This window comes from Lycium ferocissimum, chromosome 7 (assembly GCF_029784015.1).
Source record: "Lycium ferocissimum isolate CSIRO_LF1 chromosome 7, AGI_CSIRO_Lferr_CH_V1, whole genome shotgun sequence".
NCBI lineage: Eukaryota > Viridiplantae > Streptophyta > Magnoliopsida > Solanales > Solanaceae > Lycium > Lycium ferocissimum.
In genome coordinates this window covers 30,291,522-30,360,322 of record NC_081348.1, presented here as the reverse complement: position 1 = coordinate 30,360,322, position 68,801 = coordinate 30,291,522, and the positions used below count along the sequence as shown (strand labels likewise).

At 33.6% G+C, this 68,801-nt stretch overlaps 5 protein-coding genes across 12 annotated transcripts; 1 reads left to right on the top strand and 4 right to left on the bottom strand.

Annotated features, from left to right (window-relative positions):
• Window positions 1-3,727: 3,727 nt before the first annotated feature.
• On the bottom strand, window positions 3,728-5,353 carry LOC132064294 (uncharacterized). The gene is made up of 3 exons (XM_059457234.1): window positions 5,139-5,353; window positions 4,227-4,317; window positions 3,728-4,120 (listed from the first exon to the last, which is right to left on the bottom strand). The coding sequence occupies exons 1-3, from the start codon at window positions 5,212-5,214 to the stop codon at window positions 3,985-3,987; spliced, it is 303 nt and encodes a 100-aa protein (XP_059313217.1). The 5' UTR covers window positions 5,215-5,353; the 3' UTR covers window positions 3,728-3,984.
• A 20,392-nt stretch (window positions 5,354-25,745) lies between these two features.
• Window positions 25,746-35,168, top strand: LOC132064293 (serine/arginine-rich splicing factor SR30). 8 transcript variants are annotated; one of them, XR_009416529.1, is made up of 16 exons: window positions 25,836-25,854; window positions 26,863-26,951; window positions 27,922-27,987; window positions 28,630-28,704; window positions 28,799-28,910; window positions 29,010-29,056; window positions 29,148-29,205; window positions 31,246-31,295; window positions 31,455-31,511; window positions 31,592-31,710; window positions 31,787-31,870; window positions 34,067-34,199; window positions 34,473-34,540; window positions 34,611-34,644; window positions 34,730-34,789; window positions 34,876-35,168. XR_009416529.1 is itself a non-coding variant. In XM_059457232.1 (14 exons), exons 2-14 carry the CDS (start codon window positions 26,868-26,870, stop codon window positions 34,885-34,887), a joined length of 858 nt encoding a protein of 285 aa, XP_059313215.1. In that variant the 5' UTR covers window positions 25,746-25,850; window positions 26,863-26,867; the 3' UTR covers window positions 34,888-35,168. The 8 variants fall into 8 exon arrangements, 3 of the variants coding, with proteins under 3 accessions (XP_059313215.1, XP_059313214.1, XP_059313216.1); XR_009416528.1 differs by lacking the exon at window positions 34,473-34,540; XR_009416526.1 differs by having other exon boundaries at window positions 34,473-34,644.
• Window positions 35,169-43,298: 8,130 nt separating this feature from the next.
• LOC132064292 (E3 ubiquitin-protein ligase RFI2) lies at window positions 43,299-53,774 on the bottom strand. Its single transcript, XM_059457230.1, has 6 exons — window positions 53,334-53,774; window positions 49,416-49,585; window positions 48,085-48,143; window positions 44,923-44,948; window positions 44,456-44,840; window positions 43,299-44,021 (listed from the first exon to the last, which is right to left on the bottom strand). The coding sequence occupies exons 1-6, from the start codon at window positions 53,503-53,505 to the stop codon at window positions 43,556-43,558; spliced, it is 1,278 nt and encodes a 425-aa protein (XP_059313213.1). The 5' UTR covers window positions 53,506-53,774; the 3' UTR covers window positions 43,299-43,555.
• A 5,905-nt stretch (window positions 53,775-59,679) lies between these two features.
• LOC132064290 (translationally-controlled tumor protein homolog) lies at window positions 59,680-62,123 on the bottom strand. Its single transcript, XM_059457227.1, has 5 exons — window positions 61,969-62,123; window positions 60,661-60,734; window positions 60,416-60,544; window positions 60,172-60,329; window positions 59,680-60,031 (listed from the first exon to the last, which is right to left on the bottom strand). The coding sequence occupies exons 1-5, from the start codon at window positions 61,994-61,996 to the stop codon at window positions 59,914-59,916; spliced, it is 507 nt and encodes a 168-aa protein (XP_059313210.1). The 5' UTR covers window positions 61,997-62,123; the 3' UTR covers window positions 59,680-59,913.
• A 2,978-nt stretch (window positions 62,124-65,101) lies between these two features.
• Window positions 65,102-67,453, bottom strand: LOC132064291 (translationally-controlled tumor protein homolog). Its single transcript, XM_059457229.1, has 5 exons — window positions 67,301-67,453; window positions 66,060-66,133; window positions 65,816-65,944; window positions 65,571-65,728; window positions 65,102-65,439 (listed from the first exon to the last, which is right to left on the bottom strand). The coding sequence occupies exons 1-5, from the start codon at window positions 67,326-67,328 to the stop codon at window positions 65,322-65,324; spliced, it is 507 nt and encodes a 168-aa protein (XP_059313212.1). The 5' UTR covers window positions 67,329-67,453; the 3' UTR covers window positions 65,102-65,321.
• Window positions 67,454-68,801: the final 1,348 nt, after the last annotated feature.

Genomic DNA, 68,801 nt, shown 5'->3' with positions numbered 1-68,801 from the left:
ACAATGCATACTATTCATTTTCTAACAATTCATAATTGATTACAATACATTGAATTTTGTATTTCCTGCACTATAAATTAGACTTAAATTAAAAAAAAAAAAAAAAAAACTTTGAGAATAATTGATGAAGTTTTGAACCTTTATGAACCAAGAATTCTTATTATAAGTTAAGTGTCTTATCTATTACATTATACCCCTAAAACTTTGTTATTTATTGCGATTTTTGCTAATAGATCATGTGAGTGCCAGGTTGTGCTAGATGAACGACCTTACTTCACACTAATATAAGTTTATTCATCAAGTGTATTTTGTAGCTCAATACACCATTTGATTCATAAAAATATAAATTGGCAAGAGTTTAACTCAACCTCGTCTTTTCTTATAGTATTATACACACCATATGAGAGACATAATTCAATAATGCACGATAGGTCAATCAAGCCTTGTTATTACTCATATGAACCTAGTATATAGGATCACCAATCACATAACCATTGTTGATGTCTTCAAAATGACAAAAGTCACATATCTTTTTTTTTTTGTTCAATAAACGATATTTCATATTAATAATACTAGTTAGCATAGTCAGTGCCAGTTGCAACATTCGTGCTACACCATGGAGCGTCATAGTTTACAAGTTTCACAAAAATATTACAATCCAGAATAAAGCGTTTAGAAGTAGTTCCTAAAATGTCTGCCCAAAATACTTCATTTGCAAGCACTGGAGGAACTATCAAAAACTTTGGGTTGTCAAAAACTTCATCCTTCATTCCTTGCTTTGCTAAGGCGTATGCCACTCTATTCTGCTCCCGGTATATGTGTTGTGCCAGCGGCTTCCTCAGCTTCATTAGACAAAAGTCACATATCTCTCCACGATTTCACTTATTAATTTTCTTCCCAAGTGTTTAGTCAGAGGATCAACAAAATTCAGCTATGATTTCATATCAGTTAAATTAATTTCATCTATAGGCAGTTGCTTTATGACCTTGTATCTCAAAAGCATGTATCTATTTTTTTATACGTTTTTTATATTGGAAGATTTATTCTCCAGCTGCAACTATTGTTGATGGACAATTTCAATATGGGAGTTTTATTCCAATTTGAATAACTTTCATAAACACTCTGCATTATTACAAGCTTAACTCCAAAGCTACAAAAATCCGATCAATCTTGTACGGAGGTATTATGATCAAAGTCAAAGGATTTTTACTAATATTACATTTTAATGACACAAAAATGGCCATTTTGGAGTACAATGAGTAAAATAGTAACACACATTTTCTAAGGAAAATATATAAAACTTTGATTTGAGAAAGGATTATCGTTATCGCTCAGTCTCATTCTTAATAACAATTCAATAGTCAACAAGTGACAATCTGAACTGAAGTATTATAATTTTGAGAGTCCGGAACCAAAATGACCCAAGAAAAAACCTTTTGAATCAAAATACCCCAACAAAAAAAAAGGTGACATAAGTACCTTTAGCGCTGTAATTTACTGCGCTAAAGGACTTAACCGTAATGGAGCGGTTAAGTCCTTTAATGCAGTCAAATACTGCGTTATAGAAACAGTAAAAAAAAATATATATATTGGCCAACTTTATTTTTTGCAACTTTAGTGTTTTTTTTCATACTTTGACCAACGATTAATCATGTGTCAAGACTCCGAAATGTCAATATTTTATATAGAACCTGATATTTTTTTCTGCGTACAACAATGTAGGTTTAATACATCAAGGATACGTAAACGTTCGGATCGTCATTTTAGGGGTTGAAAAGGTGCCCGAAGTAAGTTTTGTTTGAAAACTTTAGGTTTAAGTGTTCTATATACAGATACATCCATTTTTGTTTGAAGACTTGTTGTCATTAACTTAAAGGTTTTTATTTTTAGGGTTTAGATTTAAGTGTGTTATTTTTTAAAGCGTAACGTTATTTCGAATATACGCGATTTTTTGCGCTCGGACGTTCGATTTACGCGATTTTTTTTTTTTTGGCAACATATTCGAAATAAAGTTACGCATTAAAAAATAACACACTTAAGGAACACTTAGTGTTTTTTTCCATAAAAAGATCGCAACATCTTATTTTAATAAATCTTTTCTTTGCAACACTTAGTGTTTTTTCCATACTTTGACTAATGATTAGTCGTGTGTCAAGACTCCTAAACATCAATATTTTATATAGAACCTGATATTTTTTTCTGCGTACTATAATGTAGGCTCAATACATCAGGGATACGTAAATGTTCGGATCGTCGTTTTAGGGGTTGAAAAGGTACCCGAAGTAAGTTTTGTTTGGAAACTTTAGGTTTAAGTGTTTTATTTTTTAAGGTTTTGATTTAAGCGTGTTATTTATTAATCAAGACATAACTTTATTTTGAATATAAATCTAATTCTAAAATATATAGGGCGAAAAACCAGTTGTAAAGTGGTCAAACTCTAGATGGTCATAACTTTGCGCTGGGATGTCTGTTTTATGCGATTTTTTTTTTTCATCTTGTGTATTTTTTTGAGATCTACGCGGACAAACTGCCCGGCGGTTTGGCCGCGCCGATTTAAAAAAAAATACTTGTTATCTTATTCAATTTCAATTTTCCCCCAAATTGGCTTGAAGTTTTTAGTTTTCTTTACTTATAATATGATGATACGCAAAAGATATCAACGTAAAAATCCCGAGGCAATGTAGCTGTGAATGTCAATTTCACTTTTGTGGTTTCAATTTTTCAAAATAAAGCTGACTAATTTTCTCGACATATAAAGTTGACACTTAAATCTAAAGTTTTCAAACAAAACTTACTTCGGGCACCTTTTCAACCCCTAAAATGACGATCCGAACGTTTACGTATCCTTGATGTATTGAGCCTACATTATTGTACGCAGAAAAAAATATCAGGTTCTATATAAAATATTGACATTTTGGAGTCTTGACACAACTAATCGTTGGTCAAAGTATGGAAAAAAACACTAAAGTGTTGCAAAAAATAAAGTTGGCCAATTTTTTTTTTTTTTACTATTTCTATAACGCAGTATTTTACTGCGTTATAGATTTTTTTTTTTTTTTTTACTGGTTCTATAAGGCAGTATTTTACTGCGTTAAAGGACTTAACCGCGCCGTTATGGTTAAGTCCTTTAGCGCAGTAAATTACTGCGCTAAAGGTACTTATGTCACCTTATTTTTTGTTGGAATATTTTGGTCAAAAGGTTTTTTTTGGAGTCATTTTGGTTCCGGACTCTAATTTTGAAGCTCTCTAGTTAGGTCTTTCCTACTCTCCTTTTATTCTTTTATTTTTCTTAACATGTTATTTTCTTTAACATGAAAGAGAATATTAAATTGTGCACTCCCGAAAAATTTCGTTGTTTTCCATCTCCATTGACCACTCTTTGGAAATTGCTATCTCAGGGGGAGTTTTAAGGACCTTGTACTGGTTTTTTACCACAATACCAGTGTCTGGTGGAAATATCCCTTTCTAAATTGTCACATTTGACTATTTGAGATTGAGACCGAAACTCATAGGTTTCAATGACTCGAGAATGTATTGTGCTTGCATTGATTTTTTTTAAAAATAAATAAAATGAAATTAATTATTTTCTTCTCATTTTGATATCTGTAACTCTCACCTATCATTCATGCTCTTTTGTTTTCCCGTACTTTTCTCAAGAAAGATTTTCGATTATTTTCTAACTTCCTTAAGACCCAAATTTCAAATGAATCAAAAGGATAGAAGAGTATCACTTTACAACTTTCACGATAAGAATTTATTGCCATACAAAATTACAACCAGTAATAATCTTGTCCATTCACTCAAAATGGAAAGAGAAATAAGAAAACTGCTCTATGTTTTGGTATTATCTTAAACACTTCGATTACAAAAGACATGTTAACCCAGCTAGCATATAACACGAAGAATTTTACATAAAATAGAACGGCGTGCATAATGCTTTTGTTCCTTAACGGCCTACTGTATGATGAAGTCATATACGTTGGTTTATTTCTTCTGTGCATACGAATTCAGGTCGATAAACCTGGGATATCGTTCAGTATTTTTGCTGGCTTTATGGTCATAGTACTCAACTGCCGCAGCACCAGCTAACGCGGCAAGTGTAAGTGCCTGTGCGTGCAACCTAAATCACACATCAACCAAAAAAAAAAAAAAAAGATGTTAGCAAGAAATCAGTAAATCATAGTCATTTTTCATCAAATAGGTGGTAATTGGGAATGAATTGGTACCTGGCATGGATGAGCCTGACACTGGTTTTCATGTTGGGTTTTGACCAATTGTAAGCCACTGATCCCGTTATTCCACTTAGCCACAGAGATCCTGGGAACAAGATTGATTCAAATCGGTTACGATAAATCGGACGATGGGGAGGAAGTAAGCGCCCAAATTATTTAATTTAAATAGAATAAAGCACGACATGAATTAAACATATTAAAAATTGCAGCAAAGATATCAAAATTCTTAAATCAAAAAGAACAATACAATGTACTCCAAAAAGTGACTGAATTATCTGGATATCATAACAACCTTCTCTAATAATATCCAACCAATGGAATACTTATAAGAATATCTAAAAAGTAATATATCCTGGAGCATATAGGATAAACAATTCAAGCATAAACAGAATACTCTAGTGTTTAATGAGCACCAATCGAGATATAAGATGTGTATGAAACAAATGTTCGTAAACTTAGGACCCATTTGGCCATAAGAATTATTCACTTTTTTCGGATTTTTTTTTCCACTTTTTTTAAAAAATTAGTGTTTGGCCATGAAAATTCCAAATACAAGTTGTATTTGGAATTTTGAAAACAAGAAAAACTTGTTTTCATATTTTTTACAACCAAAACAAATACTACATTTCAACAAACAATACTATTTACAAAAACTATGGCCAAATACAACTCCAACTCCAATTCCAAAATTTCAAAAAACGATTTTTTTTTTTATTTCTATGGCCAAACACCTACTAAATCATTAGTATAATATTACTTTATCTCCACATTTTTATTTCTAAGACTGACTAGCCCTAAAACGATAATAATTTTGTCCTTTCACAACAAGAAATTCAAATTAACAACAAATATGAAAATTCGGGAGGAATTTATAAACAATGAAGAGTTAATTTTATGGGAAATTACCAACGGCGCGAAGCTTGTTCTCGGAGACCCACTCCCTTGCAGATTCAAAGGTAGATTTTTGGTTAGATCCCTCCATCTTTTAGATAAAAAAAAAGAAAAAAAGATGGAGAATCTAAGCCTTTGAACAAGGAATGTGTAAAAGAGAGGGGGCCAAAGACAACAGAGTAACAGACAAATGACAAAAAGGTTCCCTGATATTCAAATTAGTTAGGGGGCATGTTTATTTATATTTGCGGTTACGAGAGATGGATGGAGAAAGAAAAGGCGAAATTTGCAACCAAAGAAGCATATTTTTCACCGCGTGCTAGGAAAGGCGGTCCGCATATTTTCAGCGTGTAGAAAAAGAGTTTTCAATGCGCCACCACGACTTCGCGTGGCGAACCCTCTTTTGTTAAGTGTCTTATTTTTTTTATTTTTTTCTGTCTAAAAAAGTGGTTTTGCTTTTTATATTCAGTAAGTTGAATCAAAAAATATATTCATGAAATACAAATATCTTATTTGACAAGTTTATATTCATGAGATTTAAAGAATATTTTAATATATTATACATATTTTTAATTTAAAATCACGAAATTTAAAAGTCCCTCTTCATTTTTAAGCTCTGTGCCTAGTTAAACTAAAATATTTAAATTGAAACGGAGTAATTAATAACCAACAAAAACAAATCTATTTTCTTAATCTGCTTTTTTTTCTTAGATTGAAAATTTACTCTCTCCCTCTCTTTTTTTTTTTTTTTTTTTTTTTGAAAATAAAGAAGAATGGCTGACACTCACATATGGTCTCTCATTGGCAAATATCTTTAGGCTATTCCACATTTTTTTCTGGAAGTAGTAGAGAAGCTTTAATTCTTTTTATCAACCCCATACTTAGATCATCTCATATATGCTTTAATTTAGTTAACCAAAAAAAAAAAAAAAAACTTTGTTTGGTGGTTTTGTTAGGGTTGATGGACTTGTAAAATTTATAATGCATTTGTTGCTATCGTAAAAATGGTTAAGCTAAATTAAATGTGATATGCTAAGTATTAAAGTTGAACTAGCCTAAGACACCTGATAAACTATGGAGCCTTAGTATAGGATGTTATTTTTAATTTAGTGATTGACTGATTTAATGAATACACAAACCATGCGCAACTATAAATTGGGTTATGGTCCCCTAATCAACCATACGGTTCTTTTCTACTATCCGTTGTTGAAAAGAATGAGCCGCTTTTTCTAAAATCTATATATATATATAAAAGGAGAGAAGTCTAGCTTAATATTAAGCCAAGTGGCGTAATATGAACAAGCCACTTGGCAACAAATTATATTTGCATTAAATTTAAAAAGAGATTATTAATTACATTCCAAATATTACCATATAACAAATATATCATATAGTTTATAAGTGATACTAGAATATTATCAACACATAATAATAATCTATATATATATATATATATATATATATATATATATATATAAAGAGAGGGTAGTCTTCAGTTTGATATTAAGCCAAGTGCCGTAATATGAACAAGTCACTTGGCAACAAATTCTATTTGTATTAATTTAAAAAGAAGTTATTAATTGTAGTTCAAACATTACCATATAAGAATAATATCATAGTATAATTTAAATAATAAAAAAAATAATGAAATCAATTTAGATTAACTTCTATTTAGAAATCAATTTAGATTGACTCCTATTCTCGCAGTAAATATATTCTGAAAAATTTTAAAACGGGACAAGATATGCTTATTATTCTATTATCATCTTTAATAACATTTCAGTATGTAGGATTTTCATTTGTTAATAATTATTATACATTAATTTTTTTAATTGGACACTAATTACGGTATTACAGACACTAATTACGGTATTGCAAAGGTAAATTTGATATTAACCAATAATATTATTTAAATCTAAATTAAAAGTTATAGAAGAAAAACATTAAATTCAGGAATTATGATACTTTTTTTAATATTATTAACCAGATGCCACTTTTAATTGAAAATGGTTTAAATTTTATTTTGGTGGATATTGATTGGAGAATATATAAAATAGATGAGAGATAAAATAAAGATTTGAAAGGTCTTGAAACAAGATCCTTGCTCAAAGGTAGTAATTATTGGACTTTAATTAAGATTATTGCCACATAAGGAAATTACAATTATTGCCACATTTCAACCAAAAATATTAAAAATTATAATTATTGCCTCATTAATTTTAGATTATTTATTCCTTTTATGTTGAAAGTAAAAGGTATAAATATAGAAAGAAAGAAAAGACAAGTAAAAAGAGAAAAGAAAGCGTAAGGAATGGTACAAAAATCTTCTTCTTTTTTGTATAGATTGATATAAAATTTAATTTAAATTTTTGATAACATCTTTTATATATATCCCATCAGTAATACATAATGACAATGTTAGAGGTTCTCCACTCTTGATATTAATCGTTAGCTCTATTCATGAATTTATATTTACTGCATTCTTCATTTTTCAAAATTTATTTAGTTTTAACATTTCATTTCTATGCGCAGATGGTGATAGTCGTATTAAAGGAAATTATGACACTAAAATAGATTTTTTGCCTACTATACGCAGGCCTAAAGTCAAACAGGTATTATTTCTTAATGTAATTATTTTAATGTTGTTTGTTTGTTTTTTGATAGAAAATGGATACACTCGACTACGTAAATTAGAAAATTAATTTCTTATTGGAAATTTAATTAGTCGATTAGACGCTTTCTAATTGCTAACTTTTGTTATTATTTCAGATTATTATTTATTGAACCTAATGCTCATAGTATTATGATCTTTTGGTTTATTTTACGTGTTTATGTTATTGCTTAATGATGGTGATAGTTTATCTATTTAATCCAGTTTGAGAGGAACTTTAGATGGATTACCCAAAGAAAAGAAAATTGAGAAATGGTAAACTCAATAGCTTTCATTTCAATAGAAAAATATATTTTCTTATTTATTATCCATTGACATACTTAAGATATTTTCTTCACAACCGTTTACATACCTTTTTCCTTGCTACTTCATTGATTAGCACGGGATTTTTCATAGTTCATTCTACCAGTTATTCTGCTTATGCAAGTAATTTTTCTAAAAGTGTATGTTTTTTTTTCTTCTTAGCTTGCTATCTGTTATATTTGTTTTTAGGGATTAGTTTTCTTTTGTTTTAGAATGTATTAAAACAAACTTAACTAGATGATAATTCATAATTTTCTTTTTGAATATATTGTATGAAATTAGTATTTTTTTGCGATTTGTATGTGAATCCGAGATTTACTTGAATTTGAAATTGTTCTTTATTGTAATTTTAGAGAGAATTTTCAAATTTAAATTGATGTTGTGTTTTGTGAAATTGATTAACAATTGCATATGAGAATGCAAGGAGGAAACCTTAAAAGAGGGTCCAATAAAAAATTTGAATTGACATATTATAATATTTTAATGAGAAAATGAAGTTGACGCAATAATTTTTTGAAATGATGTATTAAAGCGCGTTTAACTAAAATATAAAGCTTACAAATACTAATTATTATTCAATCAAATTATTAATCTAATTGCTTCATACTCAATTGTTATACATGTTTGTATTCCTTGGTTTAATTCTAAAGTTAATTCTATTAATATCATTTCGTATCTGATTTTACATTATCCGCCACTACAAGAATATCATCTAAGTAATACGTAACTAAATAAATGATTGTGAATATATATATATATATATATATATATATATATATATATATATATATATATATATATATATATATATATATATAGCAAGTCAAAGTTTGTGAACTACATTGCAATTTTTATTCTTGGCTCACTTTTTGAGCCTATCATTTGTTTTAAAGTATACATGAATTAACATGAATAGTTTCAGATTCCTCCCAACAAATTTGACCTCATAACACTAATTTCCCTTGTGACTTATGATATTATGTTTATCTCCCTTATTTTAATTTTTTGTAAAAAATCTTTAATCTATTTGTTGTTAATAATACAAAAAATTATAATCTGACTAATTTACTCTCTCTAATGTATGTTTTAATCTAATTAATTTTATAAATGGTCTCCTGCACAGAGACTCTTGACACTGGGCATGTTGTTGTTGTTGTAAATAATGAGGAAGTTAAAATCTAAATATATAGTTAAAATCTAAACATATAGCAATTATTAACTATATTTCCAGTTCTTCACCATGTCCACATATATAAATAACGATTCTGGGGTAAAATGTATTGATTAGCCATTGGTGCTTGATGGAAACTTTTGGGGAGAAAAGTCAATGCTTAACAAGGGGTGCATTGGCACTATACAACAAAATTGAATTACATAGTAAGTTAATGTCGAGGGTGCTCGGAAATGATTTGAATTATTTACAGTGTTAAAGTTGGTAAGTTTGGTGAATGCTTTATTTGGATACAAAAGTTTATACTCCCTCTGTCACAATTTATGTATACTTTTCGCTTTCTGAGATTCAAACTGCATGAATTTTGACCATCATTTTAAGATTTTTTTTCACCAAATTGATATAATAAAAGTTACAATTTATACCTTTTACTTTTCAAGTAGTTCCCAAATATATGAATTTTAATTTAAAATATTGAGTTAATCTAATTCAATTTAGCTTCAAAATTTAGTCAAATTAACTCTTGAAAAGTAAGAAGTATCGCATAAATTGAGATGAAGGAAATAAGTGGCATGCAAGGCAATAAGAGCTTTAAAAAAAGGTAAGTTAATAATTAAGAAAAATCATCGCCGTTAAGTTGTAATTTATCGATAAAATAGTACCACACGAGGTCAATATACAGAAGCGATAAAGAAAATGCAAGGAGTGTTAACGGAATAGAGAATAAGATTATTGTAGAGATTATGGGAACTGATAGTTAGAAATACAATATGGATCTTGCTTAAGTTTAATAGGTTCTATTTGTTTTAAAACAACTTAAATATTTCTCTGACAATTTATCTCTTTTTTCTTAATTTAGGTTACCTTTCGGATCCTATTTTTGGCTTGACTGTGAAAGTTACAACTGGTGTAACTAGGAAGGTTAATATATTTGTTCTTAATAAGAGATGCTTTTATTTGTCTATAAAAATTGGTTCCCAGTTGTATTAAGAAAAAAAAAAAGTTGATTCAGAGTATGATGTGGTTCGTTAGTTTTGCAGGATAGGTTTATTTGTATTTGATAATCGCAGTGACAGGAGAAGTATTATACTTTGTAAATATAAAGAATTACTTGAACACTAAATTGGCTACCACATAAATCACATTTTAATATGATTAATATTCTTTTAATTTTGTCCGCGCATCGCGCGGGTACGTATACTAGTTCTTACAATAATTGTAGACTAAATAATTTCATTAGCTCTCGTGAATTCAAGTACACTCAATCTATGCATCTGATGAATTGACATGATAGATCTTGGGAGAGATAATATATTCATCTTACAGTTTGTCCTAACATGTTTCTTGTAACAAAATTGATGGCAAGTGGGGGACACATGGTGATGAGCTAATTAGGAGCTCGAGACATGGGGAAGGAGCTTGATGAACAAGTTAGGTAACTCGAGCTAGTGCAATAGGCTAAAGTTGAGAGCTCATGGTCACGACTAGACTTAAAACTCAAAATCACAAGGTAATGTATGAGATAAAGAGTAACAAATATAAACGGGAGACTTTATAATTCTTTTTTTACAGAAAAGAGTCTAAAATGCCCTTAAACTATTAGAATTGGTACAAAAATGCCTTTCATCCACCTTTCCGCTACCAAATACCCCCGATGTTTACCTATGGGGGGTCTAAAATGCCCTTATTTTTAACGGACTCATTTCATTTATTACGTGGCACCCTTTCATTGGTTAGCCATATAATTAACTATAACTAATTAATACTGAACCCATTTAACCGGATCCACCTACTATACCCCAACATGCCCGAACTAAATCCCCATTAAACCAACCCCAATTAAGATCGGAGCAACGAAGGAGACAGAGTTGTTCATCGGAGCAACGAAGGGGGAGATCTTAATTTGGATTTTTTTTATTGGACTCCGACTCCACCACCACCATCGCTACTCAACTCCACCTCCGGCGAGTTCATCAAATTTCCACCACCACCATGGTTGAAGTTGTGTGATGAGGTAGTGGTTGAAGTTGTGTTATAGGGCAGTGGCGGTTTTGGTGGTGGATTTCACCGTCGGATAGGCTTGGGGTTTCGTTGGGGAGGTGGTTTGGTTGTCGGGCTAAGTGGAGGCTTGTGGTTCATGGTTGCTGCTAGTTTGGTGCGTCAAAATTCGGACTGGTTGGTTTAGGTTTCGCCAGCGTTGTGGGGGTAACGGCGATGGGCAATGGAAGCTTATGGTTCGCCGGAGCCCAGAGCTCTGGCATGGAGGGGCTAATCGGAGAAGAAAGAACATGGGACTATTTGGTTCGCTGATGGTCACGCCGAAGCTCAGAGCTCGTCGGGGAAGATGGAGTTCAGTGGTCGTGGTGGAGCTGGCAGCGAATCAGTTAATGGGATTTTCGGTAGTGGTGTTGGTGGTTCATTATTGGAGATGGAGTGGTGGGTTTCGGCTGGTGACGTGGCGGAGCTGGCAGTGGAGGAGGTGATGCCGTACTGGGCAGTGGCAGCGTTACGGTGGAAACGGGTCAGTGGCGATGGTGTAGTAGGCCATGGGGATTTAGGAGGGTTGGGGTTTAGTAAGTGGATCTAGGCAATGGGTTGGGAGTTAATTAATTTAGGTTAATTATAGGGCTGACCAATAATAACACGCCACATAATAAATGAAATTCTTAATTGTGTTTTATAATGGGTCAGTTAAAAATAAGGGTATTTTAGATCCTATAGGTGATGGGGGTATTTGGGGGCGAAAAGGTGGACGGAGGGCATTATTGTACCAAATTTAATAGTTCAAGGGCATTTTAGGCCCTTTTCCGTATTTTCTATTATTGATACTTGAGTAGGGGCAGCTTTAGGGTAAAGCCTCTAAAGCCTGGGCTTTAGGCCCCTCATTTTTGGGGGCCCTATTTTTCATCAATATATGTTTTTTTTTGAATAATTAAAAAGTATTTTGGGTACTTTTTGTCATTTGAACGGTACTAGTTAATTAATTGACGTAAAAATAAGGCTGCTAAATCAATAAGTAACGTATAGTATACATAAATCCAATCTATATTTAGTACGTTGACGAAAAAGAAAGCCCCTGATTGATTTATCTGCAATACTCAATCTACTTTTGAACTTTCTCTAAACTTCATTTGTTGTAACACCTTGTACCTTTTAACTAAGCCTTATTCATGATTCAGAGACTTAGATATCAAGACGGGAGAGTGCTGAAATTGAAAATTTGCCTCAGATCGATAAATTGACGTTTTATGTCATTTGTATAGGCCATACATTCATGCACGACCTGTACTTAGGAAGTACCTCACATGAGGAAAAATCTTAGTTTCTAGAAACATTCCAGGTACGGCTACATTGTACAGGCCGTACATTAAAGTACGGGTCATGCATGGTGCCCGTACCTCACCATAAAAGATTAGAATTCACTGGAATTTGACATTCCAGATACAGCCACAATGTACAGGCCGTACATTATTGTACAAGCCGTACAATATTGTACGGGCCGTACATGGTGCCCGTACAAATCCCGATGCAAAGAAATAGTATAAATACGCGGGTTCAGTTTTTAATCCCATTTTACATACTCTCAAGCCCTAGCACGAAGGTTCTTTCCTCCCATCAATCCAATACACCAAGGTAAGCCTATTCTAAGTCTTTCAAGTGAATTCTAACATATATCCATTTCATTGTTCCTAAATCTAGGGTTTCGAAGAAAACTCATCTCAAGGATTCAAGATTAAAGTTTTTGGATTTCTTCTTGAAGTTCAGACCTTTTCTACAGTTTTAGAGTGATTAAGGTATGTCGAGTTTCTATCCACGTGTGGGAACATCATTGCTCTTCGCTACGCCACGTCTTCCATGAAAATATAAAGTTTCACCAAAATTAGGGTTTCTAGTCAAGCTCATAATGACTTTAAGTACATGTACTATGATATAATGTGTTCGTATTAATAATTCGTTATTGTGTTCTTAATATTTCATTTTTGGTTATTAGAAATCCGTCCGTAATCCATGAACACCATGCTTTGCATTCCATAGGATCTTAAATGTAAGATATGAATTATTATGCTTATTCTCATTAAATTCTACATGCTTCCATGTTTTCATACAAGTTATACTGTATATCTATATTTATGTTATATTACGCTTACAAATCATGTTTACAATCAATCATGGGCTTCTATGCCAATTATAGCCATGTTTATGTTTTGGGAGTTGTATAGATTACCGAGAAGGTTTAATAACTGAAATTACGTATGCCAGCGTAAGATAAGGATCGCTCTACCCAGTTAGGACGATTCCTTCATATTACCCATAGCGGGTTATTGGATCTATTCATGTCAAATTCATATATTGTACCCCGGTAAGGTACAAGATGACTTAACTGATCAGGCAGAGATCAGACACCACGTGCTCACGTAGTGGTTATATGTCGGTTATACTAAGGCTCTCCAACTTAAATTCTTTTACTCATGTTATATATATATATATATATATATATATATATATATATATATATATATATATATATATATATATATTCATGGCAGATGATGCTCATGCTCATGTTCAGCTTACTGTTTCAGTTTCAATTCTTATTATTTCATGTACCATTTTTATTTCATTCAATTGCTTTACATACCAGTACAATTCAAATGTACTGACATCCCCTTTTATTGCCTGGGACCTGCATTTCACGATGCAAATATTGATTTACAAAATGACAAATCTGCTCGTTTGGACTATTCACGTATCAACTGTTGGTGAGCCCCATTACATTTGGAGTGTTATCTTTACTTTATTTTCATGTTAATTATGTAGTCAAGGTATGTCGGGAGTCTTGTCCCGGTAAATAGTTTAGCAGACAGACTAGTGTCAGAGGTTTCATAGACTAGTCAGTTATGTCATGTCAAATGTTCAGTTGAGTAGCCTCGTTGGCTACATTACTATATTTTCGCGTTCATGATATAATAGTATTTCCAGACTTATGATTATTGAACTCCATGTTTTCACAAGTCATGCATGTTTAACTTATATTCTGCATCAGTTCATGTCCCATGTTGACTCAACAAGCCATGTAGTTTGCTTGGTCACATGCAGCAAGGCACCGAGTGTCGTGTTACGTCCAGGCCATGGTTCAGGACGTGACAATATTATACTTCAACACTTTTATATTCTTCTTTGTTTCTTCAAGAGAGTATTTGATTATATTGCTGTGAAAGACACGAGCTACAACAACTTTTGTTTTTTTTTCTCGGGCACCAATAAGTATTATCAAATCAAGTAGTCAACTTCCTGAATCAGATTATATTATTTCAATTTTGTTAGTATTATTTTCATCTAAAATTTGCTTGTTTTTTATTTTACTATGTAATATATATTATCTCTTTAACTAATTATTAGAATATAAAATATGTCAATTAGAAATTATGAATCTGATTGTTCAAAACTCAGAAAAAGGAGAACTAAAGCTTTAATACAATGTCAAAAAGGAGCTTTTGAGGAAGCTAGAGAGATATCTGACATAATCCTCAAAAAGTTGACTTCAAATGAAAAAAAAAATCTATTATCATTTTTGTGATAAAAATAATAATTAAGGCCCTCATTATTGAAGTTTGATTTTAGATCCACAACAGTATTGAGCCGCCATTGCCCTTGAGATCATAATTCCCTTTAACCCACTATCTACTAGTAGTGACTCCAAGAGTAATACGTCTATATTCCTTAGAGAGACGAGTTTTAAAGTAAAACTTAAATGAAGGCAGTATCGTCGTCTGTCCTATAAGGGCAATTATGACATTTCATTCCAACTATTTAGAAGAGCAACTTTATTACCAAACAAATCCAGAAATTTCTCATCTTCTTCACATTTCGTGGGCGTTTGGCCATAAAAATTATTCACTTTTTTCCAAAAAAAAAATTCTCTTTTTTTTACTTGTAGCGTTTGGCTATAAAAATTATTCACTTTTTTCCGGAGTTGTATTCCGGAATACCAAGAAAAACTTGTTTTTCAAATTTTTTTCACTTTTTTACACTACATTTCACTAAAAACTACAATTTCAAAAACTACGGCCAAACACAACTTCAACTCCAACTCCACCTTCAAAAATTCCAAAAAAAAGTGATTTTTTTTTTTTTTGGTATTTATGGCCAAACGGCACCTTCATCTTCTTCACATGTCAAGCTTCTCATATCAGAAAAAATAGCTCAGACTGTTGCTGCGTTTACCCTTCGGATCGTCGACATGGTTGCTTTACTATACTAAAGGGTACTTTTGCCATTTCAAGGAGCTGATGAATATAAGTACTATCTAATAATTCTACGTGGCGTTAATTTCTTCTCCCACCGCATAGTTTTAGCCCAGACATAGAGGTTCTTCCGTTATCTTCTCTCTTTGCTGTTCAATTTGTTCTTCTAGGGCTGCTGTTCAAATTTACAGGTTAGCTCCTCCTCCAATTTTTTTGCCAAATCTTCCCCCCCCCCCTTTATATGTGTGGGTGATGATCTTTCATCTCAATTTTAGTTTTTATTATCTGGATTTTAGAATTTATATTTTCAGTCTGATTTGAACTTATGGGGTGGAAGACAAGGAATTGATGTTCGAGCAGACTTGCTTAAATCGAGTGGAAATATGGCCCTTCTTTGCATCTAATTGTGAAGATGAACAAGAAGTTTGGAAGTATACACCTTTTGGGAAGTTGGAACAGATTCAATGTTCTCTTGAAAAGGTAATCCATTTGTTTTATAGTGTCTATTTAACCAATCTTATACCTGTACTATCTTTCGTCACTCCACATTTAATGTGGGAATATGTAGTGATCATTTTAGTTGTATAAATATGGACTTCACTTGAACTCAGCCAACGTGAGTGTGCTAAAATTACTGAGAAATTTAGTTATTTGTTAAATGATATTCAGATTTACAATTTGTCCAAATTCTGATCATTTCTAAACTAGAGAGAGTGTACGAAAAGGTGGTTTGGGGTGTGCGCGCGTGTGTCCGTTTTGGGGAACTCTGTTTAGGTTTATTATCCGTGGTATCAAGTTCTTACAACTATAGCACAAAGATGTAGGACATTGTGTATGCTGAAACACAAGTAATGTGGTTAAGCATTTTACGCAAGTTTATGCTCCACGTCGGACGTACCGGGTTCATATTAACCCGATACCAAAACTTTGCATCCGTCTCTCTGATTAAGGCCTGGCTTTTAATCATGTTAAGGCTTTGATTAAGGTCTAGCATTACTCAACTTTAACAGTGTTCTAGCTCTTTATGCTTTCAGTCTAGGAGCAATAAATCTGCAAAAAATAATACCATTAACATAAAATGTTTGTGGTAAACTTTATTATTGATAAACTTTTTGCTAAAATGAATTGGAGAATGTAATAGTGATATAAGTTGAAGTTCAAACTTAATTGGAAATCCGTATCCACTAATCTGATATGTTTACTCTATTATTTTTTAAAGAAACCTTATCATTATTTGTGTTCCCAACAACCTCATGTAAATACATACTAATAGTGTGCAGAGATTTTCAAATCCCAAAAGTTGAACTTAGATATTTTCTGGGGTTGACCATTTGGATAATACTTCACCACACCACCTGCTATCCAAAATACATCATTGTTGCTTCTTGGAGAATAGAGCTTAGTAGACAAATATCTAATGCATAACAGTTGAATTAAGAAGAACATTTTCTTTCACTTATTATAGAAGAGCCAGTGGATCGACATGGCTATTTTAGGGTATTAAAGTTCTAATTAAGGGCAACTGTGACTTTTAAGAACAATTCATATTACGTGCCGTTGAACCTGCAATTGGGTTCGCCACGTTTCTCCATCACCGCTCGCTGATGTGGGTGTTCATCTCTCTTCTTCCCAGAAAACACACCAAGAAAAATTGATTTCTCCATAATTTTCGAATCTCATTGAGTTCTTTATCTTCTTATTTTAGGATAGTTTTCGAAAAATTTGCAATTTCGTCAATTTTTCCTCTAATCTTCTTCAGTTTCTCCTCAAGTTTTCCGGTTTTCAAGGCTATTTATTATTTTTCTCTTTGTCATTAATTTGTTCCTTGTTTATTATTTTTCTTTTCTCTTTCGTCATTAATTTTTTCCTTTTGTGATATTTTCTGCCGAAGGGAAAAGGGTTTCTTTTCTTTGCATTAAGCGGTATTTTAGGATTTGCGATTTAATTCATGAAAATTGTGATGAATCCCGAATACCCAGAAATTAATATACGATAAAGAACCAAAAAAGAGCTTAGCTTAAAGGGTTTAAAGTAATAAACTTACCTTTCACTAAGAAGCCTATTCACGGCTTCATTAGGGTACTATATAATCTTTTTTGGTTTTTGTTTTCTTTGGTTCAAGCGAGAACTTCATTATTCAAATTTGAGAAAAAAGAGTAGCGACAACCATTTGTTGTTCTGGTTCAATTTACAGAATAAAGTAACTTTTTTCTTTAGCTGTATGTGTGGATGTTGAATTTATTTGCCAATCCCTATTCCGTCTCCTACTTTAGCTTCTAAGATAATTCCAGCATCTTCCATTACCAATCTTAAAATCAAATAGCTGGTCCATTCTGCAATATAAAAAAGATGAGTGATGCAAACAATCACTTTAAGTTTCGTAATATTTGGAATCATCCTGTTAGAATTAGACAATGGACCCAGATGAATTAACTCTTCGAATACGAAAAAAAAAAAAAACGTGTGCATTGTTTCCTTAAGCTGAACCTGAATTGCAAGCCACCTTAGCTTGAAAACTGGGATGACAAGAAAGAACTAATTTTATAGGAAACGAAGAATCTTGGATAGACAAAGAGGATTCATGCCAAGTTGTTTTGGCCTGCCCTCACATATGAGGTCTTACAAAGACTAATGATCCAAGAAGATCGGAACTTTTCTTCTCTCCCTTTTGGAGATAGATTCCATGCAACATTTTAGAAGTTCTACACATTTTTAGCTCCATGTATTTGCAGCTAAATTGAGTATTTGCCATCGTATATGGTTTATAACCTTTTCCCTGTTGTGGGCTTTATATGCCACATGATTTTCATTGACTTAAATTTTCTATTTACTATGTACGCTGTGAAAATATCTCTTAGCCTGGCAAGAGAGAAAACTGCTAATTGCTGAAAAGTAACTTCTGAGTTTCTAATTTTGTAACCTAGAAACTTGGAAGTATAAAGCTTATGAATAATTATAATTATCCTTTTAATGTAAGAATAAATAAGGAAGTCGGATAGATTCTAGGCTGAAGTCTAGGCTAAATAGGGTAAGTTATGACCTTGGAAGTTAACGTCTCCTTAGAAAACCCTTTGTTATTCTTATGTGGATTGGACAAAATAAGATTATCCTTCTATAATGTTGTTATTCTGAGGTAATAATGAATTGGATTATTATACTCTCTGTAAATTTTCATATATTAGACTAAAAGGATTCGCTTTTGTATCAGGGTATCTCAGCCACTGTCAAGCAAGATGCGTCACATCATTTCATGTCTTTGAGCTCTGCTCATGATGACAATCCCTTGAAAGCTCTATCTACCACAAATGTATAAATCCAGGTTCATTTTTATCTTTTACTTGCACGAATGTATTTGTATAAATCTAATATGTCACGTGCAAATAAAAATGCAAACTTTTCATGATTTTCATTAAGCCATTTGCCACAAGTGTTGTACCAAATATTTTAGTTCTGATCATGGAAGGAAGGTTAACCAAAAAGTGCCTTCTTTGGATCACTACAATCTGAATAAAAAATTGATTGTAATAATTATTAACAATCTCCTGCTTTTATTGTCTGTAGGTTTCTTTTTAAATGAGTTGCAATGACTCTCTTCCATATGGGAAGAGAAAATTATATCACTATGGTCGACACGGAACTTGCTCTACCTTGACACCTTATTATCCACGACATAATGTGCATGCAATGCATCTACACAGAATGTTAAGATGTTCCATTTTAGCATGAGCAGCTCCTCTTATAAGATTCATTATGGTGGTACTGGCCAGAAATCTATAGGTGTTACAATGAAACAAAATCTTCTTTGCGAGATCCCTGTTACATCTTCTCATTCAGGTCTTGGTAAGTTCCACCAATTCATGCATTTCGGATTAGATATATTGCATTGGAAATTAGTCTTAGGTAGTGATAATGGCCACGTCAATATGCAGTTGGTACCAGCGATAGCTGTAATGCGGTTGCTCATATCACTGTTAATTCAAAAATATGAAAATGCTGGAAAATTTACCTAAGAAAGACCCACGATTAAAGTTGAAACTGAACTTACTCTAAGATGATGTACATTTTGTGTAGATTTGATTCTGAAGGTGTTGCAGTTCCTGTTTAACTGACCATCTTTTAATGCGAGACAATCATTGTTTATGATAATGTTTCATAGAACTCAGTCTGAGGATCTACCTGTTTATTGCTTGTGGCCTGGGAGGCTTGGTTCGGCTGAGCCTGTGGGTATGGTATTTTGTCCAAAATGCAACAGACGCTACGCTAAACTGGGTTGGTAGCAGAGAAATTTTTAAACACACCTAGAAACGGAAGCCAAAGTCTGGGTTGAAATTGAAGATGATTTGGAATGGTAGAAGATAAATCTACTTCAGGCTTTGCAGATTCATTCATTTACTTACAACATTACTAGAATGATTGTACGTAATGTGTTAGTGTTGTCTTCTTTCATAACTATATAATTGGCACTTCCGGTTATAATGCTTATATATAAGTTAATTGACATGAGTTGCCAGAACCTGTAAATGAAAGTTGTTGCTTGGATTTGAACCAAACTTCTCATTTTAAATACCTGTGTTGGGCCCGTGCTTGCACAGGCATATCACATCTAGTTTTGTTCATAAAAGTCTAATTAGCCAAAAGTTCTTTTTGGCTAGAAGCTCAAATTTGAAGCTTGTATGACTACTTTGGACGTAAATTGGAAATCAAAAAAAATTTCAAAATCATTATTTGTATACAATTTAATTGAAGTAAAAAATATTTCAAAATTAATTTTGTGAATCATCAGATTGTAAGTGCTTTAGAATTGTCTAGATGCCAAAAATCCATCCAAGTAATTAATTATATATGTTTTTTTCCTGAAAGTAATACTAATAAGTATTTGTTTGTATTTAAGTTATATATTCTAAAAGTATTAGTAATTTTCACTCCATCTAACTGGTTATAACAGGTTACTTTCTATTTTTTCATATTACCATATTACACTTAACCTGATGACGTAACGAATTTATACAATGACAAGCACAAAATTTAATTAAAATTCTTTGTTAGTTTGTTTTGAGGGTCCTTTGGGAAAGAAAAAAATATAATCTATATATAATATAAAGCTAGGCATAGACAATCCTATATGGCACCTCTTTATGGCCTCCATTGACATTTATCTTTTTTCTCCTTTTTTTAGCATTTTTTGGCTTATTTCTTCATTGTAATGCAATTATTCAGTTACTAAACTAATGCTTTTGTTCACGGACAGTCACAGCAAAATAATTGCATTTACACATCCCAAAAATAAATGTCGGGTGCATTTATAATTTGGAACCTGTTCAACTTAAATTCTACCCAGTCTCCCTCTCTTCTATTGGTTGTTGTTGTACTAATAAAGAAGGAAAATGAAGTGTTTTGGAGGCAGTTAAAAATTGTTAAAGAAAGTACTTAAGAATTGTTGAGGATTCGAAGTAAATCCAGATTATGAACAGTCATAGCAATTAGCAAGGAGTAAGTTGACATTCTTGCTCACGTGAATGAAGGCGAAACTCCACAAATATTTTGACTTTGTGGGAAGGGCCTCGGTCTTCGTTGCGCATTCTTAGGCCAGGTTTGCGAATGCAACTCTTGTGCTTTCTATGGGCGAGCCTGAAGAAGTTAGTGACATTTTTGAAGTGGATATGACTGACCACTTTTTGCGGCATTTTTTCATTGAGACCGGCAATGTAAATTATCTTTTTTTTTCTTCTCATTTCTGCTTAATTACTTCATCTGTTAAATATTCTTTTCCTTTGTTTGGAAGAAATGATTGAACGTCTTCTTCAGTTATAATTTTATGAATGATGGCTAGATTACTACGATTAGACTTGGGAATTGACCCAATATCTGTAATAGCCGATGACCACAATGAAGAGATATTCAAGATACGTGTATTCCTCTTCGGCGTGGTATATGGCGATGATGATCTTCACAGATTCATGAATATGAATGGTGTAGTCAAAAAGTAACGAAAGTAATTGAACATCATAATTCCAGAAGATGTCCAATAAGTTTTATTTCTTAAGTATTTTTTTAAGTTATGCCATATATATGTACTATTATTTTTGGTTAAAAGAAAGAAAAGCCTAGAAAAGGACTAAAAATGTATCTTTTGCCGATGGGAAGGACAACCACTTTTTGATGACATTTATGGAGGTTTTATGAAGCCAAAAATCTATGAGGTTATCTAATTTTCATATTATTAACTCAATAATTCGAGGCTAACATTTTTTCTTGAAACATATTTTTTTTTATGAAGGAAAGTTCTAGACGGGGTACACTCAAAATTGAATATTTACTCTTTTTTCTATGATGATGCCTCTATGTAATTTAAAGTTGCGGCTATTATAACTCTAAATATATTTTATTCGCTTGTGTGATTGCATTTTTGGTCTTTTTAACATTTAAGATATATGTAATGTACAGGTTGATGTGCTATCACTAGAGGCGTGAATACATTTTAAGGTAGGGTCCTTTCTCATGTCTACGCAACCTTTCTTATGGACCATTATATTGATTCCTCTCTGTATAGTTTTTCTCACGTGATAGAAGTGAAATTTAGGAAGAAATAAGATACTCCATAATATCAAATGCACTGCATAGAATCCAATGTGCACAAACTTATGTCTCACGAAGTTCTTTGACTTCATACGATAACATTTCTTTTCTACTACTTAGAAGAGGGAGTTTGGTCGTCCCTCTTCGTCGTCCGTTGATGGGCCCCATTAAAAAAAAAATCTTTTGGGCCCTATATTAAACAGGCACTAAAAAAAAAAATTGTGGATCCCATATATATTAAACAACAACTAATATTTTAAAAAATTATGAGCCCCCTATTAAATACCAACCAATATTATAAAAAAAAAAAAGTTAATCCCATATTAAAAAAACAAACAATGTTAAAAAAAAAAAAAAATTGTGGGCCCCATATTAAATACCGTGCGTATTCGTAGAAAACACTAATATAATAAAGTTTTAAATACAGAGCACAAACTACAATGTTATATTAATCGTGTTTTGAACATAAGATCCCATATTGACAAAATCAAGCAATATATAAAAAAAAATGAATCCCATATTAAAAAATAAACAATGTCAAAAAAAAAAAATTGCAAACTTTGTATTTTTAACAAACACTAATATAATAAAGTTTTAGATACGGAGCACAAGTTACAATGTTATATCAATCGTGTTTTGAACATAGTAAATATATAAATAAAAAAAAGGGCTCTATATTAAACAGGCTCATTAAAAAAAATTGTGAGCCCTATATATATTAAACAACAACTAATATTAAAAAAAATATGGGCCCATATTAAACACCATCCAAGATTAAAAAAAAAAGGACCCACCACATCCAAACTCACTTTAAAAAAAAAAGTGAACCCCATATTAACAAAATCAAGCAACATTGAAAAAAAAAAGTGAATCCCATATTTAAAAAACAAACAATGTTAAAAAAAATATGCCCCATATTAAACACCATGCGTATTTGTAGAAACACTAATATAATAAAGTTTTAAATACTTTAACACAAACTACAATGTTATATTAATCGTGTTTTGAACATAGTATCTCATATTGACAAAATCAAGTTATTATGTTCACTAAATATACTTAAAATATTTATATTTTAAAATAAGATAGAATTTAATGCAAAAGACAACATGACAAGTAAAAAATGAGCTAAACCGAGAATATTTACCAACAATTAAAAAATAATATTTCTTCGTTTAAATAGAAAATCAATTTCTACAACAAGTCTTCTCTTTTAAAAAATATCAATAAATTTGCTGATTTTGTATTCGTAGCAAACATTAATATAATAAAATTTTAGATACGGAGGACAAACTATAATGTTATATTAATCATGTTTTAAACATAACATATACTCTCTCTCTCTATATATATATATAATCACTATTCAAAGACAACTACATACACATAAATGCACTATAATTTAAAGTGTTGGGCCCGTGCGCAGCACGGGCATAAGCCGTCTAGTAGCATTAACAAAGACATTTTACAGTGACAATTTAACAACAAATATGACCGTTGTTAAAAAATGTGAAACTATTTTCGAAATAGCATTTACTTCTGAATTTTAGTCAACTTATTAATTTCAAATAACTAAAACCATATGAAAGTGTTAAAAAAAATTCAAGGATTTAATATAATGCCTTTCTAGGAAGTACTCTAATAAAAAAGAGAAAAGACATCATTTCCCCCCCAAACTTGGCACGAAAACTCACTTTAGCAACTAAACTTAACAGGTAATTATTTACCCCCCTAAACAACTTATACATCAATTATTTTGAACCTTACGTGGCCCATACCAACAGAGCGCGCGTTGCTCACCACTCGCCGTCCGACAGTCCACGTCATTAATTTTTTTTTTAATTCCTCGAAATTTATTTTATTATTTCTTTCTCCCTTCTTTTTTCCTTTTTTCCCTATTTTCTTTTCTTTTCCACATCCATCCATGGTGATCTTCACTTTAATGGCAAATTCAAGTTTCCTCCATTAAAGACGCACAACGAGCTTCATCATCATCACTTCTCCTTCACTCTACAATCCATAAATTAACAACATCAAACCATACCAAACATCATATACTTCTCTCCAAAACGTCATCATTTTTCACCCATTATTACTATTATTAGCAAACCCATTTCTTCCATAACCATTTTAGTGGCTCTTCCTCAAAATTAAAGACCATCCCATTTGAAGGACAACCGTGCAATTTCTTTATTTTTTTGTTGTCGTTGCTACTGCCCCCGTCCCTCCGCCCCCACTCAACCCTCCTCTCCCTCTCCTTCTTCCCCATCGTTTCAAGCTTACTACAGCAATTCAAGTGAGTCTTTTGCTTTATGTGCTTTGTAACTGAAGATATGAAGCTTCAAAGGACGAATTGTAACAAAAAAGTAAGAATGAGTGATTTAGATAAAGGGTATTGTTTAAGTTGGGAAATTTCTAGAAATTGAGTTTGAACAATAACAACATACCTGAAAGCAGGTATTCTTTCTTAGTGGTAATAAAGTAAAGGTGACGGAATCGCAATGGCATTAAAATCGCATCGATTCTTCAATGCCATTAACGTTAACTTATTTTGTTCTTCAATGGCATTATCGTTAACTTATTTTGTTCTTCAATGGCATTAACATTAACTTATCAGACCGCTTCTTCAATTTATCTAAAAATGAAAGAAAAAAAAATTAAAAAAGAGAAGAAAGAAGACGCAGGATCGAGAGCAACATAAAGAGGATTGGAAGGAAGGAGTTAGAAGAATGGGAAAGGGAAAAGAATAAGAAAGACAGAAAAGAATAAGAAAGACAAGGAAAAAAGTTAATTTAAAATAGAAAATAAAAGTTGGTTGAAAGCTTTAATATATCATCCAATTAAGACGACATCTCAGACAAGTGATCACTTTTGAAGGCTATTTTTTCATCCTACGCGCTTTTAAGAATCGTAGACACTTTCTCAAGCACGTCACCCATTAAGTGGGGGTAAATAATTACTGCAAGCAAAGTGAAAAAGAATAATTACCAAGTAAGTTTTAGCTTTACAGTTTTAGCTGTCACAAGCAAGCCTGGTGAAACGGACGCTTTTTCAATAAAAAAACTCAAAGGTTTTAAAACTGTTATGATCAAATTGCAAACATACACGTGATTTCAGAAGATCATACATAGATAACCAATTTTGAAATTAGATCTTGACGAACAATATCATCTTAAATTTTGGTCGCATTCACTTATTTTAAATTTTTTATAATCCGACTTTGTTTTGTTTCTGTTGTGTTTATGTTAACTACTAACATGTGTATTAAAGCTAATTGAAAAAGTATTTAAGTTGTTTAATCAATTTATAAAATTAATTTTATATGTATAGGTGTGGAAATTTTGTGTCTATATCTACTAATATAATTTTTTTTGTCAATTTAGTGGTTTCTTTGAGGCCGCGTGAAGCGCGGACAAATTCACCGATATATAAAATAAAAGAGGGGTCCTTGAGGGTTAAAGGACGCTTTTCCTCTTTCTTACCGAATTTTCTTTTCTATTTTCCCTTTTCTTTTATGGGATATCATTAACTTTAATTCTTGTTTCGTCGTATCTGCTTTTTACACCTGAACTTTTAATTTTGTGAGGTGTCCTAGGACAGATGTCATGTACTGACGCCTTAGATTTGCGACAAGTTTCTAGATGTCGCGTACGATTGCCACTTTCCCTAATATATATATATGTTCTGTTCATTGTTGTAAGACCATTTGCTTTTGTCTACTGCCATTTTTTTTTTCTTCGCAATCTTTCGTGTTGAATCCTGTAAGTAAGCTGTTTCTTTCTCTTTCTTCTCAATCCAATTTATTAGAAAATAAAATAATAATTAAATCCATATAGGTTTTAACCTGTCCTCTGTTAATCTGTTTAGGTATGCAACACCTGTTTCTCTGTTTAACATGATTTCTTATTTGGTAGTTCTTGAAGATCTTTTAGTTTTCTTTTTTTTCTTTTCTGTGAGTCTTTTTTTTTTTTTTTTTAATTTTTTTTAGCTGCGTTCATATCCAAGATTCCTAGTGTCAAGATAATAAAAGAATTTATACCAGCAAAGAATTTGGTTGAAGTTCTTGATTTTTCTCTTGACTCTTGTTATATATTCTACTAAAACATGCATAGACTTGAGGAAAGGAAGAAAATATTTTCCTAAAAAATGTTTTATGGTGTTTGCGTGGTGAATATTTTCCTGACAACAGTATATATTAAAGATTAAATACTATAATCCTGTTAACAATTTGTGTATTCGTTTGATGAAATTTTTAGGTATTACATATTGGTAATAGTGTCCCGGTGTTAGTTGGGGCAAGTGATATGAAATTAAAAGTCAAACTAATAAGTATAATAAAAATGACTTCAGTCCATAAATGATCGGTCCCTTTTGATAGAAAATGTTGGAAAACATTATCAGATAACCTAACACCTGAAAATCACTTTCACCATACCATACAAGCTGAAAAGAAAAAGAACTTGTGATTTTATCTATATATCTGGTGTTTGATGTGCTACTATTGCTGACAATCTTTTAGAATTGATCATTTTATGATTTTTGCTACTCTGGAGCTTATTCTATAACTTCATTTTGATTTTGGTGGTTGTAACATTATTCTTTATGTAGAAGCTTTTCTTTTAATAAAACAAAAATTGTAATAGTTCATATTATCTTCTAGCGTTTTGTTACTTTACCTTTCTTCTTTGCTTTGACTTGATGCATTTCCAATTAGCCACATTACCACTTCTAATGTTTGAACAAACCACTTATTCTTTTGGTTAATGGTTTCAGGCATAATGGGTCGTCTAAGTCGTACTATCTACGTTGGAAATCTTCCTGGTGATATTCGGGAGAGAGAAGTAGAAGATTTGTTTTACAAGGTTATTTAGATAAATTATTAGCTACTGGAAGGACATAGTTTCTGCAATTTGATATGTTCTCTGCATATTGCTAAGTTATACAATTACCTGTAATTTGTTGCTCCTTTTCTGTTGGCTTATTTATTGTCACCTAAAAGAGCGCCAGCAGGTTCCATGAAAAGTTGTACTTTTGGGCGGATTGGAGGAGGAATGATTTGATTAACACGGAGGGAAAGTTGTGGGTTAAATGCACGGGTTTGTCCTTGTAATCTGGTTTATATCCAGTCGCGTCTGTGTTAGCTGTTCTAGGTGGATTAGTAGACCTTGTACCTTGTCTTTCTTAATCTTCCGAGGTCTCTTGCCTTTCATATTAAAGTAATAAAGTGATAATAGGTGTGTAATCTAACTTCATGTTCTAATGAAAGCGTAGTCATCTCTCTTTGGTTTTCTAGAGTGTGAAAATACTTGCTTTTTCCTTCTTTTAGCTTAAGTTCTTCAATGATCCGGACCTACCCAGTGAGCTTCCATTACTATACAGCACCCATTTAGTAGCTCCTGAAAGCCTTCTAATTTGGCACTTTTGGTGCTTTTTTCCTAATGGAAAAGTGGGACAGCTTTGCAATATGAATGAACAACATACCCGGTGTAATCCCACAAGTGGGATATGGGGAGGGTAGGATGTACGCAAACCTTACCTTTACCTTTGTGGGGTAGAGAGACTGTTTCCGATAGACCCTCGGCTCAAAAGAAACACAATATAAATGACACATGTCTTAAATTTATTGTTAAAAGATTTTTTCTGTCATTATATTTGTCAATTATGTGATTCCTTTTTGTTAATTTCTAAGATGGTTTCCTGAAGATCTACTAAAGTTTATGGATGTTTTGATATGTATTAACTTACCTTTTGTTGTTTGGACCAGTTTTGTGTCGACACCCCCTCCTTTTTTTGGTCCTTTTGCCAAGTGCTAATCGTTTGAATTTTCTGCAGTATGGGCCCATTGTGGAAATTGATTTGAAAGTTCCTCCTAGACCACCTGGTTATGCGTTTGTTGAGGTGAGTTCTTTGCTAGGAATTGAATCACCGGGATGTTAGTTTTATCCTTAGGGATCATTCGGTTGGGGTTTTAGGAGATATACTCTCCACATAAGAAATAATATTAGTTTATACAATATTTGATTGGGATTTAAGGAGATTTAGTCTCCACATAAAAATAAACATTAATTAGTACAATGTTTAGTTGTCATTGTCAAAGAAAGTACAATGTTTAGTTGTTCCTTTTTGTTTTCCTCATAAATAATACATGCATAAGTTATGCGAGAATCTATGTATTGTCTTAATGAATGATAGAATAAGAAATAAGAATATGAGTATTAGTAATACATGGATTGAAAATGCCAAAAAGTAACCTTCATAATAGTAAAAGATACATTTTGATTAGAAGTAAGCATATATTTTAGATTATACTGTTAATATGTAATATTATCAAACTAAAGATTCAACAAGAAATAATCCTTGTATTACTAATGTTTACGTTACAATCCCTACATTACTAATCCCTGCATAGCTGGTCTCTAACCCAAACAATCCCTTATTGTATTGCCAGTTTGTCACATAGCTCAATTTTCTGCACGAGTTTCTTTATGCTACAGCATGTCTGATAGATCTAATTGGTGTCATTCTTTTGTTATGTTCCAGTTTGAAGATGAACGTGATGCTGATGATGCCATCCGTGGCCGTGATGGCTATGACTTTGACGGACATCGTTTGCGAGTTAGTTGTCTCACATCCTCCTCCTTTTGGTGATGTGGTGATGTTGGAAATCAGATTATGTTCACTGTCTTCTTGTTTATTATGATCATTGTAGGTTGAACTTGCACACGGGGGGCGAGGATCATCATCGTCATCATATTTTGATCGCCGCAGCAGTTACAGTAGTGGGAGTCGTGGTGGACTTTCTCGGCGCTCAGACTATCGTGGTTAGTCTGATTTTGATAGTATTATCATGATGTTTACCTCCTTGAAGTTATGCTATTTCATATGGTTACAATTACATGCCAAAATGTAAATATTTGCAGTTCTGGTCTCTGGACTACCATCTTCTGCTTCATGGCAGGATTTGAAGGTTAGAAAGTTGTCATGTTATGATCAGTTAAAATCTTGGGAACTAGCGAGAGCTGTGTATCATTGTGGTTACTTTTACTTGGTCTTGCTAGGATCACATGCGACGAGCTGGAGATGTCTGTTTCTCTCAAGTTTTCCGAGATCGTGACGGTTAGTTAGGTTTATTGTGGCAATTTTTATTGTCGCATTTATTCAATTCTTAATATGTTTCATTCATGTACATATCTTCCTGAATATAGATATGTATATGAATTGAATAAATGTACATATCTTGCTAGGATCATCAATTTTTATTGTTGCATTTATTCAATTCATGTTTTATTGTTGCATTTATTCAATTCATGTTTTATTGTTGCATTCATGTACATACCTTCCCAGCCAATCAAGCCGCTAAGTTATACTAGTATTTTACACATTTTAGCTGAAGGAGTGCCTAACATAACAAATTTACACCTGAGACAATCAGGTTACTTCTTGATGATCTGGTGCTTGTATCTTAGAAAGACTCGTGTAGCATGGCTCTCAGGCAGTGTTGCTTGTGATAGGGAAAATACTTCTGTAAATACGGTTACACAAATATATCAAGATCTCTTCTAGTTTAAGTCATCAATAATGATTTGGAACTTCTGGTATCACAAAAAAAAAAAAAAAAAAAAAAAAAAACGAGGTTTGGAACTTTACTAAGTAGGCGCTTAGACAGTATGTGGTTGAAGCTGGAAAAGAAAGAGTATTTGAAGTTGAAGTTGGAAAATAGTATTTGGAATCGTTGATGTCTGGAACGAATTTCAAAGTTTTTGCGTTGAAATACTCCTCCAAGACAGTTTTCAACTATAAATTCTCAATTTCGAGTTGAAGATGGAACTATATATCAAATCGTAAAACAAACATGGATTTGAAAAATAATTTTTCATCCCTTGTCCTTTGCTCGCTCTCTCTTGTTTTTTTTGGGGAGGTGTGGGAGGTTCCTAATACGTTTCTTATGCAATATGCATATGCAGTTGACACTCTAAGCTGCTGGTTCTAGTTTTTTGTTGTGTTATCTGAATACAAGGTTCTCATGCCTGAATTTTCAATTAATGTTGTTTTCAACAATGTAACAATCCATTCTTTACGGTGCCTTTGACCTATGTCCAAAGTTAATTGGTATTATAGGTATAGGGAAACAGGTGTTAATCAAAATCTAGATGGATACTTATTATTTGTCTGACATTAGAAACCAGACATGTTTATTTCTGAAACCAGACACATAATGGTTGATTTTCAACAAACATCAAGGGCCTTCAAGCTCAATACGTCCATTTTAGCTCCTTTATTTTATTTCCTGCTTAATTTTTTTTCATAATTTATCAGTATAGAGGAATATTTACTAGCAAATCACGATGTTTAGTCTGGTTTTTTCATCGTTTATTCAGCTTTAATATATTAATTTTCGATCATTTGAAAGTGGGGTTTAAATGTTTGTTTTTCATACTCAACTATGTTTCAAAACAAAATTTGCTGGAAAATCCAAAACGTGCATTGTTTTCCTAGCCAAAACTCACACCATGATCGAAATTCAGAATCGCCTTAACGTCACTGATCGAATGAGGAAGCTTTTGGGAAGTAGTCTGTAGGGGAAGAGGAATAAATAACCCTAACTTTCCAAAATTTACTGGAATACTGCTTTGCTGATTTCACAAAATGTATATATTAAACAATTATTGTTTATTGTTTCAGTAGTTTAAGTTATTTTCTTAAACCTCCAATGACGACAAGGATCACATAAATTCAGAATGAAGCCTAAATTGATGACAATTACATGAACCAAAAGGGAAAAAACCCTCTAGGGTGTTGATCACTTACAAGACCTGTGAGCTGTCTAACCTGATATTCCATTTTGCTCTAAGATAAGTTTAGTGAAAGAACATTTATCCAATGAAACTCCTCAAGAGCATCCAAAGGCATTTAAAATATATTCTCTGGCTTCTATTGTCTTTAACTCAATTTACATAGAAGCTTTTAGTTGGGGGGAAGCACTATAAAGATCAGTTAGCAAACAATTCCCTAATCAGACACCGTTTATCATGGGCCATGTAGTGTGGTCATGCTAAGGCTTTTGACAGTTAAAGGAAAACGTCCGCTCTTCAGTTACCCAAAAAGGAAAATTTCTACTCTTTTTGTCCTTCTTGTTAACTGCTGCTATTTTTGCAGGTATGAGAGGGATTGTGGACTATACCAACTATGATGATATGAAATATGCGGTAGGCTAATAAAGACTTTAATTGACTTTTTTTGATCTGTAACATCGTCTCTGGTTTTTTTTCGCTCCTCTGTAGTAATAATACTTTTGTGGTTTAATAAATTATATGTTCCTTTGTCAGTCTCCTCATGTATCTCTCTTTCTGTTTCTTTCTTTGCAGATAAAGAAACTTGATGACTCCCTGTTCCGCAATCAATTCTCTCGAGCATATATTAGGGTCTGTTCTCTGTTGGTTGTAGAAATCCTCGATCCAATGCTGTGTTCATTTACAATTTAACTCAGTTATCTACTATTTAGGTGGACAAGTATGATAAGAGGCGTAGCTATTCCAGGAGTCCAAGTCCATATTATTCAAGAGGCAGAAGTTACTCAAGAAGCAGGAGTCCTCGGCGAAGCTATAGCAGCCAGAGCAGAAGGTTTGGTTTCTGACTGTCTTTTTGCATCTTTGCACCTCCAGAAAACTTAGCATGTTTACTAACAGTCAGTTGGCAGTGTGTCTCCTAGGGGAAGATATTCTCGTCGCTCTGTGTCTGTCTCGCCCTCAAGGTCTTTTTCCCCTGCTCGCTCTATTTCAAGGTACTCTTTTTTGTTTCACATAATGGTTTTCATATTCCATTTATGCTTTCCGTTATTAACATGTGTTCACGTATGTTTTGAAGACAGTTTCTTAAACATTCCTATTCATGTTTCATTGCATATGAGCATGTCCTATTTGAATTCTTTCTGTAAGTCTGTCACATGCAGTCTACCTTAATTGCTAAGTGCTGTGTGTTTGCTAGTGTTCTTCTTAGAATCCTCCTTTTCCTTCTTATGAGCATTATCCCTCTTTGAGGGTGTTTTTATGCTTGTTTGATAGAACGTCTGCATGAGGAATCAGCACTTTGACTGTACATTGGAAAATCTATGTTGAATCAGGAGTGTCTTTGTTGTTTACATCTTTACCTCTTCTTATCTTCATGGTTTTGACTGGTTAAAGAATTGACGCCTATTTTGGTGAAAGGACTACTCACAATTTTCTATTCAGTGGCTTGTTTTTAATACTTCGTACGGTTCTGTCTGGTTAGATGATCAATCACTTCTCTTTGTTTGACGTTTAATTTTGTGGAGATACGTAGAGTCAAAAAGACTCACTGTAGTATCACCAGAATTAGGGAGAATTAGACATCTACAGTCTCTCTCTGTCTTTCGTGAGCTACAGTAGGATATCATAATTACTGGAAATTTGTAGGAATAACAATGATCATATAATTATAGAAATTTTGGGAGGGATATGAATTTGATACTTACAGTGCAGTCAACTAGAGAAGATTTTAAGTTAATAGATCGGTCTGGTACGTTGGAAGTTTTGCAGCACCAAGTAATCAGAGTGAACCGAATCCCTACTGGACGAAAAGTTATTTCTAGTCTGCGCATTTAGATTAAAAAGGACTTGGGATGAGGAGATGTCCCTCTTTAAGAATGAGACTATGAGATGACCTACCTCTCTTTTAGCTGAAGATTGATGGATATTAACCTTCTATTTTTCTGTAGGGCTATGCGCCTATGCCTATCCACTTTTATTAATCTAGGAGATGTCTAAATCTAAGTAGTGGAAGCATATGAAAGTTAGCTTTACAGTAACCAAGTATGCCTATCTATTTAAATTTCTTTTGCAGTCTTCTTGTACGTATTATTCTTTCCTCACCCGATGTTGTTATTGTCACTTGAGGTTTGAAGTTAGGTGCAATGCAGATGGTGTATGTTGCTATATTGTCTTAACCAAAACCAGCCAACTAAATGCTTTGTTATAGGATCTTAAGTTGATTCATGAGCTCTGTCAAGTTGATATCACTTTAAAATTAATATAGCCTGTAAAGTGATATAAAGAAGTGTCATGAAAGAGTTTGGCATTGATTAGAAATAGGAAACTAGAAGCTTGACATAAGAAGGTAGTTACTCGAGCTGAGTTAGATGTCTAAAACTGCATATTTGCATCTAAATAGAAGTTTATCCAAAAAGGTGTTTGTACTTGATTACGTATTTTTACTTTAACTTCATTTATCAACTGATCGCAATATTTTATTTTAAAATCTATATAATTGTTTGTATTATTTAATTATTATGTCGTGCATTATCTGTATCCAGCAACCATGTATTTTGAAGTTGTTGTATAGCACTTCTATTGTACTTTGCATTCCAACTTCTTTTTATTAAGTAAAGATTGCCAGCTTTTTATGTTTCTCATAAAGCGGCAACACTGCTCTCTCCGCAATCTAGGGTTGTAGTGTCCGAAAATTTATCTTGTTTTGGGGTGTAGGGGAAGAATGGTTAAAGAGGAGAACAGCAGGAGAATTTAATGGGATTGCTTTTGGGGGGATTGGCGGGATGGAGTTGAGGGCGAGTTGTGACCATCAGGACTAGTGGTTTCTCATTGAATTTTTTCTGGTTGTGAGAGAGTTATGAGGAAGGACCTTGTAAGTCACGCGTTCCTAGTTGAACAATTCGATATACTTGTTATGAATGACGCAATTTGATTCTCCGGACTTGAAAATTGATTTTCAAAACCACCAGAGAACGACATCCCAAAAGAACTCTGAAGCAATAATATTAGTCGATGACTCTAAATTTTCTTGTCTAGTTTTCTAAAATTCCAGAAAGAATTGAGATGCAATTTCCTCTTTTCATTGTTCTCTTCTTCCTCTGCGCATTCATTTTGAATGGGCGTTTCTTTAGAACGGACCAACTTTATGGTTAGTAAGATGATTACGAAGATTGCCTTTTTTTGTTTTCTAGATTTGGCTTCCGCGGCGATCTGGGGATTGCTATATAGACAGGTGATGGTTAATGGTGCTTAAATTCAGACAACTCGTTTGGTTGTGGCCGTAACCTGATTTAGTGGAGGAGCACCTCTGGCAAACTCTGGATGGTAAATTGCATTTTAATATGTTATTAAGGTGGATCTAACTCACAGCACTATATCATATTGTTTTTTGGGCTAATCTTGAGGGCTCTGAACTTGGGAACACAATTAAATAGACAAATAATAATTATTTGGGTTTTTAGAGCGTGGGGGATGGAACAGGCATTTGTATTGGTAGGGCTCTCCTAACTTGGACAGACAATCTCCATGAAGTGTGTTGCAGATGTTCTTTTTTTTTTTTTCCTTTTCAATTTTATCCCATTGGTTGATTGGTGTTAGAGATCGCGGCAGCTGTTGCGAACTAGGATTGTGGACGTGGAAGTAGCATGGATTCGTTTGGATCAAAGGTTGTTCTGGAACCTTTTGGCCACAGAATTTTGCTGATATTAACTAGAATTGTTTCTGGGGTTTTTGCAGATCTCTATCAAGATCCAGATCTCCACTTTCACCTGTAAGTAGCACTAGCATTTTATCTCTTTATGGATATGGGTGTTCAAGTGTGCTGTATTAAATCACGTACCTTTACTGCCTTGCAGCCACCTCGCCGGAGGTACTCAAGGAGCCGTAGCAGGAGTCTGTCCTATTCTCGTTCTTCGGTAAATTTCTACAGTCACTGTGGTTTAGTGTTCATTTCATCATTAGACCTATCTCCATGCTCATCATTTGCGGATTTTATGTGCAGGAGTCCTACTGAGACTTTTAACAGAAACAAAGGGCAGCTTGTAGCCAAAATAAAGTACTATGCAGACTTGCTGGATATTAAGGAACTGGCTTTTAGAGCAATGTTTACTGTAGTTAAGTTCTTCCGTTGTTGTAACATTTGAATTCTAGCTTAGCTGGTTGCACGTTTTAGAAACTTGTTCTAGGTTAATTACCATGTATGTTTTCGTGCTGCTAAGTGAAACTTGAGGACGTATATCTGTTTTCATTTGATCTGTGATTGTCACTGCTATAAACATGCCACCTATTATCCAATATTTGATCTCTTCTTTGTTTTTTCTTAAACAATTGTTCGTTCTATCAATAATTAACGAAAGGAGGATACAAATAGTTGTCCTGTTACCCAGAGGGGAAAAACAGATTGGTAGCAAGTATTTATGTTAGTGTCTGTAAGCAGGAAGAGTAAATAAGTACAATATCTATTAAGCTAAGGTGACGCGTGCATTATAACAAATTTGTCTTGTCAAGAAATGGCACCGCGAGGAGGAGGAGGAGGGGGGGGGGGGGGTAACGACCATGTGCCTCGTTCCCTCAAAATCATCGTCTATGGTATTTGTTGATACAATTGGACCTCCTTTAATCATGTTTTATAACGACATTTCTATTTTATCTTTTCGATAACATCATCATAATGGAACATCTCTTGAATAATTACGTCTTTATACCATCTTTACTTAAATATCCGTGATTCCAAGTAACATTTACAATTTTATAATAACTATCAAGTAATAGATTAATTGTATCTTATTGGTTACATAACTTGCAGTATATATTCTGTAAGTTCTAACGAGAAATCTGAAACGTTAAAATTCTTGTGAACCCGGTGCATGAGAAATCAAAAGATGAAACTGAGAATTTATTGAATTCTGTCAGTTTGCCATGCATTTTGCCTTTTATTCCTTTCACCCAAGTTTGCTATTTTTTCATTATCATTCATGCGATTGTTGGGGTAGTTACTGTCCGTATAAATTTAAATAAGATCTAAATCTATATATATATATATATAATATAAAGCTAGGCATAGACAAGGTGATGTGGTACCTCTCTATTGCCTAGAACCCTAATTATCTTTTTTCTCCTTTTTTTGAATTTTCTCTCATTTTAAAATCAATATACTATCTATTAAATAATTCAAAAGCCACTCTATTAATTAGCTTAATTACACCTCTTAATTTTTTAATTGCACCTTTTCATGCACCTCTATCCGTTTGGTTTTTTCAGCTTTTCCTAATAAGTCATTTGTAACCGTTTTTCTTAATTCTTAATTAATAGAGCATAAAAGTTCTTCTACTATTTAAGTTGGAAACAAGAAGGTTGCAAACAATCATTCAATTAAACTCTTCCAAATGATAGAGTAATAGTGTGTTCTTTTGTTCTTCCAACGACGGAGAAATATTATTTATTTTTGTTTGATTATTTTGTTTTCCTACATTGTTGTTTTATTTCTAATATTAGATTGACTTGTTTTATCATACATCTTTATGTTTAATTTTTGTGCTATTGCGAATTTTAGATTGTTGTATTTTTTGTCTTCCCCTGCTTCGACAAAAGTCTAGGAACTATGATTCAATTAAATATGCTTTGGTTTCATCTACCTTTTACGAAATTAATGTTATGTACAAAATTTTTCTTTGTTCTTCTTCTATTTTGTCCGCTTTTAGGATGAAGACCTTAAAGGAGATTCCTTGAGTTTTCCGGTAATTCAAGCAGGAGTAAAATATTGTTGAAAGACTGGAAGAGACAAGGCAATTCTTGAGGTCCTTGATGTAATTATGTTATAATCTCAAAAAGTTACAAATGCAATTCCATAAGTTATTGTATTCTTTTTCGCCTTTATATAGATTCGCAGTAATCTTATGTCCAAAAGGAACATTGAAGAGGGATTTTATCTTTAACATATTCGGTTTCATAGCTTTTCTTTTCTTAATTATTCTTTATATATGTGAAGACAATAATTAATTGACTAACGAAGAAAAAAATGGAAGAAGGAAGACAAAAGGTGGAGTTGTAGAAATGGAAGGCTGTAAAATCTGCTTATTTCATTCATTATAATATATCTATTTTAGTAGTTATATTCTTTTTTTCAAAACCCTCGGCCACTCTTTGAAAAATTAAAATCATTTTATTTAGAATAAGTCCTTTTAATTTGATAGTACGTATATTTTTCTGAAATAATTTAATTATTCTGACATAGATGAGGAGTTTTAATATTATTTTAGGTTTAAGTGATGGTTCAATAAAATAGATGTTATTTATGATTTAATCTTCTAAAAATATCTAATTAAAATAAAAAACCTTAATTTTTAATTTTATTTACAAAACTAATCCAAACAATTGTATTCTCAAAATTATTATAAACTAAAAACACAAGACATCCAGAGTATTCCAAGGTGAAAACTGACGAGCATACTCTCGGGTGAGAGATATAAATGAATAATAAAAACTAAAATAATTTTGAGTGTGTAATTGTTTAAGAAGTATTTTGTGAGTATATACAATAAAACAATGTAATAATCTATTGAATTTACAGTGCTCCCATCCACTTGCGCATAAACGAATTTGATATTTAGTGGAAAATGAGCAGGTAGGGAATTAATAAAGAAAATGAAAATACAAAAATAAAAATAAAAGGAAAACGGACAAGACAATATATATATATACGAGATTCTGAAAATTTTATTTAGTGGATTTCAGATTATATGTATTCAGTTTGGTTTTAGTTTTTCCTTTTCTTCTTCTTTTATTGTTGTTATTAGTAGTTTAGAATGAAACATAAAGAAAATCATAATGTAAGCAATAAAATTTAAAATAAATTAACATTAAAACGTTAAATTGGATCTATTTAGATGTGAAGTCAAAGCTTTTAAATAAAAAAATGTCTATAAAATTTATATATACCTATACTTTTTCATTTATCTATTTTTTTTTAGATCTGCTAATGCAAAATCCACTTCATCTAAGTCTACTTTTTTTAAGAAAAATATAATTTTTATTTAATATAAATTAAATTACTATTTATAGGCATAAGAAATTTAATATATTCCATCTTGAGTAAATTTATAATGGTATCAATTATATCCTTTATTTATTAATGTCGTGGTTGTACCGCGCAAAGCGCGGGGTACTTCACTAGTGTCAAATAATAGTGAATTGTTATAATATACAAAAAAAATTGAATAAGAGAGATTGTTATAGGGAGATTTGACTATACAATATGTGTCGTTCCATGTTCCACATCACGAGAATTTTTTTTTTTTTCCTTTAACGCCTCATAATAAGCTACCTGCCCTTTCTTCGTGTGCTTCCTCTTCGGGAAAAACTAAGCACACCATATCTCACAATCGCGCAAGTGATGCGCCACACACTTAAAAAGAGATAGTTATATTTAATTCTTAACGTTTTATTCTCCTAATTTAGTTATTTTGTGTTATTATAACTTATAAGTATATAACAGTAAACCGTTATAACATATAAAAAAATCGAATTAAGAGAAACTGTAATGATAAACTATTCCTCTTCTTCTCATGATGAGGTTCCTTTTTAGGACAAAATAAGCAGCCCATATTCAAAAAGTTTGATCGGGAGAGAGATACATCAAACACTTAAAAAGAGATGCTATGTTTTTATTCTCTTTACATATGTATATTTATTTTTTCCTTAGAATGTTTTTTAGAGTTAAAAGGAAATTTAAAATTTCAAAAAGTGATTGTTTATTGATCGGAACCCAATATGCACGCTTAATCAGAACCGGCGGATCCTCTCTATCAGTTGAGGGCTGGTGGCACCATTTGGACCACTAGTTATATTCCCCAGCCGTGGGGCCTCTCGAGCTTTACCCCGAATCCATAGTTGTTTGTGTAATGCTACCAGCTCATGTAGAGCTGTGGCGTGCTCAATTTGCCGAGAGTGGAGAGGCCAAACGGAGTCTGCATTTACTGAGCCCATTTATCAACATCCATACCACTTTAATGCCCCACTTGGTTACAAGCCCACGTTACCAGGCTCGGCATATCGTTGTCGCTAGTTAATTATAATTAAAGTCTAAACCAGCTTATTCAGTCTTCGATATGGGATTATAGTTAATAAGCTGATGGCTTAATGCTCGGTGGGCTCCCTCAACAGAATAAAAAAGAGAAGATAAAGTAACACTGAGATGCCTGTCAATATCTGTATATTTACTTCAAATATAAATATTAAAAGATGTTTGATTCACAACAGCAGCTTATAAGAAAAGAAAACCTCTAGCATTTGTTTCTTAAAAAAAAAAAATTATTTTTCACCTTCGAACAATGATCACTTGTTACTTAAAGCACACCTTATAAAAATGTCTTGTTAAATTGCTCCAAAGGCCTCAAGCGCAATAGGACATCAACATTGTGATTTGTGATCATCGGCTATTCATTCTGCAAATGCACTAAGATTCATACATTCACGGAGTTTTTTATTTTCATTTTTCTCTTTTAGTTGTTCTTCTTCTTTTGAACAAAAAACAAGAGATGAAAGAATATTATCTTCGAAAGCAATCAATCCATTTCCTATAAGGCCATAGCAATGAGATTTAGGACCCTAAAAATTCAAAGGTGGATCCACAATTTTGATTTGATAGGTTTGACTTTTAAGGTAATGATGATCATTGAATTTGTTGTATCCTTAAATTATGGGTTCAAATCTGATATATATTGAAATTTAGTGAATTCTCGTGTATATATATTTTGCGTCGAAAGTACTGAGCTCGGATGAACCTGCTAACAAAGGGCTAGACCCGCCCCCGCCTTAAATGTGTTGAGCTCAACACATGTAGCTATGATCAACACTATAATACTAATGTTGTTTCTTTTAACACTTAGGGTTGTTTGGTTTGAAAATAAATTATCCTGGGATTAGTTATCGTGGTATATACTACATTTGTACTCCATTAAGAATAACATGAATTGCATAATTTCTAAAAAGAAATCATTTATTTACAAAAACACCCTCCACCTTATTTAGCCTTTTATATTTCCTCTGCAAAGCTTTAGTTATTCACTCTTAAAAACAAAACCTCCACCTTCTTTAGCTTTTTATACTTTGCATAGCTTTAGTTATTAATTCTTAAAAATAAAACAAAAAAGGCTCTGTATTCTCACGTAAATATTTTTGCCTATGCATTCCTATGTTTTGTGCCGCTTGTATTAATTCTGTGTCAGTGCTTATACATATAGTAGGAGACAAGAAGATAAACCCCAATTTCAATCAACCAGAGTACAGGCATAATAACTGGCCAAATAACAATTGCAAAAATGGCATAACTCATGGCCATGGGTGACATACATGCAGTGCAGCAGGGAAAAGGAAGAAAATTGTGGACTTAATGGGACTAGCCATCACAAATGACATTAAACGAAAAATTGTGAAGAAATGTTGCTCTGCCATCCTGGCAACAAGATTTGTGACCATTAAAAAAAGCTCAATACAGCAGCTTGATTTATACCACTTAAAACATCAAACAATATATAACAAATTACATGCTATGGCGTTCATTTTTACCATATCCTACAAACAATCAACTCCACGTCAGAGGTTCAGACCAAGATCCACTAATTGTCCAGAAAGACATAACCAAAACTGTCGAATTCAGAGGCATCAAAAACATAGTCATTCATAGCTCAACTTAGTAAAACACCCATCTTATTCTACTACTTGTTTGAATGTAGAGAATTGTCATGTTGTATTTTCAGGAATTGATGCACCAGCAATAAACTTAACATAAGAAGTCTACACTCCAACTAACTAACAAAAACAACATAGCAGAATCCCAAAATTAAACTACTAAAAAAGAAATTGAAGAACTGTCATAGCAGTTATATAATTACATATGCCCTTAACATTTACACTAGAGTTAAGCTATTTAATAGACATTAGTTACACAAAAAAAAACATTAGCATCCTCGTGCCCACCAGTCATAAACAAAAGAGTAAGGACATAACCCGAGGTATCAAAAAGTGGCACTACAGTCAAACTTTGAAGTTGTCAGTCGAGCAAAAACTATCAAAATAGTGCCGCCACTTATATACACAAGTTTACCATACTTCAAAGTTTACCATTGACGATCATGGACATCATTGTCTGGCGCTCAAGTTCACCCATACGTAAAAACAATTCCATCTTTTTGACATCTTCACAGAGAACCATTGTAGCTTTGATACGTTGCTCTGCAGAGTACAACTCAAATACGGGAGATTCAAGGATGGAATAAATTTGACCACGAATATCGGATACCCCAATCTTGTCAATCAAGGCACCCATTATTTTGTCATGACTTTCAGTAAAGTTTTTCATAACTTCCGTCATACCCTTAAGAAATGTCTCATTAGCATCCTCCACAAGCCTTTTTCTTTTCTTGCTTTTCTCTTTTTCATTGACACTAGAAGAGGACCTATTTTTATGTTCGTCTTCTTATAGAATGACCATAAATAACCGTGAAAAGAAAAATAAACACAACAAGAAATTGTTGGCAAAATATCTCCTCAAGGATGATAAAGCATTCAATATCGGACAATAGTTGATGATCCATAAGAAGACCTAATTTTGCCAGAATAAAAATGAAAAGAATCAGTACACAAAAAAATTCCACTTAGAAAAAGGAATCTATGAGCACAAATTTATAATTTTTAAGCACATAAAGAGAATATTGGAAAGAAGCTAAACTAAGATTTCATCATCAAAACAAAGAGAGAAGGGCTAATAAATGGTAAAGGACAATCCACAACTGTGATTTTCACATATAGCTAATACTCTTTCACATATTTCATCTCTTTAGCACATGTTTCCAGTAATACATATTGGGCTGTGATTTTCCTCAATTATTTATTCAGCAAAATGATAACATAGCATTCAGAAAAGAGTTGTGATTTCTGTTAAGTCTCACTAGGATCTCCCAAATTATGCAACAGAGAACTTATAAATGATGAAAAGAAAGACTACGAGAAATAGGTTTTGATAGAAGTTTTAACCTTGTGAAAAAAGCTAAATGAAAAGATAATAATGTCAAAGATGTTCTTCAATCACCCCAACACAAGCATCTCCCCAAGAGCAGAGAAATATTTTGCGCCGTTGCTGTGAAAATGCGATGGTAAAAAAGGGTTTGAGGCCTTCAGGGGTAGTTTTGTCAATTTTACTGTTTTTATCCAGGGATAATTATTAGAAAACATGGTTGGGGTTACTAATTAATTCATGTGATGGTTTATTGAAGGAGTTTCGTCTTTCTGTCTCACTGAATGCATATTCTATGTTGTTAGAGATTATTCTTCATGATTTTCCAAATTTAACGTAAATTTGGCAGAGGGTTATTTAATTGATCAAATGTACGTGGTGGCTTATTTCTTTTATTAATTGCTTAAGGTTAGAAAGGTTCTAGACTAGATACTTCATAATGCTAACTATGTTGGCGATTTTAGCTTTTGGGACGAGGGTTTTCAAAAACATGAGATTAATTTGAACCATTTCATTTCCTCTAAGTGTGATCTCTAGTAGCTTAATGTTCTTCACATCTTTTAAATTATGTTTAGAATTGAAAATCACTTGATCAAATCTCATTTTTCAACAAATCACAATCATCTTTTTCAAGATTTGCGAGTTTATGTGGCAACTAGCTTTCTTGTGCATCAGTGTTTGACAGTCTAATAGTTATATATATTACTGAAACATCTGTGCACTTGCTAATTTAGGATATCAGATCTTTTAACGTATGAGTTCACTCATCACTAGACTTCTTGTTCATCAATGTTTGATAGTGAACTAGGGTACTTACGCATGTTTGACGTCTTTTTCTTATTTTGGATCATATCATATCTTCACTAAGAATTTTTAGCTATATACAAATTGTAAAATTTTAACATGAGTAAGTTACTTCAAGAAAACAGACTGATAATGGCGAAACTGATTAATGACATTATCAAAATTCAAGTTAGTAAAGTAGTAATTATAAGAGCATTTTGAGGTCTACGTTTGTATGTACCAAAAGTAGATAGGAGCAAAGAGATTAGCAACTCCACAAGGTTGAAACAGTGCTGGTGTAGAAACATCACAGCAAAAGTCCGCAATTAATTGAACATTATTTTCTTTTTATTTTAGGCTCTTCTCGCAAGACTAGTTACAATAAGCATTATTTCATTCAAAATGTACCAAAGAACCATTATCACTACCATAAGATAAAAGAGTCTAATAGCTTCAACACTTATTCTTTGTCACCCTTAATACAAGGATGCATTAGGTGCTTCAACCATAAAACCAACCTGAACAACGGGTTCTGTCGACCAAAACTATATTTTGGTTCATCAATGACGATGTATAATGTGAAACCATTTACTAATCTGACAGAAATCTGTGTAACCAAACACTGCAGATAAAGAGGCAACCACTAGCTTGAACTTTGCCATTAACATTGTGATGTTATTTATAACCCCACGGCACAGAAACAAGAGGACGCCACAGTCCCATCACACAACTCATGGCCATCAGAAGGGATCACTTCATGGCCACGAAACAGTTTGAACCTGCCAAATTGACAAGACTCCAACCATTATAGATCGTTTTCTCAAAACATACATAAATTGGGTTCATTCATAGTAATCACAGTTCTCATCAAAACAGCACAAGAAATTTACGACCGATTCTGGGATGGCATCCTCTCAGATCCATGCCTCGGGCGGAAGCTTCCAGATCGACTACCAGTATCAGATCCAACACCTGTGTGATGAAATGGCCCCCAAATAGGATCTCTGTCAACCTGACTCAAGGGGAAGGCAGGCATGTGTTCCCGTTCCCAATATCTGTTGGATACTGGATTTTCTGCTTCTTGAAAGCTTCTTCCTGAAGTACCTGAAGGATAGAAGTAGAAGCCACCAGCCTGATCAGATGATGAGGCAGCTGGGCCCACTTGAGCCAACCCTCTATGATTGCTGGATCTTCGACTAGCAGACATAACAGGAGTGCGTACAGCTGGTGAATTACTTGGTTGCTGAAAATAAGCTTGAAGAGCCTGAACACGGTCACGAGCCCGAGCTACACTTCCAGGATAAGGAGGTATCATTGGTGAGGCAACTGAACTTCCAGCTCTAGCAGCAGAACTGCAAAAGCGATGCACATCAGAATCAGAATCCGAGTACAAAAACAACATCCCTCCCCCCAAAGTAGGGGGGAAGCACAATGAAACGCAAAAACAAGAATAATAAAAAAGCTAAGTTTGTTTTACTCTGGATTTTCCAGAAGCCCCACAATGACTTGTCTCAAGTAATCTCAAAGCAGGAATAAATTGAATTTAAAAAAAAAAATTAAGTCCTTTTTCAATATTTCCTTCAAACACTATACCCCTTTTTCTTCTTACATTTTAGGCCCTGTACTCCACCCCTTAACCATCCTCCCCTCCAAACAGAAAAATAAAAACGTAAAGGAATGTAGGGGGAACCTTTTATGTAAAGTACACTTAGAAGCCATATTTAACAGAGTTTTATAATTATTTGATCAGGAACAAATTAATTGCCTGTGATTCCACTTATCATACCCGTGACTAACAAGGAATGGAGGGACAAAAGATCCTGGTCTTGGGATATCAGCATTGGTTCTGGCAACTCTCTGAGTAACAGAGGGAACCGAGGACTGATCAGCAGCACCAACACGACTGTTAGCCATAGGGAAAGAAGAAGAATGATGGTCCCAACTATGATAATGCACATCCATTCCTGGGAAAGCATAAGTCGCAGGCATCTCGCTGGGAACAGATGGACTATTCCAGTGATTGTTGAAATTAGGACTATCATTGATACTCCCACTGGAATTTGAAGATGATGGGTGGATGCCAACATAGGCAACATATGGGCATGGATGAGCAGCAGATGATACAGCTGTGTGTTCAGCAAATATAGCATGCTGACCCAGAAGATCATGATCTGTAAAGTACGAAAACCCATCATTATTGAAGCTTGTAGAAAAGATTTACTACACAGCAGATCAGAGAGTCAGAAATCTTACATGCACTAGATGAAAGATCCCCTTCACTGCAAGCAATGTGAATTATAGGGGTCAGAGGAATTAGTATTAGAAAATAAAAGAAGAGAAGCAAAAGGGACAAAATGCCTGGACATGACAACAACACGCAAAATCTACAGCATAGCAAAAGCAAGGGAGGAGGAAAAAACCTATTCCATCCACAGCAAGAGAGTAGAGGAAAAAATCTCATCATTAGCTCTTAGCTACTCTTTGTTTTCTTGTGTGTAAATATAAGAAAACTCAATGGCAGGCACATACTGTTTACTCAGCGAATAGAAAGCAGCTACAGAACAGAGTATCGGCAACCGCAGTCGGGCTCTAATGTCACAAGGAATATTAGGATGTATGGAAGTTCTAATTATACTCTCCATGTGATATAACAGGAAGAATTAAAGATGTTGATTTGACTTATGCATGATATAAGTTGTACTGGAAAAAAAATGTAGTAACTGAATGAAAAAGGGTAGTTTGATAGAGTAATCATCACATCCAAGTTTAAGTTTGATTGCTTAAATGAATTTGAATCTGGAACCTGTGAGAAGTCGTATAAAATAATGTTATTAATAGAATGGTGTTAAAACACTTCATCAAAAATGAAAGAGTGACATATATACTGGAACAGATTAGGGTGTTTAGTATTTAATATGCTTAAAGATTAACAGAAGTCCATCTCGCTTTCTAGCAAAAACAATTAACCCGCAAGGGTGGATCAGTTGGTCGAGCATGGGGCTTTCATAATGGAGGTCTCAAGTTCGAAACCCCCTGCCTACGACAGCAGGGGATTTGCCTTCTGGGTCGAGCTCATCGCACGGGGCTTGCCTAGTGCGGATTATCTCTCCTGTGTGGTTTGCGAGCTATTACACAGGAGCTGGGTTTACCCTGTGCGCACCCGAAGGGTAGCGGCTGCGGGTTCCCATGTCATCAAAAAACAAAAAACAAAAAAAAAAAGCAAAAACAATTAATTACTACATGTTCTCCTTCGAAAGCAAAAAAGATGAATGTGCTAAATTAAGATTTGAATTATATGTTAGTGTTAATAGAGCAAACAGGGAAATAACTTGCTCCATGTGAACTTGGTCCAGCACCAGCTTTAGTTGGCTTACATGTTCAAAACTCAGAGGAGTATGAACCCTCTAGCCTGGCTCCCATACAAATATCAGGCTCCTTGCCAGCAGGTTCAAACTAGTGATGTATCCCCTATCCACACGTCTCACTTTCACCCTTACAAACTGCCCTACATTGTTCCACCCTTCCAGCCTCGTTATGTTCAATTACTTTGACTATCAAATTAAATATTTTTTAATTATTTTCCTTTAAAACCATCCCACCCAGTTGCGTAAATTTCCTCCTCCTTTTATCAAATTAAATAGTTTCTTCCAGTCTTTTTCCTCAATCAGCTTACACTGCATTGGCCCAGCCTCTCCAACCAACCCCACTAAGAGTCACACAGGCCTGTCCAAGTAAAGCTTCCACGTAAGTCACCCAGCCAATTGTAACCCCTAATAAAACTAATTGTCCAAATGGAACAGTTCTAATAGTGGAAGTACAAACACATCGCCAATGAGCTTGTATGTAAGCCTCAAGGTCTCAGGTGTCTCCTTTAGGGGAATCTTATGTAGGTACAATTCCAGCTTCAGTCTAGAAATACAGATTGCAGCCAAACCTAGGGACAACACTTTATAGCAAGATATCAACAGCAGAGTTAGTGATAACGCTCTCAGTGAAAGAACAGAACATTATCAGCGTCATAATTTGCAGACTCTGAATATGCTAATTAGTGGTAAGAGCGTAGCACAAGATGTGTGGGTTAGGCACGTGTCATGAGTTCGAACCCTGTCCTAGAAAAAAGTCTGGTATTTAAGTGGGGAAGGGTAGAGGGGCAGGCCAATTATCCCATTTTTAAATATTCTCAAAAAAAATAATTTGCAGACTCAGAATATCTTGGATCTTTTTTCTCTTATATGGGCCTTTTTTAGCCTCAGCATAGAAGCTTGATCTACTTGAATTGATGCTGAAATCTAAGAGCTTATTATATTCCTTATCCCGTCTTAGATTAATTTGGTTGAATCAAATGAGGCAAGAAAATTATAATCTCAGCTCTTTGCCCATCAAAAAGAAAGCAGCGATCTGAGGGCATATCATACTTCAAGGCCCCACAAATATTGAGATACTGAGATGCTTGAGGCTAATTAGTCCCAACAGCAAACCCATCAACATCCTGAACTCAAACTAGCTAAATAGGCCAGCTTTCAGATCTAGGAAGATACAAAATGTTCTATGAATGGTTTACTTCCACCTCACACAATGTATTCAAACTTAACTCAAAACTCAGTCTCAACATAGCAAAGAAAGAAATGTGTTGAAACTCAACTCGAAATTCAGCCTCAATATTGCATAGAAAAATATACATAGCAACGAATCAATGCTTAATCTGCGCGGCTCTCAGTGCTTGTTAGGTAAAAAAATCATCCTGCTTTCAACCCCCCACCGCCCGGGGACACTACCAGTCACCACACAGTAAATCTAAAAAGATAAAGACGTGCTATCCCTTCTGCTGGTGTACCTATGCTGGTAATATATTTAGCAAGACGGGGAGAGGCAAAATTTCATTGTGGGATTACACTGGGTATGTTGTTTATGTCAATATATAACCAGTATGTCCTCTCTCTTTATCTCTCTTGACAAGGTCAATAATACAGCACTTGCATAGTGATGTAATATATATATATATATATACACAATATGTACAGCAGCAAAGAAGCAAAAGCATTGTCCCTTCAACTATGCAGAGAACTAATGAGCTCTATCATGGCATCACCAGTATCTCATCTCTATACATCCAACACAACTAATTCCTTCCAAGTATAATTTTTTCACACCAAAATCTACCTCCTCCATTAAAAGGTCTGAAGGAAAGAATATCAAGTGAATCACTTACTATGACAGTATTCTCTTTCAAAGACTATATAAGCAGAACAGTGACATTTAAACATTACAAGCTCCCTTAATGAGGCAACATTATCATTAACAAATCACCAAACGGGTTAAAAGACACAATCAATCTCCACCCAAAAAGTAAAACTGATATGCTCGGCCCAAAGAAGGCAGAGTGAAAAGAAAAATTCAGAGTAAAATCGTTCTTACTCAAACGATGATGGCAGTCGAGTTAATCCACTAAACGGACACCAGTGAACTCCAAATGACTGCAAAACCATGCACAGGAAATAAAGCATTCAGTAGGTAAGATATATGAAAAAAAATGCAATCAACAATAAGCAGATCACAGAAAGAAAAGGAAGGCAACAGAAAAGCGAAAGTTGGGCACTATTAATGCAACAGCAAATGTTCATGAGCTTGACAGGAGAAATGGAGCTTTTTCTTAGAAGTACAGGAGGAGAAATGGAAATTTACACACACCATTTGCAGTGGTTTCTTGCTACTAAAAGTAATTGACAGAAATACATTTGAAAACGGAAATTCCTCACGTCCAACTTTGCCAGTGTATATATCACCGTTGCTATACTCATAGGCTATGTGTTCTCAAGTGGATGTTCATGATGAGATAGAGTCAGCGTTATGATGGACAAAAACATGGAGCACCTTTGTTGACTACTAAGACTGGTGGGGTTTTACAAGATCAACCTTGTAACCTGCTGTAATTCTTTAGGCAGCTTATTCAGAAATCCAGTGTGCATTTACCATTTCAATAAGTTGCTGTAGATGACTTTCTAGAAATGTGAAAGATCAGGATATCTCGTGTTATGGATTTATCTTAATTGTTTCGTGTAAGTTTTGGAGACAAAACCAGGTCGATGAGATGTGCAGGCAAATAATTTATTTATGACACAAACTGTAAATAATACAAACAAATACTTCAGACAGTACATCTTAACAAAAACATGTCCTATTAATCAGGGAAAAATAAGGAATAGAAGGTCCCACAAAAACACTTACATAGGCCATTCGTGTTAATAATGTTTATATAAGCCTATATTGTCAAAGTCAGGAAACTGCAAACTCATATATCAAAAATATTTTACCCAGATTGTTTAGAATTCTTGGAATACCAAATTAACAGTTCTAAGCTCAAAGAATTTCATCTCTTGCTAACAAGAAGAGATTAAACCAACAATAAAGGTTTGGGTGGCTGAATACGGACATCATAACAAGGACATGCTATTAGGCAATACTCTTCAAAACAGACAAAGCATATATAAACAAAAACAGAACTGAAAAGGCATTGCGAGTCAGATAAGGCAAGTCCATCTGCTTCTTCAATACTAATCTTCAATCAGTTCCCAGGATGACGTCCAGATAAAGTAACGTCCCAATGTTCTTTATCAGGGAAAAAAGGAATAGGAACGTCCAACGGCCCCCACGCTAAAACCGGATAGATCAGAAATTTTAATATTTTTTTATAGGTTAGATTGACTATTAGGTTACTGAACAGTAGGTAAGAGATGACTCATATTTACCATTTCAGCATAGCTCAGATCATATAGGTCTTCATCATGCGCCCAATCATCCATGTTGAAATCAGGTAGGGGACGGCAACCACTTGCATAAAGCCATTGACCCTTCTCAATTTTCCGACAGTTGGGACACTGCATTTGCCCCTTGATGTTAAAGGCGGAACCAATGCAATCTGCAAGCCAATTGCCAGAATGGGAAGTTGTCAACAAGATGAAATACACCCATTTTCTTGTCATTCAGACATTATTAGAGAACGTCACAAACAAAACATTATTACACTCAATAGTCCCCAGCTTCTCTGCCCTAATACATTCAACACGATAATTGTTGTAGATATCAAAAGGAGAGGTTATTACACGCTACCGTCCATCCCCCCACCCAACCAAAAAAAAAAATATTGATAAGGGTCGCTAATCCTAAATTTCCCAAAGCTCCATCAAGTTATGCTTAATAGAAAATGGTTTCTGAAAGGAACTTACTAGAAAGATAATGGCTTCCACCATTAAGCAAACTGTAAAATAATATCAAAGAAGTGAATAGTGGATACAAATGGCAGACGTCATATAGCAAATGAAATTGTAGAACATCACATAAAATTGCTAGCTGTAGGGTTAGTTTTAGAAAATCAGCTATATTAGCACAACAATCTCCTAAATGAGAGAGAATACAATAATAGCCATATTTCTCCTTTCTTCTTCTACTATGGTTACGGTGTTTTTCGTTTGTAAAAAATAAAATGGTGGCAGACAAGTGGAAATTCAAGTTCGTTGGTCACAACATGATCCAAAAGACAACTCAGTCCAGATTCCATTGACAAATGCAAACATATATATGTTGGTAAAGAGGACATTGGGCTTGCTTTCTACAATTGAAGATCAGGGAAGCTCCAGAAAAGGATCACTGAAAAATGTGCTTAAGCCCTGGAACAAAGTTTACTTCAGAACGGACGCCTCATCTCACATAGGCGACACCTTGGTGTAGGTGCAACGATGCTAACACGTGCATCTTATTGCCCGTAGACAGTCTTCTACACAATAAATATAACTAGTATAGTGATAACTTAGTTATTAAGGAACCATTATGAATGAAAATGTTAGTAATTAAGCAGAGACAGCACAATTAAAAGTCACTAAACTAGTATTAGAAATTGTTGAAATGTGTGACATCTCATCTAAAAGCTTAAGTTGTTAAAGCAAGCACACTTTTAACTAATGGATATGTCTTTCAGCACGCCCCCTCATGTGCAACAGCAGCCTTGCTATACCCCTGGCTAATATGGGATGTAAAGGAACATAACGGATATCGTCCAACGGTATAAATTTCTCTTTGCCAGGGAGAAAATCTGGGTTTGACTCCACCATATGCATCCCAGATCCTTTCCATAATAACAGAAAACCGATCCCAGTGACCAAGGTTACATACCCAATCTAGTCTCGAAGTGGTCTTCAAGAATCTAGAAGATTAGACAAAAAGATGAAACCTTCTGAGTAGGGTTCTGGGATGATTGCATGTCGACCACCTCGACAAATGACCAAGAGAAAGCAATACTATTCGCACACGAGACTTTGGATAGCTAAACTACATCATGCTCTCCATTTTTTGTTACTACTGAAGGGAGCATGTTCTATGACCAATATTAAGAGAAGCAGCAAAAGTGTTAGGTATTCTTGATGTTAAGTGAGGGAGATTATATGTTAGAGGACAATGAGAAGGAAAGCATCAGAAGAAACGGTAGAAAATCATCAATGGTGACCATAAGAGAAAGATGGTGCAAAGAGCAATGTAATGTTTCACTAATTAAAAAAAAAAAAAAAAAAGATTGTAGTTTTGTTTATTTCTTATTTTTCAGAAATCACATTGTAAGTCATAAAAAGTCTTTGTTGTACATTAGGCTTCAAAATCTCAGCATGAAGATTCATCCTCTTCTTTTCCTTTTCTTCCCTGGTTTTCATTTTTGATAAGGCATTCACTGGTTTTCATGTAAAACCTTCTTCGTATTCTCATACCGAAATCATAGAACCAGCTATATTGCTCATGTAACTGTATCGTTGTTACAGCTACTTGACCCCAGATTTAAGACTCAAAAACTGGACAGGCGCAATCCCAAATAAAGAAGTATGCTTGTGTACTTCTATTTAGTATGGTATTATGCTAAAGACTCCATCTTTACAACACAAGCATGATGATCAGTTGAACCTTTGATTAATCAACTTTTTTTTTTTTTTCTTTTCATCGATTGACCTCCTCCTTGCTTGCTCCTTGTTGCTTTCAAAGTTGTGAAAGTACTCAATCTCCTTTAACATCCTTGAACCTTCAATTTTTTTTTTTTTGAAATTGGTTTTAGGCGGTGTGTACAAAGGGCAGGGACGTAGTCAACGCGAGCTGATAATTCGCGCTTACTAGGAATTCCTCGTTGAAGACTAACAATTGCAATGATCTATCCCCATCACAATGAAATTTCAAAGATTACCCGGGCCTGTCGGCCAAGGCTACAAACTCGTTGAATTCATCAGTGTAGCGCGCGTGCGGCCCAGAACATCTAAGGGCATCACATACATGTTATTGCCTCAAACTTTCGCGGCCTAAAAGGCCGTAGTCCCTCTAAGAAGCCGGCCGCGGGCGGATACCTCCGCATAGCTAGTTAGCAGGCCGAGGTCTCGTTCGTTAACTAATTAACCAGACAAATCGCTCCACCAACTAAGAATGGCCATGCACCACCACCCATAGAATCAAGAAAGAGCTCTCGCCTCCGTCAATCCTTACTATGTCCGGACCTCGGAAAGTTTCCCAACACAGTCAAATTAAGCCGCAGTGCTCCACTCCGGTGGTGCCCTTCCGTCAATTCCTTTAAGTTTCAGCCTTGCGACCATACTCCCCCCGAAACCCAAAAACTTTGATTTCTCATAAGGTGCCAGCAGAGTCCTAAAAGCAACATCCGCCGATCCCTGGTCTCAGCATCGTTTATGGTTGAGACTAGGACGGTATCTGATCATCTTCGAGCCCCCAACTTTCGTTCTTGATTAATGAAAACATCCTTGTCAAATGCTTTCGCAGTTGTTCGTCTTTCATAAATCCAAGAATTTCACCTCTGACCTTCCCCTCTGACTATGAAATACGAATCCAAGAATTTAATTAACAGAATTATGCTAAAATCCTTGAATCTTTAATTTTCCAAACAGCATTCTGCTGTACGAAAAAACAAATTGACAATTGCTTAGACCGTCTAGCCATTCTTGATAATTTTTCAACTTAACTAACTGTGAAATCTAGTATTCCTTCAACTTCACCCGCCGAGCTGTTCTAAATCATACTCAAGCCACCCAGGCAACTAACACATGCAATGCCATGTTTTTTAACAGCTAACCCTAAGTACTAAGTAAAGCAGATAATCATCATCATCATGTTATAAGTCCATTTAACTAGATTACCCAGTTGACACAATTTAGGAAATACGTGAGGATGAGTCCTCTCAAAGTGCAAGCCAACATCAGATACCACTAGCTTACTCAGAAAAAACGAAATTTCCACTTACAGAAAGCATAACGTTCTCTATTAGTCAATTGTGGTCTAAATTAGCACAAAACAACCCCTTGTTCAAAGTGTAAGACAACATCAACAAAGTTTCCACTTACAGAATGCATAATTTTCTCTATTAATCAATGAGAACAATTCTTTGTGGTGCAAGTTAGCACAAAACCCCTTGTTTAAGTTAGATATAACAGAAAATTAAGCAACAATTCTTCATAAAATCAAATTCTGCTCTCCCAAAGGACAAAAAAAGTAGACAACTTTATCGAAAAATCAGATCTCAGACAATCCGTAGCTAAATTTAAGTACCAACAAGTTTTCCCCTTACTCAGGAAACAAAGTAGGAGTAAGAATTAGGTTTAATTAATTAAAAGTTAGGTGAAGGAACTAACCAAGGTGAAATTGATGACCACATTGAAGCTTAGCGAAAGATCTATCACCATTATCGGTAACAGCTTCAAGACAAATCGAACACGCAACCGTCGATGATGTCTTATCTTCTTTACCACCACCATCTCCTCCTCCATCACCGTCATCTTGAAGATCCACATCGTTCAACCCCATAATTTAAACAACTTGCTTTACTCCTACCTTAATTAATTTACACAAAAAAAAAAAAAAGTATATAGGAAAAATAAATAAAAAGAAGGGGAAATTTAGAAGAGAATCCGATTGCGAAGGCTGGGTTTGGGGGTCTGGGTGAGAGATGAAAGAGAATTGCGGTGAGAGTTGTTTGTTTGTTGGGAAGATGGATGAGGCTTGGCTGTCCAAAAACTGTGAACACCTCTTTCTCTTTTTCCTTCTATTTTCCTTTCTCTCCTCACCCCCTATTTTACGGACCCTTTTTCTTTTTATTTCTTTCTTTTTTCTTTTCTCAAACTTAAATTCTTTTTTATTTTTTCCATATGTTTATCGAGTAAAAGTACCAAATATTGACATTTGACGTCTTTGAACGGTGCACCCTTTTGGTCAAAATAGTTTTAATTTGTTTTTTTCTTTACTTATTATTGGATTTCAATTGTATTTAATATTGATTTTAGGGTTAAGAATAATTATTTTTAATAAATTGTGATGGCATATGTGGGACTAGGTGCTATTATTCACGTGGGTATCAAAATCAACCCAAATATGATTTGACCTATCCTAATTCATTTGTTCAATAATTGTTAGGGCTGGATTTCTAAGAATCCATCACTGTTAAAGGTTGAAGAAGTTGAGTTGAACTTAGATCTGAAATCGACTGGAACTTGTTAAGGACACTTGGAGTCGAATAGATGGAAGGAGGACAAATTTAAGCCATTTTCAATACATTAGGGGTAGTTCTTTTAAAATCCTTGTTTGTATTTTAATTAAAATAGAGACATAACAAATTATACTATGTTGTAAAACATTTATTAAATGGAAGTTATGGAACACTTTGCGTTTCATAAAATATTTATTAAATATAACACAAAAATATAGTGTTATCATCTATATATAACGTCAAATCTAAAAGTATAACTCTTGTTTAATAAGAAATAAATGAGTAGATTGAGCTATATGTTTACAAATGCTATAGTTTTTTTTTTAAAAATGTTTTTATTACATAGGGGTAGGGGAAGGGGAAATGAGGGAGGAGATTACAACGTGAGGATTCGAACCCTTAGTGAAAGTTTGGGTAGCCTACCAACTAAGCTACTGGATCTACTAATGCTATAGTTGTAATCGGATGAGATGAGAAATGATTGTTGTGAGTGAATATAAAGGTGATTTAATTAATTTTTATATATTTTTGCTAATTTAATTATTAAAAACTAATAAAAGAAAAAAAAAAGTTGGTGAAGTGAATGACACAAAAAGTATAGGTAGGAGGGAAAAGTAATTTTGCCCCATTGCATGTTGGGAAAGGAAAACATGGAAGAAAAGAATAAAGGGACAGGGATATTAAGAAGACGGAAATGAAAATATCTTGTAATTTCTTCAATAATTTATATCACCATACAAGATTTGTGGAGTCAACGATAACGCTTCTACTCTACTCCACCCTAACAACACATAGTAACTTTTAATGTGCCTAATTCTACCTAACATACTTTAGAAATTTATTGGTTACAAAAACTATCGTTTTCTTGAACTGAAGAAAACGAAATATAAAAAGCAATGAAGACAATTTTTTAGAAACTCAAAATTATTTATAAATATTAGTATACTCCTAAATATCTTTTAGGTTGCAACAATGGATACTGACAGCATTTTTACTTGTTTGTTGGGATAGTTTTAAAATTGCAAATTGGGGTAAACTAAAGAAGAGAGATAAGAAAAGGAAAAGATTGCAAGTTGGATTGGGAAGGAATCGACTTCAAAGTCCTTTCAATTTGGTCAACTGGTCCTTAACATGGGCTTGTCCAATTAGCTTAGTCGTACACTAGTGTACGTTGGCCACCTAAATAAATAATAGAGTAAAACACCTAAACACGCTTATAATCTCACTCAATTTTAGATACACCCTCCATATTTTTAAATCAAACACTTGACACCTTTATATTATAAAAATCTTACACATCCTTATTTTCTCCTTATAATAGCTCATATATAGACAAAGTTACCCCTATCTCGCTTCTCTTTCTCTCCTTTCAGAACAATTTCCTTTATCAGACTTTGTCCTCATAAAATACATAGATTTGAACTCTCTCCTCTGCTATTACAAGCTATCGTTTAAAGAGGTTGCACAAAAAAATACGAATTTGTTGGAAATGAGATTTGTCTCGGAAAAAGAATGAAGAAGTTCAAGTTATACGTCTCTACATTTAAATTTCAGAGTGACCTGAATATTAATATAAAAACTTACACATTCAGAAACTATACATAAATTCTGTAAGACACATTCTTTTTACTATAAAATACATGTTAAAAATTATAATATAAATCCACAATTAAAAAAATACGATTTTATTTTCTCTATATATAAACAGTTCCATTTTTATTCCTTTTCAAAGAGTAGTGTTATTTCTATATATCGAGATTAATTAGTTGCGAGGAAAAATATTTCCCTTCTAAGAGAGGCTTGTTTGTTATGTCGATGTCAGATAGCTGGACATCATCTACCATTATGGAGTTTAGGGTTTAGATGGGAATGGGGATAAGGGCAATATTGCCCATAAATTAACTCTTATGTGAAACAACTAAGAATGTGTGGGATTTTCATAGTGTAGGAGTGTGCTAAGTGTTTGATTTAGAAATAAAGGAGATGTACCTAAAGTTGAGTGATATTACACGGGTGTTTAACCTAAAATTGAGTGATATTGCTTTTGGTATTTGTTACCATCTGTTGTTTGTTGTATTCAATTATCGCACCATTTCGCTGTTGTTATTATATAATATTCTTCTGAATGCTTTGTACTACTTTCATTATTAGTTGTCATGTTTACTTCATTGTCATATTTTCTTTTCATTATTATTTTGATTTACTGCACTTAAACTGGGGGTCTTATGGAAATAACCTTTCTACCTTTAGGTAAGGGTAAAGTCTGCCTACACTGTATCCTCCTATAACCTATTTACGAGATTGCAATGTGTATATTATTGTTGTATGACTGCTATGAATTGGGACTTGGTGTGGTCCTTTAAACTCTTGTCAGAACTAGTCTTCATTTCGACTAGAGGTATTTCAGAAGCAATAATCTTTGGACCACTTGCGTAATGCTGGTGAATTTTTGTTTTATATGAGTATTTCTTTTCAATTCATATTATTTGCTTTCATAATCTTTATTTATTCTTTAATAAATATATTTAATCACTTTAATTATAAGAGTATTTTGTCTAAATGACTCAATTAATATTATATAGAAAAAAGTCCTGAACTTTTAGCAAAATAATCGTTAGCTCTGAACTCTTAAAACAACGATTTAAAGGGTAATTTCCTGGTCCCAAATCTATCTCTGCATGGACATAATGCAAACAGACTGACAATTCTGAATTACAACAAAAGAATAAAAAAGTGGATTACTCCACCCAAGCTCTAATCTAGATTCCTAATAAATTTCTTTGTTAAGTATGAGTAATTGTTTGCTTTATTGGTTGCCGAAAGGTTCCAACTGTGCATGTAGACAAAGAAGAGGTCTGCTCTCCCACGAATATTCTTATTCCTTTCGTGTTAGTGGCCAATGGGTGGCCAATTTTGACAATTATTACGGTGCAACTCCCCATGATCCTTTTGCTATTTTATACAATGCATAACATCCAACTGGATCCCATGTTTTCTATTACTCCCACCGTTTCAATTTGTTTTTCTAGTTTCGATTTAGCACCGAGTTTAAGAAAGTAGTAATTTTTATTTTTAAATTGTATGGTCTTAAATTTCCCCAGACCCCACATGGTGGGATTATACTGGGCTTGTTGTTGTTGGTCTTAAATTAAAAATATGTAGAATGTACCAAAAAAAAAATTAATCTTGTGCTCTTAAACATATCACGTGAAAAGTTGTAATAAAAGAGTTTCCGAAAAAAACATTCTTTAATGGACTTAAAAAAAAAAATAAGACAAATAAATTAAAACAGAGTGAATACCAACAAAAGAAAAAAAACTGGATCCCATATCTTGATTTTTGGGGACTGAAATGTATCCAAATTAAGGGTTTCAATGAACTAAGCTCCCGTTTGGAAAAGATTTTTTAAAACTTTTTTTTTGTCAACTTTTTCTTTTGAAAACATTGTTTGTTCATGGAACTTGATCAGTTTTTGAAACATTTTTAAAGAAAAATTTTCAAGTTCCAAAAACTAGTATGGGATAATTTTTTGGTGAACTTTTTTTCCTTTCACTCATAAAACTTCGAACTTTTTTCTAAATTGAATGCATGTTTAAATACAACTTTAACTTATTTCAAGTAAAATGCATCTTCAACACAACTTTAACTTTGAAAAACTATTTTAAAACACAATTTCAAAAACTTTTGTTTTTAAAATTTCAACCAAGTCTATGTCCAACACTAGCTAATATTCAAGTTGATATTTCAAATGCAAAATTTATCATGTTGAGCCAAATATGTATGAAGCGTATAACGTATGGCTATGAATTTGGAAACTCAATCTCCTTGGTCCTTACTATTCAAACATGACTATTTTCAAATTGATTGTAGATTATCAAAATAATTTATGTATAAAAAATGGGTCGTGAACACACACCCGACTAAACATTATTTAACAACAGGTCGATGGTAGACTGGAGCGAAGATCAAGTCTTGGTTTAATCCCTTTAAGGTAGGGATGGCAACCCAACTAAATGCACTTCCCTTTTATTTATTTTTTAATTTTATTTAAAATGGTGAACCATCCTCATAAAATCTTGGATTCGCCTCTGGATATTGTTAAAGATATTGATTGCTAAAAGGTTCAAATTAAAATCACAAATACAAGATCAGATGGACAAACACAAAGAAAGAAAATAACAAAATGACATGTACTATCTTTTATATATTTTCAGAGTTACTGATTTGATTTTGATTTAAAACTCAGGGGCAGCCGTAGTAGCATATACAGTAAAGAGTTTGACGTTAGCTGTGAGTCTGTGACCAATAGGCCAAATTAAAATTTATGATTCTATCACTCAGCCCAGAAAGTGCTTTCATGCCTAAACATTTTGCCAATAAGGTGATTTATATCTAGTGACTATTGCTTAACAAAATACTGGTGCACTAGGATGACAAACAATTGTGGTTAAGCTTTTAGGTATTAAAAACCCCTATTGGAGATTATTAGTTCGAGAGTTTAATTTATAACACTAATACAGCATAATTTTTTTAACAATATCATGCCACCGTAATGATAACTAGAGGTAATCGATGATAAAAAATGTGAAATTAGTAACTTAAAAAAGAACACAAATTATCATAAAATGATATTTTACGAACCTTTTTAACATTTTTATATTTGAAATCTTTTACTATGTTTTGTGGGAGAGCAATTTTTTATTAAATTATACCGGGCTGTCTGATAAAAAAAAAAGGGATATTTTTTCGAGTCAAAAGAAAATATAGATCCGATGATGACGAAACAAATAGAGTACAAAAGTATAACATCACCTGCGAAAGAGGTTAACCGCAATAGCAAATATAACAAGTTTTCTGCTGCAAATTCACGCAACTGCAACTACATAGTTTTCCCATTTGAATAATTCAAGAAGCCAAAGTCTAATGAAAGTGGGGTCCTTGAAGAGAATCAATGATTAATGAGTACTTGCATCTCTCCAATAAACAAATAGGGAACAGAAAAGGAATCGACACAGCATATTCGGTGAACGGAGCGATATACGACACAATGATGCATGTACACTAAACTTCGTTAATTTACAAAAACAACATACCCATATGATCCCACGAGGGGTTAAGAAGGGTAACACTCACCCATGCTCAACCAACCAACTGAACCACCTTGCGGGCGACTACACCTTTACCTTTATAACCAAGCTTCGTTCATTTATCAATGATTAAATAATACATAAATTCAAATAACTATATATCACGATAAATTATACCACTAGTTAAATAATACATAAAACTACACAGATATTCATTGAGGTAATGTAGTATATAGTACATATGTGGATTTAAAAAATTCCATCACCAAAGCCATATCTCTACACAAAATCCTCCGTCACACAATTTGCTCCTTAGATTCGTATTCGACTACCACTTGCAAAAGAGAATTCTTTTCCCTTCGTTCATAACTAAGATAGCTGGACTAAAAAGACCTTCCAACACATAGATAAAGATTTAATAGGCAAAATTGATATTGATAATCAAACAGAACTTTCAACTCAACAAGGGTCATTTGCTGTCCCACATAATAAAATTATAAAACGAAGAAAACAGTACAAGTACGACAAGTACCCAAAGTTCAGAACAAACTGACATAAATAAGCAAGAAAGGACCAGAAACTAAAACTAGATGAAACATCTCCAATTTAAAACTTCTAGCTCTGAAGCACTCCACCAGACATCTAGCACTTGACCTCCTTCAAGCCAGGTGCAAGGTACAAAAAGGTAGGATCAGTTGCACCATCCTTGTAGTAAGCGAACACCAGGGAACTGTCATCATGCATGCTCTCACCAACAAAGCTGTCAGCACAAACACTTAGTATAAGGTTCTAGTAGTTCAAGGTGCAAAGTATGTGAGCGCGAAAACAAAAAGCATTCAACTTCAGTAAGAATTAGCTTAGACAATGCCATAAACCGATAGAGAGTGAAAATAGACATACAATTGAAGGTCCTTGAGCTTTGACATGAGGAACTTAGTTGCTGCTTCAATATTCTTCTTAAATGTCTCTTGTGCTTCTCCTTCTAGCTTGGGTGTCAAGTTCTTGATGTATCTCTTCATGTATGTAACAAACTGCTTCTTGTCAAAAGAAGGTTGCTCCTGCAAATAGGCAAATCACTTCTTATTCACACATAATTAACAGGCTATTAATGTCGATTGAAGCTTCCATAACTATGTATACAAACCTGAAGTCTAAAAGTGTCAACAATATCAACAACTTTGACAGCTTGATCATCCACACCTTCATCTGCATCTGCACCCTCAGCAGAAGGATTTGCCCCAATGTCTACATCAACAGCACCTTGAACAACCCACTGTAATGTAACAGACACACCAAATTATTCCTCTTTAATTAGAATAGATATTCCACAAAAATATGGTTGCTAACATATGGAAATATTTGGGGGCAATAATTAACTGGAGACCCTACCTTGCCTTGAACCTCCCAAAGACATCCATTCTCAAGCTCTTTGTAGGGAAATGAGTCTGAGAGAAGCTCATCACCTGCAATAATTTTTTCAGACTCCAGGTTTCAATAACAGCAACATATCATGAAGGGGCCAAAAAATGAAAGAAAAAAATATTCGCACAAGCAGAATGTGCTTTTAAAGTTCGTATAACTGCAAAAAGCAAACATGATTAGAGAATCCAAATTGTGGAGACAAATAGGAAGCTGCAGTAGCATCGGCACCATAAAAGTTCACATTTTTTATTTAGGAACCAGCCTCAATTGTAGCTTATTGTTCAGCTGATACAATAGTTTTTTATACTACAAGAAACCCACATTGAGTGCCGAAAAGCAAGGTAAAACTCGATACTTTTTCCAAAACCACTGTTAAAACACTCTAAAAATAGGGAACTCGTGCATACCAAGCAACTAGATCAACTCCGAGGTGCACCTAACAAACAAGTGAATGAATAGAGCTAACCAAAAAAAGCCTGTGTACTACTCTCTTTTTTCTTTATGATAACCATAGCCCAGATAAACTTTAAGATGTTTAATTGATCTTGATTACTAGAATCCACCGCTTTCACAAAAAGAATTTGCAGATCTATGGGCTTGCGCAAAAAACACATCTTTTTATGGGTGTTACATAAAATTGCTCAAAATTGTATTATAAACAGATACATAGAACTAGGATTTCCTAAATTAAATCGGCTAGATGCAACCAACATCGGATCAAAAACACTCCTATATGGCTCTCAAATTCAGGACCACATCATATAAAAAAAAAAAAAGCAAGGTAAAAAACTTAGGGGATCAAATCCTCCAAGATAGTGTTGAAAAGTAAAATCCAGATCAGATCCAGTTCGTTAATTCCCCAACAAAATAAACATGTAAATTTTTAAGGCCAAATTAGATCGGGAATCATTCAAATTAAGAACAAAAGCCAGTTGCTTTTTCTTTCCCTTTAATTTAAAAAGAAAGAACCTTAATAACCTTACAGACCCTATGTCGGTAACAGCAGTCAAATCAACCAGATCTTACTGACATCAAAGAAACAGAAATTCATACAAAATTCGATTATGATAGAACAATAGCTGACCCATCAACAAGCCAATAGAGTCACCACAGATTGCTAAAACACTATTCAAGATTACAATTTTCCACCAAAAATTTAACACAAACCATAACCAAGAGAGAGGCTGAATACACATAAAACCGGGCCTTATAACAAAGTAAATAAATTAACCACAGACGATAAAATATTATTAGGATGAAAACGAGAAAAAGTACCGGTGAGAAGATCTTGATAAACCAACATGATGGAAGAGTAGCCTTTTTTGCTTTCTCTCTCTAAAATTGAGGATGATAAGAAGAAGAAGAGAGAGGAAGAAAAAAGCGGTCTAGCGAAGGCTCGAGAGGGAGGATTTAGGGTGGTGCACGAGTATTTATAGCTGAAACTCAGTGGGGATTGGGAATTGACCAAAATAAACCGACTTAATCCAGAATTTACCGTATTTGTCTAAACCCAATTTGAGTCGGGTTGTGACTTGTGAGCCGTCCGTACCTTTCTTTTTTTTAAAAAAAAAAAAAAAAAATCTCATTCGATGTCCGGTACCTATTGAAAATCTTACCGAAAATATTCGATCACTAACACTTTAACGAATTCATAAACACTGAGATATCAATTAAGGCATTAATCGTCTTAAGGATATCTCACCCGATATGGGTGTATCCCAGAATTCAACAAGCTCTTCTAGTATAAAATTAGGAGTCAGAATCTAACAAAGATCAACAAAACAGAAAACCCAACAGACTATAATATTAAAAGAAATATGTATGTCTCTTAGTATAGCTTTTTTCTCCACAATTAAAGTACACAAAGGAGTATCTATATATGTAGGGAAATTAGTGACCAAATGCTTAACATCAACGTTCCTATAGTAAATTGTAATAACAACCATCGATGGCTATTTAAAGACCAAATAGAAATGGTCAAAAACGTTTTGGCAACTGCCACTTTCCCATTAAGAAAAATCATTAAGGCTAATAAAAATAGTATCAATCCTTTAGTTTCAAATGTTAACGTTAGTACCATTTTAAATCATAATTAATAGTAGTATATTATCTTGTTGAGATAAATAATTTTTTTTTTAACGATCCCCCACATATTTCAAAAAGATTGTCAAGGAATAAAATGAAACAGGGAGTTTTGCTGGGTTTTTCACATATGAGTACAATTAGGGGTGGCCATGGTATGGTAGATACCGATTACCATACTAAAATTAAAATTTTTTATACCGCGGTTTCGGTATTATGGTATTTGGTACGGTATTTGATATGCATTTTTAAAAAGTTTGGTATTCGGTTTTCATAAAGGAAATACCGAATACCATACCGAAGTATATAATTACACATACAATTAATATATCTTAGTATTATAATACTACCAAATATATAAACTAGTAATATTAGAAAACTAATTGTTTAAACGTTGGAACTTTGACTACTCTAGCTTGATTTAAATGTCTTTTTTGTGTAATTGATTTACGAAGGATTTGCTTGTACTTTCTTTTGAATATTTTTACATGTGTAAGGTGTTTAGTACATAATAATTGAGACGCTTTCAAATGCTAAGTCATAATTCTCCACAATATGAGTATATGTAAGTCTAAATCGACAAAACTACGCAGATGAACGTTCACAAATGCATCAGTAAAATATCGAAATCGAACTTTAAAATACCGAAACATACCGAATTAATTTGATACGGTAATGGTATAGTATTATAACAACAACAACAACAACATTAATAATATAGACCGTTATAACTCTTATCGTTCAGAATTTTGTGCGCCTAAATTAATAAAACTTCTTCCATTCTTGTCAAGCCACGTTATTAAAGTTGACATTATATTAGTAGTAGTTGATTATTTAAATCTTTGTATTTTAGTTTTTAAGATTTTATTTGAAATGATCCAGTCACGAAACCCATACAACCTATTTTACTGATAATAACATAGGGTCAAAGACATCCAACGCCTATCAATAGAAGTTTACTTCACCTATTTGGCAAAGAGAGACGGAGAGGAACTTAGAGCTCAGCAAATTAAGCTTTGAGCGTAATCATAAATTCTTTTATAAGATTTCAAGAAATTTTGCATGGAATCTTTCAAGTAGAAGAGGAGAAGCTCCAATCGGAATAAATATTGGATCTATTCTGGGAGCATTTACCTTCTCTAGAATCTGAAGCTGTAGCTAATATAATGCAGGAGATAAACCACATTTGTAATTTGAAAGAGAGGAAGAAGGCCCTCATTCATAAATGAAGAAAACTAGTTGCGCTGTCTCCATTAGCTTCTGATTCCCAGATAGAATAGAAGAGAAGAGTTAATCAACTTGTTTCAGTTTTAGAAGGTTAAGTGTGTGGCGCAAAGTAATGTGTTTTAATTTAGATTTAGAGTATTCTTAGTCTTTTCAAGTGGAGATCTACTTTGAAGCTTATTGGAGGTACACTCATATCTTTGATAGATATCTTTGTTTTTTTTTTTTTTTTGAAACTTCGAAAACTGCAATGCTACCCATCTGTAGAAAAACCCCACTATGGAATAAGCGCAAACCCCATTGGATGAGATGAATCACATCAGCAGTTTCCGCTGATGCGCGATCTTGCATTGGGTTCAAACCCACGACCTCCCTCGGGGAGGCCTCCCCTCAAACCAACTCAGCCACACCTTTGATTTTATTTATCATGTTCGCATGCACGACAAAAACTCTTAGTTGAAAATATTGACTAATGTCAATACAATAATAAAGACCTTTTCATATAAATGAGCTTAAGTTGTTAATCTTCATTGTTCTCTTTCTATAGTGGTCCAACCATTCAGGTGTATGGCCATCGAGAGCTTTCTCACCTTGACTTGCTTTCTTTTGCTTGCTGGCTAAGAGTTTCTATTTTGTGCGCGATGGAGAATTAATAGCGGTCAATAGAACTGAGCGGTCTGAGCACGAAAAAGGGGAGCTAATAAATCAGCCTCTTAGAAAAGTACATGTCCCGGATCTAGAGATTTTGACCCTGTAATGCTAGTGACCATGCTAAATATTCCCAATATTAGATGGAGCAATAAGAGGTTAACTTCCTCCCATTTACAGTTTCTGCAAATGTATTGCTGGCTATCAAGCAAACCCTAGCTTATTGGTCTCGAGTTCCAGCAAGGACTCCTTCCAATATTTTCATGCACACCAATGAGGCTCACAAATTGAAACCTTATCCGATAGACATTCAACAGATGCACTATCAAGAGTACTACAAACAACAAATGCTCAAGAACTGCTGCTGGTAACCTACAAGGTTGGAGTTGCACCAAAGTCATCACCAATCACGCGCACTTGGAAGATCGAATAAAGGATCTTACTTGGGTAACTCTTATCCAAAGCTAAAGATAAAATTCCAATATAACAAATCTTAATTACCAATATAGCTCAAAGGCTATTCTAGGTCATTAAGTTATAACAAGTATACGTCACAACAAATACCCAAGGTTCAGAAGAAACTGACAGAGAAAACAAAAAGGACGAGAAATTAAAACTACATGAAACATAATTCTCCAATACAAAACTTCTAGCTGAAGCACTCCACTGGACATCTAGCACTTAACCTCCTTCAAGCCAGGCGCAACGTACAAAAAGGTAGGATCAGTTGCACCATCCTTGTAGTAAGCGAACACCAGGGAACTGTCATCATGCATGCTCTCACCAACAAAGCTGCCAGCACAAACACTTAGTATAAGGTTCTAGTAGTTCAAGATGTGAAAGTGAAAACTAAAAACATTCCACTTCAGTAAGAATTAGCTTAGACAATGTGATAAACTGATAAAGAGTGAAAATAGACATACAATTGAAGGTCCTTGAGCTTTGACATGAGGAACTTAGTTGCCGATTCAATGTTCTTTTTGAATGTTTCTTGTGCTTCTCCTTCTAGCTTGGGTGTCAGGTTCTTGATATATCTCTTCATGTATGTAACAAATTGCTTCTTGTCAAAAGAAGGTTGCTCCTGCAAATAGCAAAAAACACTTCTTATTCACATATAATTAAGAGGAATATTAAAAATGCTGAAAGTTCCTTAAAAAGGTATACAAACCTGCAGTCTAAAAGTGTCAACAATATCGACAACCTTGACAGCTTGATCATCCACACCTTCATCTGCATCTGCACCCTCAGCAGAAGGATTTGCCCCAATGTCAACATCAACAGCTCCTTGAACAACCCACTGTAATGTAACAGACACACCACATTATTCCTTTTTGCTTGGATTAGATGGTCCACAAAAAATAAGTTTGCTAACATATGGAAATTTTGGGGCAATAATTAACTGGAGACTCTACCTTGCCCTGAACCTCCCAAAGACATCCATTCTCAAGCTCTTTATAGGGAAATGAGTCTGAGAGAAGCTCATCACCTGCAATATTTTTTATGAAGTGTTTTAAATTTCAAGAACAGCAAAATACCATGAAGGGGACGGGACACAAACAAAAATAAAAATTCCTACAAGCTGAATGTCCTTTTAAAGTACGTATAACAGCAAAAAAACATACATGCTCAAAAATTCAAATTGCAGAAACAAATAGGAAGCCGCAGTTGGTTCAGCACCATAAAAATGTAACGATATTTTCCAATATTTAAAAAGCAGGTGAAAGATATTCACCAGTCCACAGAGAGGTAGCTATTTTTTGTTTTATTACAATTCCAGCTAAACATCTCATTCCTCCACGTGCCTTATTTTGTGCTAAAATTCCTATGATACTGAGTATAATTGTTAGCTTATCTAGACAGAAGGGTTCAGCCGACATAATAGTTCACTCTATTATATACAACAAACCCCATTGAGCGCACAAAAGCAAAGTAAAACATCAAGCATGTGCACAAAACTACAAATACTTGAATAGCTAACCAAAAGAAACGTGTAAGAACAAAGCTTAAACCAAAACAAAAACCTGTGTACTCTAGTTTCCTTTATAATTACTGTCACCCTTATAAACTTCAAGATGTATAATTGATCTTGGAAACCCAGATCTTTGGGGTTTGCAAAGCACATCTTTTTATGTTTGTTGCATAATTTTGCACTAAACAGATATATACTACAAGTCTAGCAAAAATAGAAGCAACCAAGATCAAGACTTTATGGATCCAAGTCACTCTTATATGGCTCTAAAATTCACATAAAAGAAAGCAAGGTCGAAACTTTGGGGATAAAATCCTTCAAGATGGTGTTAAATATAAGATCCAGAATAGATCTAATTCCTTCGTTCCCAAACACACACACACAAAAAAAAAAAAAAAGAGGGGCAGTACCCCTTAATAGCTTTGGGCCGTGGGCAGACCACATAGCCATTAAAACCATTCAAATCAACCAGATCTTATTGACATCAAGGAAACATAAATTAATAACAAGTTTCCATTAGCGTTAAAACAAAAGCTGACTCATCAACAACAGATACAAGCCTTCGAAATTACAATCCTCTACCAAAAATTTTGGCACAACATAACCAAGAGATTGGCCCAGCAAAAAAAGGAGCATAACAAATTAACGAAATCAGAAACAAGGCAATATTAGGATGAAAAGTACCGGAAATAAGATCTTGATAAACCAACATGGTGGAAAAGTAGCCTTTTTTGCTTTCTCTCTCTAAAATTAAGGATGATAAGAAGAAGAGAGAGGAAAAAAAAGTGTAGGCTCGAGAAGGGAGGGTTTGGGATGGTATACAAAAGGTCTTTATAGCTTGGAGAATTCCACGGGATTGCGCCAGGGGCTCTAGGGTAAGGCAAGGCCCCCAAATATTAAGGCCCAAAATGTATCAAGTACTGTGTTATATTAGTTCGTCCGTGCCAATTTAAGTATTTTATTTTGATTGAGAATGAAATTAAAGAAAATAAGACATATTTTTAAATCTTGCGCGGACTTAAATTTGTCACGTATAATTTTCGAATTAAAAAATTTACTAAATATAAACAAAGATACTATTTTTGAAACAGATTAAAAAAAAGAAGGTAAGACACTTAAATTGAAACAGAGCGAGTGTCTAAAAATCATTTTCTCCCTCAACTTTACTTTAAAAATCAAACTCCCTCCTAAATTATGAACAATAGACATTCTCCCCTCTTTATCATATGTGATGTCTATTTTATCCTTGACATTTTCATTCCTTCATCTATGTAAACCTTTTTATATTATATATAATATTTTTTTTAACGTAGCTATTTATAAATTTTTATTTAAATTCATTAATATTATATATTTAGAATAATTTTTTTATGAATTTATAGTAACATTATTTTTTGCGATTGATATTTTAATATTAAATACATTAAGTATGTATATATGTATGTACATGCATGTGTATGCGTATATTTAAGTTTCATTCTCTCTTATACACTATTGTCTTTATAGATAAACGAGTTTTAGTTGTCATTAACGAAATATTTTTAAATTATAATTTAAGATTCATTTACGATATAAATAGACATTCTTCTAATAATTTTGTTATAAAATATACCTCTATTTTATTAATTATTTTTGCATTACATGCATTGTAATATATTTATAAAGTTATTATTACCTATTATTTTCACATGTATAAATAGATATTAGAGTTTTGATTATTATTAACAAATAAATTTTTTAATTCTTCTCATTATTTCGTTTTAGAACGAAATTAACTTATACTCAATTAGTATTTCTCACATTTCTTTTTCCGGCTCGAAAATAATGTTTATTTTTTCTATAAGAAATTCTTTAAATAGATTAAAGAAAATAAAAATATTATGATTTTAAAGAAGTAAAAAAAAAAAGATGAGTTGATTATGTAAGGGTAAAATAGGCATTTAAAAAAATCAGTTATGATAATGGGGGAAGAATGTCTATTGTTCAAAGTTGAGGGGGGAGTGTGATTTTTAAAGCAAAGTTATGGTGTGTATATATATATATATATATATATATATATATATTACATTAACAAAAGATTTCAAATTTAAAAGAAAACTATTAGAGGTAGATTGAGTGAGTTAATACTGATAAATTTTTTCTTTCATTAAATTAAACAATATAATTATCCTATCATTAATTCCAT

Excerpts from the sequence above, each read along its gene's own strand:
- LOC132064294 (XM_059457234.1), bottom strand. The coding sequence starts at position 5,214 with ATGGAGGGATCTAACCAAAAATCTACCTTTGAATCTGCAAGGGAGTGG. Across the intron at positions 4,318-5,138 it reads GAACAAGCTTCGCGCCGTTG|GATCTCTGTGGCTAAGTGGA; the intron begins GTAATTTCCCAT and ends TCTTGTTCCCAG. Across the intron at positions 4,121-4,226 it reads GTCAGGCTCATCCATGCCAG|GTTGCACGCACAGGCACTTA; the intron begins GTACCAATTCAT and ends TGTGTGATTTAG.
- LOC132064293 (XM_059457232.1), top strand. The coding sequence starts at position 26,868 with ATGGGTCGTCTAAGTCGTACTATCTACGTTGGAAATCTTCCTGGTGAT. Across the intron at positions 31,512-31,591 it reads TCTCTCGAGCATATATTAGG|GTGGACAAGTATGATAAGAG; the intron begins GTCTGTTCTCTG and ends TCTACTATTTAG. Across the intron at positions 34,645-34,729 it reads CCAGATCTCCACTTTCACCT|CCACCTCGCCGGAGGTACTC; the intron begins GTAAGTAGCACT and ends ACTGCCTTGCAG.
- LOC132064292 (XM_059457230.1), bottom strand. The coding sequence starts at position 53,505 with ATGGGGTTGAACGATGTGGATCTTCAAGATGACGGTGATGGAGGAGGA. Across the intron at positions 49,586-53,333 it reads TGGTCATCAATTTCACCTTG|ATTGCATTGGTTCCGCCTTT; the intron begins GTTAGTTCCTTC and ends ATTGGCTTGCAG. Across the intron at positions 44,841-44,922 it reads GGATCTTTCATCTAGTGCAT|ATCATGATCTTCTGGGTCAG; the intron begins GTAAGATTTCTG and ends CGTACTTTACAG.
- LOC132064290 (XM_059457227.1), bottom strand. The coding sequence starts at position 61,996 with ATGTTGGTTTATCAAGATCTTCTCACCG. Across the intron at positions 60,735-61,968 it reads TTATCAAGATCTTCTCACCG|GTGATGAGCTTCTCTCAGAC; the intron begins GTACTTTTTCTC and ends AAATTATTGCAG. Across the intron at positions 60,545-60,660 it reads TTTGGGAGGTTCAAGGCAAG|TGGGTTGTTCAAGGTGCTGT; the intron begins GTAGGGTCTCCA and ends GTTACATTACAG.
- LOC132064291 (XM_059457229.1), bottom strand. The coding sequence starts at position 67,328 with ATGTTGGTTTATCAAGATCTTATTTCCG. Across the intron at positions 66,134-67,300 it reads TTATCAAGATCTTATTTCCG|GTGATGAGCTTCTCTCAGAC; the intron begins GTACTTTTCATC and ends AAAATATTGCAG. Across the intron at positions 65,729-65,815 it reads TTGACACTTTTAGACTGCAG|GAGCAACCTTCTTTTGACAA; the intron begins GTTTGTATACCT and ends TGCTATTTGCAG.